This window comes from Procambarus clarkii, chromosome 16 (genome assembly GCF_040958095.1).
Source record: "Procambarus clarkii isolate CNS0578487 chromosome 16, FALCON_Pclarkii_2.0, whole genome shotgun sequence".
NCBI lineage: Eukaryota > Metazoa > Arthropoda > Malacostraca > Decapoda > Cambaridae > Procambarus > Procambarus clarkii.
This window is the reverse complement of record NC_091165.1, coordinates 10,835,797-10,907,885: the sequence shown is the minus strand read 5'-3', so window position 1 is coordinate 10,907,885 and position 72,089 is coordinate 10,835,797.

Genomic DNA, 72,089 nt, shown 5'->3' with positions numbered 1-72,089 from the left:
CTGGTGTTGACTTCTTGATGTGTAGTGCCTCGCAAACGTCAAGCCGCCTGCTATCGCTGTATCTATCGATGATTTCTGTGTTGTTTACTAGGATTTCTCTGGCGATGGTTTGGTTATGGGAAGAGATTATATGTTCCTTAATGGAGCCCTGTTGCTTATGCATCGTTAAACGCCTGGAAAGAGATGTTGTTGTCTTGCCTATATACTGGGTTTTTTGGAGCTTACAGTCCCCAAGTGGGCATTTGAAGGCATAGACGACGTTAGTCTCTTTTTTATAGTTAGTCTACGTTACGTTAGTCTCATAGAGACTAACGTCGTCTATGCCTTCAAATGCCCACTTGGGGACTATGGGTATATAGAAGTATGGGACAAGACCCGAAGGAGGGTAAGGGCCTTAGAGCACTCAACACGGAGGTAAGAGATATGGGGAGACCAAGACAAACGAGTGTCAAGGAATAACCCCAAAAGCTTCGCGGAATCTTTGTATTCAAGGGGATGACCATAAAGTGACAAAGAGGGACGAAGAACAACCCGTTTCCGCGAAAAAGTCATGGCACAAGTCTTAGAAGTAGAGAACTTGAAGCCATGATCGGTGGCCCAAGACGACACGGCATCAATTGCAAGTTGAAGCCGGCGCTGAAGGAGAGGCGAATCATCACACTGACAGCAAAGGGTAAGATCATCGACATAGAGAGCGGAGAAAACACGAGAAAAAAGAGAGGAAAGAAGACCATTGAGGGCAACCAGAAAAAGAGTAGTGCTCAGAACACTACCCTGGGGCACACCTTCGTTTCCTGAAAAGAGGCAGAGAGAGCGGTACCAAGGCGCACTCGAAAGGAACTATGGGAGAGGAAGCTGCAGAGAAAGAGAGGGAGACGACCACGAAGGCCAAAAGAATGAAGTTGAGATAGAATATGATATCGCCAAGTGGAGTCGTAAGCCTTTTCCAGGTCAAAAAGGACAGCAACAACGGAGGTCTTCGCAGCAAAAGCAGTACGAAGATTTTCGTACTGCTTTCGTAGTTTCGTTTCTCCAAGTTCACCAGGACATCTGTCGTGCTGCGGCACTTGCGGAAACCAAATTGAGAAGGGGAGAGGAGGTGATGGTGTTCCAGGAACCACATCAGACGAACGTTAACCATACGTTCAAAGAGTTTGCAGACACAACTTGTGAGAGCAACAGACCGAAAGTCCTTAGGGGAAGTACCCAGAGACCCCGGTTTGCGAACAGGGAGGACAACGGCATCGAGCCAGTCCTCAGGGACTGACGACGACTCCCAGATCCGATTATACAGACTCAGTAAATACTGAGACGTGCACGGAGGGAGATGGCGAAGCATCTCATAATGAATACCATCGGAGCCCGCCGCCATAGAACCGCAGAGGGCCAGGGCAGAACGAAGTTCAGAGAGAGAGAAGGGATCATTATAGGGAAGTTGAAGACGAGTACAGAAATCTAAAGGTCGAGACTCAAGGACAGGTTTTCGAAGAAGAAAAGATTGGGGAAGATGAAGACCAGAGCTAACAGAAGAAAAATGGGAACCCAGTACGGAAGCTACGTGCAACAGGTCCGCCACAAGAGTATCATGGAGGTGAAGGACCGGTGAAACATCGGCAACGAATTTACCCGCTATCTTGCGGATACGCTTCCAGATCTGGGCCAGAGGAGTTTCGGACGTAATTGTTGAGACATAAGATACCCAACATTCACGTTTAGCCGTACGGATGGCCCTACGGGCCACCGCACTCGCTTTCCGAAAGAAAAGAAAAGAATCGGTCGGCTGCCTACGGCGGTGCCTCTTCCAGGCTGCACGCTTACAGCGGACAGCCCGAGCACAGTCCGCATTCCACTAGGGAACGCACTTCCGTGGACCCCGAGAGGAAGAGCGAGGGATAGAGCGGAGGGCAGCGTTGAAGACAGTGTCATGAAAAAGGAGGAGAGCGCGAGAGAGAGGCAGAAGGGAGAGGTCAGAGAGAGTAGCACTGAGGGTAAATAGGGTCCAGTCCGCCTTAGCAAACTGCCACCTAGGGAAAGAGAGGGAAGGGCGAAAAGAGAAGAAGGAAACAAGGATGGGGAAATGATCACTTCCATGGAGGTCATCAAGAACCTGCCACGTGAAATCTAAGTAAAGAGAAGAAGAGCAGAGAGAAAGATCAAGACAAGAAAGGGTGCGAGTCCGAGAGTCCAAATGAGTGGGCTCACCAGAATTCAGAAGAGACAGGGAAGAAGAGAGGAGAAACGGCTCAAGAAGCCGACCCCGGGTATTCGTCAGAACGTCACCCCAAAGAGAATGACGACAATTGATATCACCCAGCAGGAGCACAGGCTCCGGCAAGGAGTCTAGGAGGTGTTTCAAATCAGGAAGAGAAAGCGGGACACTCGGGGGGAGATAAATGGAACAAACTGTGTACCATTTCCCCACAAAGATACGAGCAGCAGAACAATGGAGAGGCGAAGGAAAAAGTAAAGGAACCAAGGGAACATCAGCACGAATCAAAAGAGCAGGTGAATTAGAAGCCCCAGCAACGGCTGGCGGGGGGGAGAGAAAGGAATAGCCACGAAAACGACCAGGACGAGCACCAAGCATCAGCTCCTGGAGACAGACACAAAGGGGCGAAAACCGCGAAATCAGAAGTTGGAGTTCGAGGAAATTGGCGTAATAACCTCGAACGTTCTATTGAAGAATGGACAACAACGAGAAGAGAAAGGACAAAAACAGAGAACAAGGAAGAAACAAAGGCGAAAGAGCAACAGAGCACGTTAAAGAATATCAGGGTCGGGAACAGGGTCAGTAAAGTCAGGGTTAGGGGGCATGGGTAAACTGAGCAAAGACGGTGGGAAGGAAACAGGAGAACATATCAGAGGTGGGCGGGCGGGGTCCGGAGGAGGAGGACAACGACGAGAAGAGAAAGGACAAAAACAGAGAACAAGGAAGAAACAAAGGCGAAAGAGCAACAGAGCACGTTAAAGAATATCAGGGTCGGGAACAGGGTCAGTAAAGTCAGGGTTAGGGGGCATGGGTAAACTGAGCAAAGACGGTGGGAAGGAAACAGGAGAACATATCAGAGGTGGGCGGGCGGGGTCCGGAGGAGGAGGAAGAAGAAGAGACAACGGAAAGGAGCAGTCAAGGACAGCAGCAGGAAGAGGAGGGGTAGAAAGAGGGGAGCGTACCTCAGCAAGGGCAGCAACCGAGAGGGAAGCGGGGGCTAAAGAAACCTCCATAGCAGGAACAGGGGGCGCAACCACCGAAATGGGAGGGGAAGGAGCGAGAGAGGCAGAAGTAGGGGCCGAGGAAGAAAGCGAAACCTTCTTACCCACCGGGGAGGAGGAAGGAGAGGAGCCAGGTTTACGCTTCTGACTTAAAGAGACAGGTGTCCCAGCAACCACGTACTTTGCAATGGATTCTAGCGTCTCAACAGGAGAAGCTGAACGAGAGCACACATGACGGCCGTTTGGAGAGCGATGGACATCAGCCCGCACCGACAGGCGGCGGGGAGAGTCAAGAGACGGAGGGAGACGAGGAAGAAGACACAGGAGACACAACAGACCAGGTAGAAAGAAGGTGAACCCCAGCAGAGGACCAGGAGGTGGATCCTTCGGGAGAGAACCCAAAGGAACAGAATAGGGGGGCAGTGGGCGTATCAGGGTCCAAGGCCCGGAAACGGTTGTGAGTCTGAGGAAGGCGGGAAGGACGAGGAGAGGAAGAGCACAACACGCGAGCATAAGAGATATTAGCATAAGGCGGGAGCCGGCGAACCTGGCGTCTCGCCTCAGGAAAAGATAAACGCTCCCGGTGCTTCAAGTTGAGGACGGCTGCCTCAAGCTTGTAATGGACACACACGCACGGGAGAAGGTAGGATGGGCCTCACCGCAGTTGAGGCAACGAGCCTGGGGAGAAGCGCACTCCGACTTAGAGTGACCTTCGCCACCACAAAAAGGACAGAGAGAGACAGTCCCGGAGCAGTGGAGGGCACCATGCCCAAACCTCCAGCACTTGTTGCAGAGCCGAGGAGAAGGAATGTACTCCTGGACAGAGCACCTGGCACCAGCAAGAATGACAGAGGGTGGAAGGGTCCTACCATCAAAGGTAATATTCACAACACGCAAGCATAAGAGATATTAGCATAAGGCAGGAGCCGGCGAACCTGGCGTCTCGCCTCAGGAAAAGATAAACGCTCCCGGTGCTTCAAGTTGAGGACGGCTGCCTCAAGCTTGTAATGGACACAGGCACGGGAAAAGGTAGGATGGGCCTCACCGCAGTTGAGGCAACGAGCCTGGGGAGAAGTGCACTCCGACTTAGAGTGACCTTCGCCACCACACATAGGACAGAGAGAGACAGTCCCAGAGCAGCGGAGGGCACCATGCCCAAACCTCCAGTACTTGTTGCAGAGCCGAGGAGAAGGAATGTACTCCTGGACAGAGCACCTAGCACCAGCAAGAATGACAGAGGGTGGAAGGGTCCTACCATCAAAGGTAATATTCACAACCCGGAGGGGTAGACGGCGACTACCATGAGGGGGACGAGTAAACGTGTCCACCTGGAGAATAGAATGGCCCTGGGCAGCAAGGATATGTCGAATATCGTCGTGGCAGTCGCGCAGGTCCCGAACACCGGTCGCAACATGGGGCGGGAGCAGAATAGTGCCAACACTGGCATTCAACTGAGCGTTCTTCGAGACCCGAACAGGGGTCTCGCCAAGGCAGGATAAGGCAGCCAAGCGGGAAGCAGCATCCTGAGAAGGAGCAGCAACGACACGTGTACCGAGACGAGTGGGGTTGAAAGTAATGGAGGCATCCACGGAATCAACGAGATGTCGATGGAGGGAGAAATCGTCAGGAGGCGCAGAATCAAGAGGGAGATCAAAATATTTGGCCCACGAAGCGGGACCAAACAAGGCTTGATAGGTAGCAGAACTGGAAGGAATCGAGCGAGGGCGGCCGTGACGAGGACGGCGGTGAGAACCCCCAGAGAGAGAGGGGTTAAAAGGCGCAGTAGTTACAACTAGAGAAGGAGCCGCGCAAGGGGACGAGGTAGTCACCACTGGGGGCTTGGGGCTCGACCCAACCACAGAGGAGGGAGGAGAGCCAGGGGAAGGAGTCAGAGAGGCCAAAGGAGGAGCAAGGTCGGGGCCCAATGCAGCGGAGGCTACAGAGCCCGGTCTTCCAACACGGACTGACTCGGGGGCTTGGTCGCCCACCCCACGAGCCTGAGAAGGTAAACCAGAAACAGCCAAAACAGGGGTCATCATCATCATCATCACATCTTCAAGTCACTTGTGTTGTCCCGTCTTGAGTACTGTTCAGTACTCACTTCCCCCTTCAGAGCAGGAGAGATTGCTGAAATAGAGGGAATACAGAGAACATATATGGCACGCATAGATGCAATAAAGCACCTAAATTATTGGGATCGTCTCAAAGCCCTCCAAATGTACTCACTAGAACGAAGACGAGAGAGATATCAAATAATATACACCTGGAAGATACTGGAGGGCCAAGTACCAAATCTACACAGTAAAATAACAACGTACTGGAGTAAACGATATGGAAGAAAATGTAGAATAGAACCAGTGAAGAGCAGAGGTGCCATAGGCACAATCAGAGAACACTGTATAAACATCAGAGGTCCGCGGTTGTTCAACGTCCTCCCAGCAAGCATAAGAAATATTGCCGGAACAACCGTGGACATTTTCAAGAGGAAACTAGATTTATTCCTCCAAGGAGTGCCGGACCAACCGGTCAAGTGGATTAAGGCGTCTTGTACATACCAGTTGCGTTGCTCCTGGGAGTATGGGTTCGAGTCACTTCTGGGGTGTGAGTTTTCAGTTGCATATTGTCCTGGGGACCATTCAGGCTTGTTCGCATTTGTGTTCCTCATGTGTGCCCCAAAGAATGAGGTGATTTGGTAAAATGCTATGCCCAAGATTACTATCCGAGTGCCGGCGGTGGGGTGGTTCAAATAGACTCGGCTATCACCTCATTTTGTCCGGTCGTGATGGTCAAGTGGATTAAGGCGTCTTCTACATACCAGTTGCATTGCTCCTGGGAGTATGGGTTCGAGTCACTTCTGGGGTGTGAGTTTTCAGTTGCATATTGTCCTGGGGACCATTCAGGCTTGTTCGCATTTGTGTTTCTCACGTGTGCCCCAAAGAATGAGGTGATTTGGTAAAATGCTGTGCCCAAGATTACTATCCGAGTGCCGGCGGTGGGGTGGTTCAAATAGCCTCGGCTATCACCTCATTTTGTCCGGTCGTGATGGTCAAGTGGATTAAGGCGTCTTGTACATACCAGTTGCGTTGCTCCTGGGAGTATGGGTTCGAGTCACTTCTGGGGTGTGAGTTTTCAGTTGCATATTGTCCTGGGGACCATTCAGGCTTGTTCGCATATATATATATATATATATATATATATATATATATATATATATATATATATATATATAAAATATATATATATATATATATATATATATATATATATATATATATATATATACATATATATATATATATATATATATATATATATATATATATATATTTATATATAAAGCTAACCTAATCTATAGTCAGCTCTTGATCAGGGGGCCATACGGACCCACTCACCCCTTACACCTTCTCCCACATGCAGACGATGAGTCACAATACCCTGGCTTGAAGATATGAGAACTGAACCACACTCCAGAAGATCGACTTGATAATGCTCCTGGACGGACTGAAACGTCGTCGTCTCTTCATCTTCTGGTGTGTGGTTTAGTTCCCATACCTTTTCCCACCCCCGGAGTGGGATGGATGAGCCTCATGCATTCAACCCCCAATAACACCACCCACTGGAGAAGGATTAATGAAACTCATCAACTCCAATAACACATCAGCTTCTTCCTTCTTTTTCGGGATCACCACCTTTATTCCCCCACTCCTCTCCTTCTTCTCCAATCACACAACAGGTCAATTTATCAGACCCGACCCCGTCTTCTTCATCCCCAATCTCACATGCCATATTACATCATCAGTTCGGCCGCCCAGCAACTGCACCAAGTGCCACTTCAAACCCATTCCAATCAAGCTATCTTTTCCATCGATAAGCTCTGATAATAAGATAAGGGGTCACTATTAACTATTAACTCTGACTCACACTAATAATTCATTATTAACTCACATCATCAAGAAAATTAGAATACTTATTTACGAGATGACGAAGACATTTTAATTTTGGCAATGTCGTTGTCCAGGACAAGCCATGTTTACGGTGATATTTTGGTTTTTAAAAAGTCGTCGCCTACGAGCATTTATTTAAAGACTATGTTGTGGAAAAGTCTTCGTCCGGCGATGTCCTTTTAACTACGAATTGTTAAGAATTCGCTCAGGTCCTGCCGTTTTAAGACGATATTTTGGTTTTGAAAAAGTCATGGTCCTAACATTCACTGAAGAAATTGTGAAAAAGTCGTCACTCAGGCATGGTCCTTTTAATGGCTATATTTTCAAACTAGTCATGGGATACCCATTTTAACGACGATATGAAAAAGTCGACGTTTTAGGAGAGCTGTGTAGACTGAGAGTCAGAGAGAGCAAAACACAGAGAGAGAGAGAGAGATACATGCCAATCCCAAGCCGTCCATGAAGAGCATGAACGCAACCAAAATTAATGAAATATGCGTACTGCTACCCCCAAGCATCTGCTCTTCAACATCGAACAGACGATTTGACAGTCATTTCTATATATCTATTCTACAGAGATGGCACCCGGCGTTGCCGAGTCTATCTGTCTGACTCCCATCTATCTATCCATGTATCCAAACATTTATCCATCAATCTATGCATCTATCTTTCCGTCTGTCTATCTATCAATTTACCTATCTGTCTCTTTCTCTGACTTAGCCTCTCGCTTTGTCTATCTGTTTATTTCTCTGTCTCTCACGGAGTGTCTCTGTGTCAGTCTTTTTCTTTGTGTGTTTGTCTCTCTCTCTCTCTTCTATAAAAATATAACTCTAATGTATCGGTGGTCGCATGTGAGAGCTCAGTGGTGATAATACTAAAAAAAATGATCACCTCCTACTCTGATAACGCACCGTGGCTTGAGATTGTTCTGAAGCTATTGAAGAATTGTCTGTGTCATGCTGATATGTCTAACCTACTTCATATATATGTCTAAGTTATTAATGGTAGGTTAGACATATATATATATGAATGAGATTGGGTGGATACAACTAGAAGGTGCCTCGTATGGGGCCAATAGACCTTCTGTAGATACCTTCATTCTTATGCTTTTATGATATGAGCAAATTATTTATAGCAGGAATTTTTTTTATTTTCCCGAGATCAGTGAATATAATGGTGAATAATACTATATGATTTTTTTTAAATTTGTTTTGAAAATATTTAGCAGGAGAGCTGGAGGGCAGTGGCAAAAATAGTCACGGATATCAGAATGTTTCACTTGCACGCTGTTCCATTTTTTAAATCTGGCGACCCCGACCATCATATGATCATCCCATACCCCAGACTATTCTCTCTGCCAATTTGGGTGAGGCTAGACCAAACTGCATGGCCTCCAACTCTGAACAGACAGACAGACATTCCCGCCTATAGCATAGACTAGGGGAATACCCGTCGTTGCCTGGGTCTGCTTGTCTCCCATCTGTCCATCTCTCTATCCATCCATCTGTCTCTCTGTTTACCTGTCCATTCAGCTATCTATCCATCCGTATATTCCTCAATCTATCTATCAATCCAACCATGTATGTATCCACCTATCCATCCATCTATTTTCCCATCTATCTGTCCATCTAGTTGTCGGAATATCTATCCATCTATCTATCCAACTCCTAAAATAATACATTTATTTAAAAATCTATATATTCATCTCTCCATCCATCTACCTATCCAACCATCCATATATTCATCTTTTATCCATATATCAATCTATCCATCCTTCTACCCATAATCTACCTATCCATTTATCTGTCCATCTCTCCATCCATCTGTATATTTCCATCCATCTATCTATCCTTCCATCTGTCCATTTTTCAATATATCTTTCCAGCTATCTATCAATTTATCTTTCTATCAATCCAACTTTGCCGCCATCTATCAATCAGTCAATCTGTTCATCTAGCCGTCTATCCATCAATTTATCTATCCAACTTTCCATCTATCTATCTGTCCATTTAGTTTTCTATCCATCTAGCTTCTATTCATCTATCCATCTAGCTCTCCATCATCTAGCTATGTATCTGTAGTGTAATAATTCGTAGTCACAAATATGGTATTGACTTAAATGAATAATTAAACAAGTCAAATAGGTGTTACAGCCAAGTATACCAATTAACACAAACACTTAAGCAAAAGCTCCCGCTAACAGCCCCCCATTTAATGTGACGCTATACTGTACTGAAGTTGTACGGACAAATGGAATGTCCCATACACACTAAAATAAAGTAAACAAAATCCGCATTGGCCTTTGCAGTGTGAGAATTGGGCAAGAATGAAAGTAATTCTCGGACAAAAAATATATAAAAAATTTACTCTAAAATAAAGATAAACAAATAACATCTGAATTACAAATAAAATTGACTTACCTGGTTTGGGAGGAGGACTATGTCGATGACCGGGCCCCGGCGAATTTGAGCCCCGAAATTTACAAATAAAATCTTCTGGCACATGTCACTGCAACATCGTTGCAAATTTGTTTAATCTTTTATTTATATATATGAGCTTTGTTGTTGATTGAGGATTGACGATGGAGCCTGGGTGGCTCAGCCTGCCTGGGTTAAATTGACCTGACCTGACCTAGCCTGTCCTAACTTGGCCTAAACAAGTGTCTAGAAACACTTCACTTGTCATTCTCCTTGGTGTATGGTTAGTTATTGGAGACGGAAGACCAACAAGAAGTGTTGAAGACAGGTAATAAAGTCCCAATATACAGAAAGGGCGACAGGCAACAGGCACTGAACTCCAGGCCAATGTCCCTAAATTGTATATCATGCAAGGTGATGGAGAAGATCGTAAGAAAAACCTAGTAGCACATCTGGAGAGAAGGGACTTCGTGACACATACAAACATGGGTTCAGGGATGGTTAATCTTGCCTCACAGGTTTAATAGAATTTTACGACAAGGTGATAAAGATTAAGCAAAAAAGAGAAGGGTGGGCAGACTGCATTTTCTTGGACTGTCAAAAATCCTTTGACACAGTACCTTATAAGAGGCTGGTGCATATGTTGGACAAACAGGCAAGAGTAACTGGTAGGGTGCTTCAGTGGACAAGGGAGTACTTAAGCAATAGAAAGCAGAGAGTTACTGTTAGGGTTGAGACTTCAGAATGGCGTGAAGTCACTAGCCACAGGGTTTTGTACTCGGACCCATCCTGTTTCTGATACATGTTAAGGATCTTTCAGAGGGTATAGACTAATTCCTTTCAATGTGTCCTCGTGTGGCCCTTTGAGTCCTCGTGTTGCCCCGTGTGTCTTCGTATGGCGCTGAGTATCCTTGCATAGCCCCGTGTGTGTATTCGCGTGTCCTCGTGTAGCCCCGTGTGTCCTCGCATGGCCCCGTATGTCCTCGCGTGTCTCCTTGTGTCCTCGCGCGTCCCCTTATGTCCTCGCACGGCCCTTTTGTCCTCGCGTGTCCCCTTTTGACCTCGCGTGTCCCCTTGTGTCCTCGCGTGTCCCCTTGTGACCTAGCATGTCCCGTTGTGTCCTTGCGCGTCCCCTTGTGTCCTCGCTTGTCCCTTTGTGTCCTCGCGTGGCCCTGTGTGTCCTCGCGTGACTCCGTGTGTCCTCGCGTGTCTCCATGTGTCCTCGCATTGCCCCTTGTGTCCTCGCGTGTCCGCGTGTGTCCTCCCATGGCCCTCGTGTGTCCTCGCGTGTCCCTTTTGTGTCCTCGTGTGTCCCCTTGTGTCCTCGCATGGGCCCGTGTGTCCTCGCATGGGCCCGTGTGTCCTCGCGTGGCCCCGTGTGTCCTCGCATGACACCGTGTTTCTTCGTGTGGCCCCTTGTGTCCTCGCATGGCCCCGTGAGTCCTCGCAAGGCTCCGTGTGTCCTCGCGTGGCAGCGTGTGTCCTCGCGTGGCCCCTTGAGTCCTGGCGTGACCCAGTGTTTCTTCGTGTGGCCTCTTGTGTCCTTGCATGACCCCGTGTTTCTTCGTGTGGGCCCTTGTGTCCTCGCATGGCCCCGTGTGTACTCGCATGACCCCGTGTGTACTCGCATGGCCCCGTGTGTACTCGCATGGCCCCGTGTGTCCTTGCGTGGATCCATTTGTCCTCGTGTAGCCCTGTGTGTCCTCGCGTGTCTTTTTGTGTCCTCGCGTGGCCCCATGTGACCTCGCATGGCCCTGTGTGTCCTCGCAAGTCTCTGTGTGTCCTCGCATGGTCCCATGTGTCCTTGAGTGGCCCCGTGTGTCCTCGCGTGGCCCCTTGTGTCCTCGCATGCCTCCTTGAATCCTCGTGTAACCCCTTGTATCCACGCATCTCATGGCACTGTGTGTCCTCGCATGTCCCTGTGTGTCCTCGCGTGGTCCCATGTGTTCTTGCATGGTTCCGTGTGTCCTCGCGTGGTCCCGTGTGTCCTCGCATGGCTCCTTGCGTCCTCGCATGGTCCCGTGTGTCCTTGAGTGGCCCCGTGTGTCCTCGCATGGTTCTGTGTGTCCTCGCATGGCTCCTTGAATCTTCGCGTGGCCCCTTGTATCCACGCATCTTATGGCCCCGTGTGTCCTCGCGTGGTCCCGTGTATCCTTGCAAGGCCCCGAGTATCCTCGAATGGCCCTGTGTGTCCTCATGCGGCCACGTGTCTTCCCGTGTCCCCTTGTGTCCTCGCGTGACCCCTTGTACCCTCGCATGTCCTCCTTGTGTCCTCGCGAGTCCCTTTGTGTCCTCTTGTGTCCTCGCGTTTCCCCTTGTGTCCTCGCATGTCCCCGTGTGACCTCGCATGGTCCCGTGTGTCTTTGCGTGTCCTCTTGTGTCCTCGTGTGTCCCCTTGTGTCCTCGCGTGTTCCCTTGTGTCCTCGCATGGCCCCATGTGTCCTCGCGTGTCCCGTTGTGTCCTCGCGTGTCCTCGCGTGTCACCTTGTGTCTTCACTTGTCCCCTTGTGTCCTCGCGTGTCCCCTTGTGTCCTCGCGTGTTCCCGTGTGTCCTCGCGTGTCCCCTTGTGTCCTCGCGTGTCCCCGTGTGTCCTCGCATGACCCTGCGTGTCTTCGTGTGGTCCCATGTGTCCTCGCATGGCCTTGTGTGTCCTTGTGGGGGCACATGCAGTAAGGGACACAGGTGAAAATTGAGTGCCCAAATGAGCCACAGAGATATTAGAAAGAACTTTTTTAGTGTCAGAGTGGTGGACAAATGGAATGCATTAAGCAGTGATGTGGTGGAGGCTGACTCCATACACAGTTTCAAGTATAGATATGATATAGCCCAATAGGCTCAGCCCAATAGGCTGTCCACCCGCCGCCACTGTCCGCCACCGCTACCACTGTCCGCCCGCCGCCACTGTCCGCCACCGCCACCGTCCGCCACCGCCACCACTGTCCACCACCGCCACCACTGTCCGCCACCACCACCACTGTCCGCCACTGCCACCACTGTCCGCCACCGCCACCACTGTCCGCCACCGCCACCACTGTCCGCCACCGTCACCACTGTCCGCCCGCCGCCACTGTCCACCCGCCGCAACTGTCCGCCACAGCCGCCACTGTCCGCCACCGCCACCACTGTCCGCCACCGCCACCACTGTCCGCCCGCCACCACTGTCCACCACCGCCGCCACTGTCCGCCACAGCCGCCACTGTCCGCCCGCCGCCACTGTCCGCCACAGCCGCCACTCTCCGCCGTACAGCCTCTCCTCTCTCCGTTAGTAAATAATTATAATTGTTAGTAAATAATAAAATATAAATTATTAGATTTTTCTTACCCTTAAATTGGTTTTAATATTTAAATTGAAAATAATAATATAATATAAAACAAAATATAATAAAAATAATAATATAATATAAAATAATATAATTTAATTTCAAGAAATTTAACTTTAACACAAAGATGTGAAAAGGGTTCAGATTATAGGCTCAAACCTTTCATAAGAGATTCGTATTGGTATATGATTGGATTATGAATGATTCATGTTAGGATTGTAAAGTTGCCACAACATCTCAAGTTAGTGTTAGATACGTAGGTTTTGGTTATAAGTTTTGGAAACCTATTTAAGTCCACACACAATATCGTATCTGATATGATAAAACAAACGTTTCCAATCCTTTCAAATACTTTCCAGATATGTTGTGGCAACCTCAAATTGTTTGCTGGGAGAGCACTTTCCCCACAATGAGAATGAAAGCACTCACCCCAACCTTGAGAGTGGGAGCACTCTTCCCACCATGAGAGTGAGAACACTCTCCCCATCATGAGAGTGAGAGCACTCTCCCGACCGTGAGAATGAAAGCACTCTCCCCAACCTTGAGAGTGAGAACACTCTTCCCACCATGAGAGTGAGAACACTCACCCCACAATGAGAGTGAGAGCACTCTTCCCACCATGAGAGTGAGAACTCTCACCCCATAATGAAAGTGAGTGCATTCTCCCCACCATGAGAGTGAGAACACTCACCCCAACCTTGAGAGTGAGAGCACTCTTCTCACCATGAGAGTGAGAGCTCTCTGTCCATCATGCGAGTGAGAACATTCTCCCCACTATGAGAGTGAGAGCACTTTCCCCACTATGAGAGTGAGAGCACTTTCCCCACTATGAGAGTGAGAGCAGTCTCCCCACCATGAGAGTGAGAGCACTCTCCCCACCATGAGAATGAGAGCACTCTCACCACCATGAGAGCGAGAGCACTAACCCCGCAATGAGAGTGAGAGCACTCACCCCATCATGAGAGTGAGAACACTCACCCCACTATGAGAGTGAGAGCACTAACCCCACCAGGAGAGTGAAAGCACTCACCCCACCATGTGAGTGAGAGCACTCTCCCCACCGTGAGAATGAAAGCACTCACCCCACCATGAGAGTGAGAACACTCCCCACATGGCGAGTGAGAGCACTCTCCCCACCATGAGAGTGAGAGCACTCTCCCCACAATGCGAGTGAGAGCACTCTCCCCACCATGAGAGTGAGAGCACTCACCCCACCATGAGAGTGAGAGCACTCTCCCCACCATGAGAGTGAGAGCACTCTCCCCACAATGCGAGTGAGAGCACTCACCCCACCATGAGAGTGAGAACACTCTCCCCACATTGCGAGTGAGAGCACTCTCCCCACCATGAGAGTGAGAGCACTCTCCCCACAATGCGAGTGAGAGCACTCACCCCACCATGAGAGTGAGAGCACTCTCCCCACCATGAGAGTTAGAGCACTCACCCCACAATGCGTGTGAGAGCACTCTCCCCACCATGAGAGTTAGAGCACTCTCCCCACCATGAGAGTGAGAGCACTCACCCCACAATGCGTGTGAGAGCACTCTCCCCACCATGCGTGTGAGAGCACCCTCCCCACCATGAGAGTTAGAGCACTCACCCACCATGAGAGTTAGAGCACTCTCCCCACCATGAGAGTTAGAGCACTCACCCCACCATGCGTGTGAGAGCACTCGCCCCACCATGAGAGTGAGAGCACTCTCCCCACCATGAGAGTTAGAGCACTCTCCCCACCATGAGAGTTAGAGCACTCTCCCCACCATGAGAGTTAGAGCACTCTCCCCACCATGAGAGTTAGAGCACTCTCCCCACCATGAGAGTTAGAGCACTCTCCCCACCATGAGAGTTAGAGCACTCTCCCCACCATGAGAGTTAGAGCACTCTCCCCACCATGAGAGTGAGAGCACTCTCCCCACCATGAGAGTTAGAGCACTCTCCCCACCATGAGAGTTAGAGCACTCTCCCCACCATAAGAGTGAGAGCACTCTCCCCACCATGAGAGTGAGAGCACTCTCCCCACCATGAGAGTTAGAGCACTCTCCCCACCATGAGAGTTAGAGCACTCTCCCCACCATAAGAGTTAGAGCACTCTCCCCACCATGAGAGTTAGAGCACTCTCCCCACCATGAGAGTGAGAGCACTCTCCCCACCATGAGAGTTAGAGCACTCTCCCCACCATGAGAGTGAGAGCACTCACCCCACCATGAGAGTTAGAGCACTCTCCCCACCATGAGAGTGAGAGCACTCTCCCCACCATGAGAGTTAGAGCACTCTCCCCACCATGAGAGTTAGAGCACTCTCCCCACCATGAGAGTTAGAGCACTCACCCCACCATGAGAGTTAGAGCACTCTCCCCACCATGAGAGTGAGAGCACTCACCCCACCATGAGAGTTAGAGCACTCTCCCCACCATGAGAGTGAGAGCACTCACCCCACCATGAGAGTTAGAGCACTCTCCCCACCACGAGAGTGAGAGCACTCACCCCACAATGAGAGTTAGAGCACTCTCCCCACCATGAGAGTTAGAGCACTCTCCCCACCATGAGAGTGAGAGCAAAATAGAACGTGAACAAGCTAAGGATGACATCACTGCCCCAAAACACCCTGCCCACTACAGTAACCTGTAGTTCTCACTGCCCCATCACCTGACTTACCTTTGTAATCTTAGTTTACTGCCCCATCACCTCACCTTCGTTCCACTCTAATTTCTTTCACCATTCACCTGATATATTTTAGATTTATCTTACTTTCCTGAGTTATAAATCAGATGTCTCCCTCCCCCAGATCATGTTATTCCTCACTTCAGAATGAACTTTGTAGCTTCAAAACGTTTGGTAAATTATACAAATTATAATTTATAATAATTAATAGTCATTATTATTATTATTCAATTTTCATTATTCTATTAAAAATATGTATCTATTTACGCATAAAGCTTGAATGGGCCCCAAGCCAATATTCATCCGAAAACTCATGATCCATGAAGGATTCAAACCCGGTCAGCCGCGGTCTCCATGTCCCCGGCAGTCCAGTGATCTAACCACTCAGCCAGCGACTGTCAACTATCTCCTTTCTTAAAAATTGGTACCACATTAGCAACCTTCCATGGCTCTGGCACTCTGCCTGACTCTATTGATTTATTAATGGTAGACAGTGGCTCGCAAAGCTCCTCTTTGCATTCTTTAAGCACCCTGGCAAACACTTCATCCAGCCCTGGGGATTCGTTTGGTTTTAGTTTTACTATTTGTTTAATTACATCCTCCCTGGTAACTGCTAAACTAGTCAACCTGTCCTAGTCCCCACCCACATATATTTGCTCGGCTGAAGGCATATTGTTAAGTTCCTTTTTAGTAAATACAGATATAAAATATTTATTAAAAATACTGCTCATCTCGTCATTATCCGTTATTTGACCTGTCTCAGTTTTTAATGGACCTATCCTTTCCCTAGTCTTAGTTCGATATGACTGAAAAAAAACTTTAGGTTTTGTCTTCACTTGCCCTGCTATGCGAACTTCGTAGTTTCTTTTTGCTTTCCTTATCTCTTTTTTAATATTTCTAACCAGTTGTACGAATTCCTGTTCTAAACTAACTTCCCCTTTCTTAATCCTTTTGTACCACGCTCTCTTTTTACCTATAATGTTCTTCAGATCCTTTGTTATCCACTTTGGATCATTAGTATTCGATCTATTCAATTTATATGGTATACTACGTTCCTGGGCTTTGCTTAGAATATTTTTAAATTGGTTATATTTTGAATCCATATCGAAATCCCCTTTTCCGTCACCTGTCGCTGGGTTCACGTCTAGCCCACACCCCATCCCCAAGATATTCCAATCTATTTGACCCAAAAAAATTCTTAGGCTATTGAAATCAGCTTTACGAAAATCAGGCACTTTAACAGAATTTTCTCCTACAGATCTATTCCATTCTATGCTAAATCTGATTTCTTTATGATCACCTTCCCTAGCTCACTCCCTATTTCCATGTCCTTAATTTGTGTTTCCCTGTTAGTTAACACTAAATCTAAAATATTATTTCCCCGCGTTGGTTCCTTAATATACAGTCTCCGTGGTGTAGTGGTAAGACACTCGCCTGGTGTTCCGCGAGCGCTATGTCATGGGTGCGTATCCTGGCCGGGGAGGATTTACTGGGCACAATTCCTTAACTGTAGCCTCTGGTTAACGCAACAGTAAAATGTGTACTTGGATGAAAAAACGATTCTTCGCGGCAGGGGATCGTATTCCAGGGACCTACCCGAAACGCTACGCGTACTAGTGGCTGTACAAGAATGTAACAACTCTTGTATATATCTCAAAAAAAAAATATATATATGTTGCGTAAGAAAGCAATCGTCAATTAATTCTAGAAAATCTTCTGTTTCATTATTCCCTGTTTTGTTCACCCAGTTTATTCCACTAAAATTAAAGTCACCCATGACATAAATACTGTTAGATCTAGATACTCTAGATATTTCATCGCATAGATGCTTTGCTTCCATTCTGTCTAAATTTGGTGGCCTATATATAACTCCTAATATAATATTATTTGCTCTTTCGTTTAATTCTATCTAAATAGTTTCTGTGTGTAGCTCAGTTTTGATTCCCTCTTTGAGACTACATTTCAAATTGTCTCTAACATATATGGCTACTCCCCCTCCGCGTCTAATATATCTGTGTGAAATAGTTTAAATCCATTTATTTGATATTCAGCTAATAGTTCTCTATTTTCTGCATTCATCCACGTTTCGGTAAGTGCAATAATATCTATTTTTTCTGTACAGACAAGAGCATTTAACTCGTTTATTTTGTTTCTTAGACTTCTATTGTCAGTGTAATATACCCTAAGTGAATTGTTATTTTGAGGCCCTTCTCTTTCCCTGATCATTTTGCCTATTTGTTTCTTCAACAAACACATACTTTTTATTACCTCCTTCCTCCCTATCAATTCCCATACCACTATCTACTAACAGTTTAAACCCAAACAAATGCCTCTTACCACTGGTTCCAACGAGTTCGCAACAGCAATAACCCCAGCCCTCGATATATGCACCCCCATCACGAGCATACATTTCATTTCTCCCATAGAAGTGTTCCCAGTTGTCTATGAAAGATATTGCATTTCATTTGCAATATCTTTCCAGCCGGCAATTGACACCAAGTGCTCTCGACAACCATTTATTCCCAACGTTCTTTCTTGGAAGAATGCCACATATGATCGGGATTCCTCCCATGCTCCTATTTCTATATGAGCCTCTATTTTTTTAATCAGCCTTTCATGTGACACTGTATCAAAAGCTTTGCTAAAGTCAAGGTACACAACATCACAATCCTTACCACTATCAACTGCCTCAACTATGCTGGAATAAAAAGATAGCAAATTTATTAAACATGAACGGCCATTTGTAAAACCATGTTGCGACTCATTTATTAATTTATGTTTTTCAAGATGAAGACGAATTGTATTTTCAATTATTGATTCAAGTAACTTTCCCACAATAGACGTTAGGTTAATTGGCCGATAGTTTGACGCAAGAGATCTATCTCCTTTCTTAAAAATTGGTACCACATTAGCTACCTTCCATGACTCTGGCACTCTACCTAACTCTATTGATTAATTAAATATGGTAGACAGTGGCTCGGTAAGCACCTCTTTGCATTCTTTAAGCACCCTGGCAAACACTTCATCCGGCCCTGGGAATTTGTTTGGTTTTAGTTTTACTATTTGTTTAATTACATCCTCCCTGGTAACTGCAAAACTAATCAAAATGTCTTCGACCCCACCCACATAGACTTGTTTAGCTGAAGGCATATTGTTAAGTTCCTCTTTAGTAAATACAGATATAAAATATTTATTAAAAATACTACTTATCTCCTTATCATTATCCGTTATTTGACCTGTCTCAGTTTTTACTGGACCTATCCTTTCCCTCGTCTTTGTTCGTACAAACAACAAAGACTTATTATTCCTAATAAACTATTAGGAATAGTTAAGCACTAATTACCTAATGTTGTGTAAGGATAGGTTAGGTTAGGTCTGGTTTGGTAGGATTAATGATAGAAAACTAATCTGGAAATTGGAAATAGCCAGACGGACACAACACTAGCTCTATGAAATGGTTTTGAGAATGGGAGATGTTGTGCCAAAACCGGATGCCGGATATTGGAAGTTTAGATGGAATGGGTGAAAATGTGGGTAAAATGGGCTTTGGCTGTGCTATGATACACAACATTGGGTATATTTTGGCGGAAATTTTCTTAAATTAGGTTGAATTTAGGTGGGATAGCTTAAATTTTCCAAACTTTAATCAAATCTAGCTTTGGATATGTTCCGTCATGTTAGGTTAGGTGAGGTTGTCTAGGGTAGGATGGAATAGGTGAAAACTTAGCTAAAATAGGCTTTGGCTGTGCAATGAAACAAAACATTTGGTGGAAATTGTCTTAAATTAGGTGGGATAGCTTACATTTCCCCAACTTTAATCAAATCTAGCTTTGAATCTGCTATGTCAGGTTAGGTAAGGTTGTGTAGGGTAGGATGGAATAGTTGGAAAAGCGGGTAAAATGACCTTTGACTGTGCTACGATACAAAACATTTCGGGTATATTTACGGAAATTGTCTAAAATTAGGTTGAATTTAGGTTGGATAGTTCAAATTTCGCCAACTTTAATCAAATCTAGCTTTGGATATGCTAGGCCCGGTTAGGTGAAGTTGTGTAGGGTAGGATATATACTATCTTAGGGGCAATGAACGAGCATGTTCATAAAATTGTGTAAATTTACCTATTTGGTGGGGGGGAGGGTTCTAGCTATAGCCAACTCATGTAATGTATGGACAGAGGTGACAGGCTGGTATGTGAGGATATGTGATGCTCATATTTAGTTAGTTCAGGTTTAGCTATGTTGAATTTAGTTAAATTTGTGTAGTATAAGTATAATTTTTGATAGATTTAGATGATTTTAGGGTTTAATAGGATGCATTTTGATAGGATATAGTAAATTTGCTTAAATTATCATAGAAAATACTGTTTTCACCTAACCCCACCTGCCCTAACATAACTAAGGCTAGAACCAATAAGTTGGATGGATGGTGTGCCTAAATAAATATTGTGGCATGATTGGAGAGGATGTAACAAAGGGGGGTATTAATAAGGTTGCAAACACAATGGACATATGTTAGATGAATAGTTTAGCACTAAGAATATTGAAACATTAATGGAAAATGTATGTGTGTTTTATATTGGGCTCATAAGAAGTCAGATGTAGCATTCATATGTGAAATTTTGACTTTGGGGAGTTGGTTAAACTCAGCATATTATAAATGACGTCTTAATCATACCTAGACAGTTATTATGCAAATTGTGTTTTGTTTGACCTAGTTGACTGTGATAGTTTTTGTACAAATAGCACAATTATTATAGTTGTGCAACTTGTGTATTAATCAAGCAGATTATGTATTTTGCATGAGTTGTATGATTATTGCAATTATGTATTGATTATATTCCTATAAATTGTGTATATGCAAGTTGTGTATAAATTGCATATGTTGTGTATGTGTATTTGTGGAATTGTGTAGTTGTATATTTAATGTATATGCGCTAGTTATGCATTGTTCATATTTGGGCAGTTGTGTATTGATTATATTTTGTGCAAGTAGTGTATTAATTGTGTATATGTTGTAATTGTATTTGTGTAAATTGTGTATTTGTGCTAGTTGTGTATTTACATATTTGGGCTAGTTATGTATTGTATGTATTTTTTGCTGGATATGTATTTGATTGTATTTATGCAAGTTGTGTAATACTAATTATGTAAGATGTATAATATTTGTGCAAGATTTGTATTAATTGCGTATGTTGTGTGTATTTGTATATGGGCGAATTGTGTATTTACGCCTGCTGTGTATTGTTTGTAATTGCGCAAGTTATGTAATTATATAGCAAGTTTGCTTGTATTAATCGTGCAAAGATGTGTAATAATTACACAATTTGTGTAATAATTGTCCGTGTTTTATAATCGTTTTGTGTGACTAGTGCATTTATGCAAGTTGTGGTTTTAATTTTCTGAAGTGGAACTGGTTCAACTGAATTTTTGTGTGCAAATTATGTATTTGTCTAAGTTCTGAATATGTAATCTGAAAAAAATAGATCTTCATGTGAACGTGTGAAAGTGTATTTTGGTTTATGAGACAATGTGTGGGTATTTTGTGAAAATTGTTTGTGAAATTGTGTAATTTTAGTGAAAGCGCATTTTGATTGTCTAAATGTATAAGCAATTTGCTATATTTGTGCAAATACAATGCTTTGGGTAAAAGTTATACTTTGAGTGTACATGCAATATTTGTTTAAATGATATATTTTTGTGTGCAACTGACATAATTTGTATATAAATGACATATTGTGTCTATAAATGACTTGTTTTGTGTGTGAATGGCATATTTTATGTGTGTAAATAATATATTTTGTGCATGAATGGCAAATTTGGTGTGTAAATGCTGTATTTTCTGTGTAAATGTAATTTAGTGTGGAAATGTTTTGTGCGTAAATGCTATATTGAGGTAAATGTGTATATGTTTTATACTGTGTGTTTTTGATTTTGTATATTTTTAGTATTAGTGCAAGTGTTGCATTTTGTATGAATGATGTTAAATTCCTATATATTTTTGTGCGTGTTATCACAACCTTAGCTTTATATTAATAATTACAAATATATTTATTTGAATGGGACATATACACCCTGGTTAATCCATTTGAATAGTAGGTGGGTATTTAATAATATTTTGGACTTGCTTGAATAATATGGTTACCATGTTGATTGGTATGCATTAATATGAATTAACAGTACAAATATTTAAGATTACTTGGGGTGAATGAGCTGAGGGGTTACTGAAATCTTGTTCTTAATACATTTTAGGGATTCATATATGGCATAAATTACATCTGATTAATGGGACAATGGTAGCAAAACCAGGCTATTCTCTATAAATGTATGGGTTGTGGAGTATGTGTGTGTATGTATGTATGTATGTATGTATGTATGTGTGACTGTTGGTTTAGAAACAAGTTAGCTGATTTGCATAGCAAGATTAGGATTTTGATGTTTGGGAATGATTAACCTATGAATATAGTGGCTATCATCCAGCTGAGTTGCAAGATGGATGAATTGTGGTGCGACATTTGGATAGCTATTTGATGGATGTGAGGACAGTTGACTAGCCTATGAACATGGCTACTAATCCGCGGAGCTACCAGATGGAGTGTAACTACTTGTGGACTATAGTACGATATCTAGCTATAGCGTTTCATAATTGCTGTTAAAAAGTAGAATGTGAGCTATTTTTTATAAACTGTTATTGTAAACTAATATTGAAAGTGGGGTCCCTTGAATGTTTTTAAGCATAGGTTTTACACATATGCGAATGAGATTGGGAGGATATATATAGGAGTTCCCTGGTATGGGCTAATAGGCCTTCTGCAGTTACCTTCATTCTTATGTTTAGCTCATCTGCTATGCTACCTGTGATGAAGTTAGGTTAGGTGGGGGATGAATAGTCTAGCCATTTTTTAATAATAGCATTTAATACATATTACATATACAAATAGCATGCCAAGACCTCATTGCGCATCTTTGTGACGTCACTCATACTTGAAAAGTCAGGTTGCTGTGGGGGCCATAACACGTATCTGTAAATGGGAGCTAATATTTAATCCCTTTACTGGGATAGCTTTTCGTGACTTTGCTAAAACAACAATGGGTCTCATTACTGTAAATTGTATTTGTTTGTTTATTATAGGTTAGGATGGTTTGATAGGGCTTATGAATTTGATAACAGAATAATATGAGCAATGAGCAAAAATACGAGCAAAAGGAATTACAAAAATACTACATAACATAAATAAAAAGATAAATCCCAATTATATCAGGTGAATGGTGAAAGAAATAAGAGTGGAGGGAAGGTGAGGTGATGGGGCAGTAAACTAAGGTTACAAAGGTAAGTCATGTGATGGAGCAGTAAACTAAAGTGACAAAGGTAAGTCGGGTGATGGGGCAATAAACTAAGGTTACAAAGGTAAGTCGGGTGTTGGGCAGTAAACTAAGGTTACAAAGGTAAGTCAGGTGATGGGGCAGTAAACAAAGGTTACAAAGGTAAGTCGGGTGATGGGGCAGTAAACTAAGGTTACAAAGGTAAGTCGGGTGATGGGGCAGTAAACAAAGGTTACAAAGGTAAGTCGGGTGATGGGCAGTAAACTAAGGTGACAAAGTTAAGTCGGGTGATGGGGCAGTAAACAAAGGTTACAAATGTAAGTCGGGTGATGGGCAGTAAACTAAGGTGACAAAGGTAAGTCGGGTGATGGGGCAGTAAACAAAGGTTACAAAGGTAAGTCGGGTGATGGGGTAGTATACTAAAGTTACAAAGATAAGTCAGGTGATGGGGCAGTGAGAACTACAGGTTACTGTAGTGGGCAGGGTGTTTGGGGGGCAGTGATGTCATCCTTAGCTTGTTCACTTTCCTATCCTGCTCTCACTCTCATGGTGGGGAGAGTGCTCTCACTGTCATGGTGGGGTGAGTGTTCTCACTCTCCAAATGACCTAAACGCTCGTCTATCTTGGCCAGGCTTTCCGTGTTCGATATCTTCGCGCCATCGGCCCTCTATATCTTACGGTCCTCCTCCCTTATCCCTCTGCCGTCTCCCACACAAAGCACAGTCGGCGGGGCGGGGCTTCACGTTCTCATGACAAACCTGTGATTTCCTCGATCGGTCTGGCATGTACACTACATAGTTCACATCCCATAGCACCTTCTGGATGGTATATGGTCCACAAAACTCGACTCTTATACACTTCCTTTCACCGGCAGGTGCATTAACACCTAATCCCCTTCCAATACTCTGTCTTTCGCCGTCCTCTCGTGATATCTGACCATTTCTGCCTGGAACGTTCTCAGAATTTGAGAATTTTTCAATATATGCTCCCCACTCACTATACACCCCACCCACTATATATCCTCCCCACTCACAGTAAACCCATCCACTGTGCACCCACCTACTGTACACCCATCCACTATATATGGTCCCAACCCACAGTAAACCCACCCAGTATATATGCTCCCCACCCACAGTACACCTACCCACTATATGTGCTCCCCACCCACAGTAAATCCACCCACTATGTATACTCACCACCCACAGTACACCCACCTTCTATATGTACTCCCCACCCACAGTACACCTATCCACTATATATACTCAACACCCAAAGTACTCCCCCCACAGTACACCCATCCACTATATATACTCCTCACCCATAGTACACCCACTATATATACTCCCTCCCACAGTACACCCCCCTCCCACTATATATGCTCCCCATCCACTGTACACCCACTGTATATACTCTCCACCCACAGTACACCCATCCACTATATATACTCCCCCAACAGTACACCCACCCACTATATATTCTCCCCAACCACTGTATATACTCTCCACCTACAGTACTTCCACCCACTATATATGCTCCCCAACCAATGTACACCCACTGGTCCCAACCCACAGTACACCCTCCCACTATATATACTCCCTACCCACAGTACACCCACCCACTATATTTGTTCCCCACCCACAGTAAATCCACCCACGACACACATGACAAGGGAATAAATGGGAGCGTAGCTACTTCGGCCTCACTCTCGACAACTGGTTTAGGGGAGACAAGCGGGCAAGGTACAGATAGTTCAGCCTCCTCACCTTCACTTTCCTTGTGGTTTAGGTTCGGCGGGGCTTCTACTACTGCCTCACTCTCATCATCCAGTCGAGTCATAAAAGAATGTTCAAGATCCACCTCCCACTCCTTTACTGAAGGGGTCCTGGTCTTGGGAACAGCTTCCTCAGTGAAGATAGGATTACTTTCACCTGTTTTTCTCATTGATCTAGTTACAACACAAGCAGGGTAAATAATGCTATCATCTGCTTCCGGTTAATCTAGTACATTATTGGGATTAATTAACATTATTGGACACCTGGTCCCTTCAACCTTTCGGTTGCCAAAATCATTACCAAGAATAATATCTACCCCTGGAATGGGCAATTGTTTACTTACACCAACATTACACCATCCTGAAGTATAATTAGAATCAAGGTTAATTTGCATTAAAGACACCTGTTGCACACTACCTGCAATACCTTGGAGAAGCACAACTTCACCAAGATCTCGGGTGTCAACATCAACAAGTACATTCTGGGCAATAAGAGACTGGGAAGCTCATGGAGTAATTGAACAGTCTTACTACTACCATCTTTACACAATAATGTACCTGTAGAAATGTATTGTTTAAACTCAGCCATCCAATTGGGATTAACTGTAGTACATGGAGAATTATTAGTTTGCAATCCTTTACTCATAATAAGACCAGTTGGCCGTTATTCAGGATGCAAACTATAGCAAGAAGCAATCACATGTCCTCTTCTCTTACAATGTGTACAATGCCTGACAGTGGACACACCTGTGAAACCAACTGCAGGTTTAGAATTAACATTACTAGGATTAGATGGTCCTGGCAATGGAGTAACAATTTTAGGTTTTATAAGAGAAGAGTTCATGGGAGTAACTGGAGCACTAGGATTGGATTGATACTGATAAGGAGTTCGGTGAGCATTATAATTTACTCTACGGTTAAACTTAGGTGATTGGGCCTTAGTCAACAACTCATGCTCATCCGCGAGCTTAGACAGCTCTTAAATGTCTGTTATATTTTTCTGTTCTGCCATAAAAGTAGACAATTTGTCTGGGAGACATGACATCACTTCTTCTGTTATATGAAGATTCTTAAGAGCATCATACTCGGTTATTGAAAGGGATTTTAGCCATCTGTTGCAGAAATTAACATTTAGACGGGTGAAATATGCTTTTGTCTGATCACTTACCCTCTTTAGGTTCCTAAACTTTTGTCTGTGTGCTTCCAGATTTTATTGGTAAGCATTTAAGATGCTTTTCTTAACAAACTCATAGTCAAAACTATTCTCATCAAGCAAGGATGCAAAAACCTCCTGACTTCTCCCTTTCAATTGACTTTGCATGATTGCAAGCCATTGATCCCTTGGCCAGTTCATACTGACTTCAATCTTAGAAAAATGTGAGAAGAAAACCTCAGGATCCTCCTCTTTGAACTTGGGTATCTCTATGTACTTATTTATCCTTATGGGATTATTATCACTATTATTTGAAACGTTGCTAGTATTACCATGCACAGCTGCCAAACGCTGTGTTTCAAGTCTGAGGTTAGCTTCAGTCATTTGTTGTTGAATTTCTAACTGCTGTTTCTTTGTTGCTTCTAACTGCAACTGTGCGGCAATCACTAAACGTCCAGTTTCAAGCTCCCTCTGTTGAGCTTCAGCCTCTAATATTTTTTGTTGGTTTCGAGCTTCAATTGCTCTTTGTTGAGCTTCATGCTCTAATATTTTCTGTTGCCTTGCAAATTCATTTTCTTTTTCTTGAACCTCAAATTTAGCATATGTTAATTGTGCATCTACCTCAAGATGCCTTAAAGCAATTTGCTCACTAGTCTCCTCCTTTACTTTCTCCAGAAATTCTTCTCCTAACTCACCATTTTCTACTAAATGGATCACTATGACTCTCAGAATTTGTGCTTTAGTCATGTTATTTTTGGCTGTTAATTCTAACTTAGTTGCCATATTTATTAGAGCAGACTTTTTTAGGATTTTAATTCCCTCAAAGTCTGGATTAGCCAACAGCGACACCAATTGATCCTCCATGGTTAATTAACACTTGGCACTTGACTGACTAAAATAATTAACAGAATAGCACGGCACTATACTTCACTTTAAATTGTCACATCACTGAAAATTTGCTTGACCTCACTGCACAAACAAAATATAGGATGACTTACCTCCAAAATCGTAAAACGTAGATTACTTGTTACACAGGATTACTCTGGCATAGCATATTGCAAGTTTCTTAAAATACACAGATTCCTAAACACACTTGTACCTAGGAAGTCAAGGTTAGATTAGCAAAAGTTAAATATATGTGGGAACAATATATCCCGGACAGGCCCCCAAAATCATTGTTACGCACCGTACTTTATTGCACGTGACACGTAACAGCGTCAAAATATTTTAGTCTAGGGACATTTAACGATGCTGTACTCTCAAGGTGTGTCACCAGTATAAACCCATAGTCCGTATATGCAAGAATTAGAATTAATCACCCCAGGAATAATTAATTACACATAAACTATAAATTGTATATTAAAATGATATTTCAGTTAATTATCAGTATTATATATCAATCAACAGAAGGGCACTATCACATGTAAATCAAAATAAAATTATGTCTCCACAGACTAATATACTACAACAGAACAAAAAATATATATAACAGCCACTTAACTCCTAGATGTACATCCTCCATGAGTCTACCAGATACTGACTAAATTCCCAGGCGGAGAGTCGCTTCTCTCTTCCTCACAACATATCGAATGACAATTTTTATTAATATTAATTTTACTTAAATGGAGCCATATAATGGGAATAAGTTAATCATTAATTAACTAAATTAAAGAATGATCAGATTTACATGCATAAACAGAGGTAATATAGTTTAATATTATACAGTTATATATTTATAAAAATAAAGAGGAAATTGCTAGCAACTGCAAAACATAGCAGAAGTAAATGTTTTTCACGGTGTTGCCAACTAGGTGATTAAAAAAACGGTATCTCACGGTGTTGCCACTAGATGATCATTACAAAAATATAACGGTTTCTCACGCGGTAGTCAACTAGATGATCATTACCAAAATATAACATATAAGCACATACAAGTAATGATATAATATATAAACGCATACAAGTAATGATATAATATATAAGCACATACAAGAAATGATGCATGGAACAAGTAAATTATTTAATATATATATACGTATCCAATAGGGGGTACGTAACACTCCCCATCCACAGTAAACCCACCCACTATATATACTGACTACCCACAGTAAACCCATCCACTTTATATTCTCCACACACACACTGTACACCCACCCATTATATATACTCTCCCACCCACAGTAAACCCACCCACAATATAAACTCCCTTCCCACAGTACATCCACCCACTATATATGTTCCCCACCCACAGTACACCCTCCCACAATATATGATCCCCACGCACAGTACACCCATCAACTATATATACTCCCTACCCACAGTACACTCACCCACTATTTATATTTCCCACCCACAGTACACCCACCCACTATACATACTCCCCACCCACAATACACACACCCACTATATATACTCCCCTCCCACGGTACACCCACCCACTATATATACTCCCCACCCACGGTACACCCACCCACTATATAAACTCCCCACCCACAGTACACCCACCCACTATATATACTCTCCACCCACTGTACACCCACCCACTATATATACTCCCCTCCCACAGTACACCCACCCACTATATATGCTCCCCACCCACAGTACACCCATCCACTTTATATACTCCCCCACCCACAGTACACCCACCCACTATATATACTCCCGACCCCCAGTACACCCACCCACTATATATGCTCCACACCAACAGTACACCCATCCTCTTTATATACTCCCCACCCACTATTTATACTCCCCACCCACAGTACACCCACCCACTATATATACTCCCCACCACAGTACACCCAGCAACTATATTTGTTCCCCACCCACTATACACCGACCCACTTTATTTGTTCCCCACCCACAGTAAACCCACCCACTACATATATATTCCCCACCCACAGTATACCCATCCAATATATATACTCCCCACCCACTGTACACAAACCCACTATATATACTGACCACCCACAGTATACCCATCCACAATATATACTCCACCACCTACAGTAAACCCACCCAATATATTTTCTCTCCACCTACAGTTCACACGCCCACGATATATACTTCCCCACCCACAGTACACCTACCCACTTTATTTGTTCCCCACCCACAGTAAACTCACCCACTACATATATATTCCCTACCCACAGTATACCTATCCACTATATATACTCCCCTCCCACAGTACACCCACCCTCTATATATGCTCCCCACCCACAGTACACCCATCCACTTTATATACTCCCCACCCACAGTACACCCACCCACTATATATACTCCCGACCCCCAGTACACCCACCCACTATATATGCTCCCCACTAACAGTACACCCATCCACTTTATATACTCCCAACCCACTGTACACCCACCCACTATATATATGCTCCCCACCCACTGTACACTCACCAACTATATAAACTCCCCACCTACAGTACACCCACCCACTATATATGCTCCCTGTGGGACATTTGGGGTTTGACTCTATATATTTAATTATTAAAGTAATGAAATCAATTACGAAGGACCACCCGCTTTTATAGAAAAGAGGGAAACTAATAAAAAAGTGATCATTAGAAATTCCAGGAAGAACCAGTGTCTATGGCTAAATATTAGGAAGTATAATCACTTAAATAATTAATGGGCTGTATAGATAATTAACTTGAATCAAAGCCTCAAACACCTACATTGGGGGGTTATTGCTAGAACTTCATATACGTCTAGGAACTAGTGTGGTTCGTGTACCAGTTCATTGTGTAATAACTAATCTTATGACCAAATTAAAGAAATCTATAGAAGATTATCACCAGTAATTATAAGGATCAATAACATCAGAAATTAATCATTCTAATAAACACGTATTATCTCCAGTGTACACAGCATCCAATTAAATGATAGGATAAAAGTAATGAAAATTTGAATAAATAAATGAATACGAAAAGTCTTAGCTTTAAGACGATTTCAATGACATCATTTACGAATCATCCTCGGGATCTTCGGAATTCCTCGTAGAACACTGGGAGATGAATAACGCGGGTAAGGTAACAGCTCGTGGATTCCTCACACGCGAGCTGTAATTTAAGGGATATTACGTAGCATTGAACTAGGCTACTGAAATATCTATATTCATGGAAATGGAAAATAAATTAGTTAAAATACTAACATGGGTTTTGTTGAGGTCGCTCGATATAACGACAAGCTGCCCCGACATATACAATCTCTAATGATGCATCAAAAGGGAATTATATACTTAGCTAAGGGGTACAGATTATGTTGAAGCTTGCCGAAACTGCGTCCCAAGCTCCACTCTCACAATGGCATACACGTGGTTGATAGCTTGGCTTGAATGTCGACGCGTTTGGTTGATAGCTTGGCTTGAATGTCGACGCGTTTTAGTTGGCCAGTCATTACAGATCACGTAGAACAATATTAACTAGTTCTATGATGAGTATCAGGGTAATTCTTGCTGACAACTTCACCGTAACGTGTCCCAGACTCTGACACCATGACCTGGTTGCTCAATTCCGCAACACGAGACTTCACGCCGCACTCAGGCGCCTCGTCCTCCTCAAAAAACAATGGCTTCTCCTCTCTCACCCGCTAGCATCCCGCATTCGCCACAGAAATTATTTATCACGAATAATATTATTTCGCGCAGTTGTGGCTAAAATGCTTTAATAAAGACTGGGTTGTAATTCTAGGGAGTTAAATATTATTACTTTCTCGTCTTGTAGTAAACAAGAAATGGAGAAGATTTTAGTTTTCTCCATGGCATTCACGCGTGACGGTAAAATTATTACTTGATAACAATTGTAACTAAAAACTCTGGATTTGGAATTATTTGGGAGTTATGTTATCCGTAAATAATTATCACACGGAATACTGATGATTTTAGAGAATCACATTCAATTCTCTAACACACTGGATATAAATGTATTTAACTAAGTAGAATCTGACGCAATACTGGTGCTTGGTTTCGTAAGAATTCCAGTATTCTTATACAGATATGATTATTAGTTCATGTGAACACTACTGTTAGTAAATTTTAGTAACTACAGTAATTAGTATATTTTAATACTAGTTTATAATAATACAATAGTATTGTATTAGTGTTGGAAATTTTCAACATAACTCCGGGGGGAGATTTATCGGGTCGCAGTGTAATGTTGAGTACTGACATACCCATCCCGAAGTTAGTATTAATATGTTAGTATGTTAGTACACACATAACGGATGTCCCGGAATTGTCAAGGACATACAAGAAACTTAAGTCTTGCAGATTTCATGTTGAATGGAACATGTTATTATGAATTATCTAAAGTTAATAACTAAGAAAGCCTACAACAAACTCTATGACTGGTGTCGCTATGACGTGTAATGTTTATGTTACTAAGTCTTAAAGTCTTGTAAATTCACAGATACTCTAGACGAAATAATGTTGTCATTAATAGCCTATACAACAATTAAGAATTAAATCACACAATTTAAATAATTGAGAATCCACTGTGATGAGAATGTTCTGGGTCATGGTGACTCGCAACGATTTGTTACTTGACATCACACCACAGTATTATCATCATTACTTAAATTGGATGGGAAGGTATTTGCTCTTGGTCAGAGCTATAATAGGCTTGTAGTTTCCGCTTGCATTGTTGAGCAGCAGCTCTAGTGGGGTGGTTGCTCGGTGGATCAGAATTGCTGTCCTCGGAAACTTGGTGAAGCTGGTTCTGGTAAACACTCTCGTTCTGCTAATTCAAGAGGTACCAACTTCTCTAAGGTTTTCAGGGTAGTGTTGCCTCGGCACAAAACATTCACTACTCTCAGGATACCTTGGTGATCTGGGTGGATAGCAAAAATTTTGCCTATGGGCCACTCTGACCTCGGTCCATCACTGTCAACCAATACTAGGTCTCCTGGTTTAAGTTGTACTTTATTATAGGGACTCGAAGCTCTGTAGTGGTACTCTCGTAGAGCTGTGAGGTACTCTCGAGTCCACACCTCATTCCACCTTTCAATTACTCTTGAGAGATGTTGGTAACTTTCTACTAAGTCATTCCTGGTTACATGTGAAGGGTCGACGGGGTCCTCTTCTGCCAAAGGTATGAGAGGGCTCAGCAGGCCTCCATGTATCAAGTGTGAGGGACTCAGAGGTTCTCTCTGTGAGAAATCATCTGAGAGGTATGTTAATGGGCGGTAATTGACTCGCGCCTCGATTTCCACGACAAGTGTTTGGAGTTCGGAGTAACTAATTTTCTGTCGATGTAAGGTCTTCCTTAAACACTTCTTGACAGTTCCTATCATACGTTCGTAGAACCCACCTTGCCAAGGGGCTCTTGGAGCAATAAATTTCCAGTGGCATTGTCGTCTTTGCAGGACTGACTGCACTTCTGGATGATTCCATACCTCTCGTAGACAGGTTTCTCCTGCCACAAAATTTGAACCATTGTCTGATATCATTAGTTTGGGACAGGATCTGCGAGCTGCAAATCTACGAAAAGCTTGGATGAAGGATTCAGCACTCATATCTGGAGTCACTTCTAGATGTACGCCTCGCGTGGTAGCACAAGTAAAGAGGCAAATGTAAGCCTTCACTGGTATCTTATCTGGATTGCCAGTGAGAAGCAAGGCTCCTGTGTAATCGACACCAGTGGTCTCAAAGGGACGAAGATGAACCACTCTTTCTTCAGGGAGTGGTGGAGGTCCTGGGTAAGGACACACTCGAGCATCGTATCTTTTGCAGATCACACAGAATTTAATAATTGATTTGACTGTTTGACGACCTTGAGGAAGCCAGTATTTCTGTCTAAGGTCGGTGAGAGTGTCTAACACTCCACCATGTAAAGTACCATATTGATGGTGATGTAAAACTAGAAGTTTGGTAATGATGTGGTGACGTGGTAGAAGGATCGGATTCTTTATATCCAGATCAATTTTTGCATGAAGCAAACGTCCTCCACACCTAATATATTATGAGTGTTGGCATCATACCAGATACCTAGAGACTTAGTTAATTTATCTGGAAGATTTTCAAATTCGCTTCCATATGTCTCTTGCTGTGCACGTTTGATCCAGTAGAGGATAGGATTGGGAAACTTATGCCTGATTCCTACCTTAGCAAGAAAGTCAAACACATGTGCTGTCACTCTTAATAACTTACTCAAGTTGGAATAATTGTGAGGATTAATAGCTAAGATTCGATGAGATTCTGGTTCATTCATGGGAGTAGTGATATTGGTCACTATGACTTGTGGCTTTTGTTTGGGCCACTGACCACCAACAAGCCATGAAGGTCCATTAAACCACATCGTAGACTTGATAAGTTGTTTTAGTGTTAATCCTCGAGATAAATAATCTGCAGGATTGTCCTTAGTAGGAACATGTCTGAATTTATATCCAGCAGATAATTCATGAATTTCCCTAACACGATTACTGACGTAGGGAGTTTTATTATTATTGTTTCTTACCCATTGTAAGACTGCCTCATTGTCTGACCAAACGACAATCTCACCAAAGTGGATATTATTGAGTGTTTTGGTCAGGCAATGAGCCAATCTTACTCCCACCAGCAATGCAGTCAACTCCATTTGAGGTAAAGATCTCTTCTTAATGGGAGCATCTCTTGCTTTAGATGTGAGCAAAATTGATTGTGCACTATTAACTAAGTAGGCTACAGTGCCATACGCTTTGCCAGAGGCTTCGCAAAAAACGTGCAAATTTGTGGGCAAGTTTGGTCCTGAAACATTACGAGGAAATTTCAAAACACCTAACTGATTGAAATCCGTTGTGAGTATCTTCCATTTAGCTTGTAACTCACTTGGTAACGGATCATCCCATCCCATATGTTTCTGCCAGCATTCCTGCATTAGGAGTTTTCCCCTTATTAATATAGGACTAAGTAAACCTAAAGGGTCAAATGGTTGACTGACATACGAGAGTAATTTTCTCATGGTAAGGGATGAATTATCGGTTTGTACTGACTTGACATTCATCTCGTCAGTACTTGTGTTCCATTCCACACCCAGAACCTTTAATTGATTAGGTACCTGATAACCTGGAAATTCTTTCTCGATTATCTGGTTTAATGATTTATTATTTGAGGCCCATGATTGTAGTGGCATATTGGCTCCTAATAACTCACGGTTAGCCTCATGGTAGATTTCTACCAAATTGGATTGATCATTTGTAGTTCCCTGGAAATTGTCGACATACAAGTTGTCACTAATTTCTGCCTTATAAGGGCTATTTGACGTCCTCAAATGTGTATCTAATGTTGCTTGCAATAGAAACGGGGAAGACGTCGCTCCGAATAATACTGAGGCAAAACGATATGTGATGATATCACTGTTAGGATCCAGTGGGTCCTTAATCCAGAGAAACTTTTTGTAATTACGATCCTCTTCCTGTAAACCTACTCTAAGGAAAGCTTTACTGATATCAGCAGTATAAGCAAAAATACCAGTACGGAATCGTAATAGCACATCATGTAGCCTTTGGGTTAGGCTAGGTCCCGTTTGGAGACATTCATTCAAAGACACACTGTTGGGCATCACTTTAGCACTACAGTTGAAGACAATACGTATTGGGGTTGTCAATGAATCTTTCACCACAGCGTGATGGGGTAAATAGTGACCTATTTTCCGGTCATCATTATCAACAACCTCGATAAATTTACTGTTGAGTTGTTGTTGGATTAGTTGATGATACATGTTCAGTTTGTCTGGCTGCTTCTGCTGTCGTGTTAATTGAGACTGTAATTGTGAGGCTGCCATGAAATAATTAACTGGAAGTTGTGGATGATTCAACTTCCATGGTAGTCTCACCCAGTATTGTTTATCTTTATAAACAACTGTATCCAGATATTGCTGGTAAGTCCACATATCATCAGGGCTTGGTTGTTCAGGGATAATACCTAAAGTGTCTATATCCCACAGACGATGTACAGGTGGATCAGACTCAATAGCTTCAGATATTTCTCTGAAATGTAGGGGTGACTGTTCCTAGCCTAGTCACGCCACTATTATATTGTTAGATTGTTGGTTGGTTGACGCTGGATTTTGTTGGAAAAGCACCGGTCCAGTAAGCAATTTGCCTCCAGCAGATGACAACAAATTCATTCCGTGTTGTCTGGTGCTTCCCGACATAAATTTATAATAATGGTCAGCGCCTATAAGTATTCCAACATCAGTGAGGCAGTCAGAATTTATTTTGTAGTCTGCTAGCCTCATGCGGTTTCGTTTAAGATATTTCGCAGTGCGAGCTAATCCTGTGACCTGCAGGTCTGTAGGAAGTTTATCTACTACTACCGCTTGTATTGGACTAGTGGAAGATCCAAGTCTCACTAATACCTTAACTACTTGGTATTCACGAGGTCCACTATTAGTCAAGAAACCAGAAATATTCAATCTCACACTTTTGGCAGGTTTTAATTTTAACTGCTTGACTAATTGTTGTGTAATGAAGGTTTTCTGTGATCCTTGTTCAAAAAGACCTCTAGTGTTAACTCTAGATTTCCTGTTTATTAGTCTAAGTTGAGCTGTAGGCAGAGTAGTATTATTGCCTGACTCAGTAGCAAGTACATTTATTTCTTGATGCACTTTGCAATATTGTACTGTGGCAGAATTCGTGGAATTCTCCCCAGTTGTCATGGATTGGGTAGAAGTTTTTCTACATAAGGCATAGTAATGTACATCTTGGTTGCATCTACTGCATGAACGTAGTTGCACTACACATTTTTTGGGGTCATGAGAGCCCATGCACTTGGTGCACCTGTGTATTTCTTGTAACCGTTTAATCCTGGTATTAAAGTTAGGATAAACAGTGCATTGGTAGGTGGCATGTTCTTGACTACAGAACAGACACCTTATCTCTCTGGTTGACTTTGTTTCTTGAGTAGACAAGTCCTTTGTTACACCAGAAGGAGGTACTGAATAAGTACCTACATTACCACTCCCCTTTCCCGTGGATGGAGCAGTCCTAGGTTTAAATTTATTAGACTTATTTAAAGTCGTTTTGGGTTTGACTGAAGTGTCAATATGAGCTGAGTTACGATGGGAGTTAGTAGAGAAGTTGGAAACACCTTTCCCATCTTGATTGGCTCTTTGTCTTTCGACTAAGGTATGTAGACCTTCTGTAATTTCTTTCAAGGTCAGAAAGGTCTTATTGTACATAGTACACAATTTATCTAAGGTTTCTCTTGGTAATTTTCGCCTAACAACTACTTTGGTCATCCATTCAGCTGTCTGAATTTGGACTTTAAGGCTTAAGGCCGTGAATAAAGATTCTAACTCTAGCCTGAAAGTTTGGAGAGAATCTGTAGAATTATTAGCAGATGGTAAATCTAACAATTTTTGAACTAAGACAGTAATAGTTCTCTCCTTGTTATCGTAGTTGGATTTGAGCAATTGAACAGCTAGGGTGTAACCATCACTGGTGAGTGTTATATTAAAGATTACTTTCAAGGCTTCATTTCGTAACAAGCCTTGTAAATAAGTGAATTTGGTTGTTTGAGGAATGTTAACTTTAGAGTCTACTGCATCCACGAATTTACTCCAGAAATCATCCCAACTTTCATTCTCGTTACCAGAGAATGTGGGTATATTGATTTGAGGTAATTTGACATCAGGATCTGTATGTGCAGTAGAAGTTATTGTCAATTTGTTTTTAGCAATTTGCTTCTTAAAGGGTAGAAGCTTAACCCGTATATCTTCTTCATACTGAGCTAAGTCATCTACAACATCCTCAAGTTCACTACCATCTACAGAAGTTGAGTGAAGTTCTGTCAAATACAGACTCATGTGTTGCTTAATATGGGCAAATTTGCTTTCAGCAACTTGTAGTAAATCTTCTAATTCAAACTAGTCAACATGTGACTGTTGTGACAGATTTTGACATTTAGTAATCTGTCGGGTCAAATGACCTTTCAGACCGATAAGGGTCCTTTTCATTTTTTCAGCCGTTTCCATTTTGGTGGGTAAAGGCTGGTTTGACAGTAAATATTTGTTACTGAGATAACTGGGATATTGACTCATTCAAGGGAGTTCAATATCAACAATAATAGCCTAATATATTTGAATAGACTATAATTTACCTACCTAACAAGAAATAACTAATTATCTTGAGTAGTGCTCGAACTTCACCATTAACTTTCGTCCGCTTAGCTCTTCTATATCACCATTAGATGTAATGGTGATCATTCAGCAATACTCAAAATAGATACACACAAAATAATGAGTACAAGATGAAATAATATGGATATACTCTAATCAGAGTTATCACAAAGTTTAATCCCACCCTTGATAGGGTCAGCACAGAGTGTATAATACATATACTACTGACTAGCTTAAGTCTAGTCGTGATAATTCCTACCTAAGAAACTACAAATTTATTTAGTCTGTGCTTGTGCCAAATTCAGCACAATCACAACCTAAATTTCTACCTAATAAGATTGGTAAAGATTATTATGGTGCAGTAATGTGAATATAATTGTTCTGTATCTTTGTTTTTTTTTATTTTATAGTTTATAAGTGTGCACTTGCACACACAAGTGAAAAACAGTTATGTACAGTTAAATTTGGCTTGCTAGCCACAGCCGTCTGTGATAATTGATTGTGTTAATCAATTTGTCAACTACGTGTGACCTAGACTCACCTGACAGGTGTACACCATCTCTTGCCAGGTTTTGTCTATATGGTCTGGCTGTAAATTGGATATAAGTGGCATCCAATCTCACTCGTTTTTTCAGCCTGAAATTTATGTATTTGGCAGCTCTCTGGTAGTATTCTGGTGTTACTCCCCAACGATTATGTTGACTTGGTTGGCGAGGTTCCACTAATGTGAATACTACCGAATTGCTGATGAGCTTAAATGAAGAAATTATGATTTTAAGGTGTTTGATCACCTCAGCTGGATGACGAGTAGGATGGATGTCATTACCTCCTAAGTAATTAATGGTTAGATGGTGTGGCCACTCCAACGCAGGTGTTAGTGTGGAATTGTTATAAAAGTTATGAGCTGTTGTTCCTGGTGACCTAAAGATTCTTACTTCAGTATGAAGTATAGGTCTAAGTGTTGTGGGTAATTGACTGTGTCCCACGAGTGCCACCTTATACATAAGGTGTAAGTAACAATGACTTGGTGTGACTTAGGCTAACCTATGTCTTACCCTGTCGGTAGACACAATTAATTAAAATGGTTAGTCTAGACTACTTCACACGGTGATTAGTTATTACTAATTAGTATGTATATTTATATTTTATGTTTATCCGGTTCGATTAGGACCATAATGTGGGACATTAGGGGTTTGACTCTATTTATTTAATTATTAAAGTAATGAAATCAATTACGAAGGACCACCCGCTTTTATAGAAAAGAGAGAAACTAATAAAAAAGTGATCATTAGAAATTCCAGGAAGAACCAGTGTCTATGGCTAAATATTAGGAAGTATAATCACTTAAATAATTAATGGGCTGTATAGATAATTAACTTGAATCAAAGCCTCAAACACCTACATTGGGGGGTTATTGCTAGAACTTCATATACGTCTAGGAACTAGTGTGGTTCGTGCACCAGTTCATTGTGTAATAACTAATCTTATGACCAAATTAAAGAAATCTATAGAAGATTATCACCAGTAATTATAAGGATCATTAACATCAGAAATTAATCATTCTAATAAACACGTATTATCTCCAGTGTACACAGCATCCAATTAAATGATAGGATAAAAGTAATGAAAATTTGAATAAATAAATGAATACGAAAAGTCTTAGCTTTAAGACGATTTCAATGACATCATTTGCGAATCATCCTCGGGATCTCCGGAATTCCTCGTAGAACACTGGGAGATGAATAACGTGGGTAAGGTAACAGCTCGTGGATTCCTCACACGCGAGCTGTAATTTAAGGGATATTACGTAGCATTGAACTAGGCTACTGACATATCTATATTCATGGAAATGGAAAATAAATTAGTTATAATACTAACATGGGTTTTGTTGAGGTCGCTCGATATAACGACAAGCTGCCCCGACATATACAATCTCTTATGATGCATCAAAAGGGAATTATATACTTAGCTAAGGGGTACAGATTATGTTGAAGCTTGCCAAAACCGCGTCCCAAGCTCCACTCTCACAATGGCGTACACGTGGTTGATAGCTTGGCTTGAATGTCGACGCGTTTTAGTTGGCCGGTCATTACAGATCACGTAGAACAATATTAACTAGTTCTATGATGAGTATCAGGGTAATTCTTGCTGACAACTTCACCGTAACGTGTCCCAGACTCTGACACCAAGACCTGGTTGCTCAATTCCGCAACACGAGACTTCACACCGCACTCAGGCGCCACGTCCTCCTAAAAAAACAATGGCTTCTCCTCCCTCACCCGCTAGCATCCCGCATTCGCCACAGAAATTATTTATCACGAATAATATTATTTCGCGCAGTTGTGGCTAAAATGCTTTAATAAAGACTGGGTTGTAATTCTAGGGAGTTAAATATTATTACTTTCTCGTCTTATGGTAGTAAACAAGAAATGGAGAAGATTTTAGTTTTCTCCATGGCATTCACGTGTGACGGTAAAATTATTACTTGATAACAATTGTAACTAAAAACTCTCGATTTGGAATTATTTGGGAGTTATGTTATCCGTAAATAATTATCACACGGAATACTGATGATTTTAGAGAATCACATTCAATTCTCTAACACACTGGATATAAATGTATTTAACTAAGTAGAATCTGACGCAATACTGGTGCTTGGTTTCGTAAGAATTCCAGTATTCTTATACATATATGATTATTAGTTCATGTGAACACTACTGTTAGTAAATTTTAGTAACTACAGTAATTAGTATATTTTAATACTAGTTTATAATAATACAATAGTATTGTATTAGTGTTGGAAATTTCCAACACTCCCCATCCACAGTACACACACCCACTATATGTACTCCCACCCACAGTACACTCACCCACTATATATACTCCCCACCCACAGTACACACACCCACTATATATACTCCCCACCCACATTACACTCACCCACTATATATACTCCCCACCCACAGTACACACATCCACTATATATACTCCCCACATACAGTACACCCATCCACTTTATATACTTCCCACCCACTTTATATACTCCCCATCCACTTTATATACTCCCCACCCACAGTAAACCCACCCAGTATGTATACTCCCCACCCACCTACTATATATGCTCCCGAACCACTGTACACCCACTGTATATACTGTCCACCCACAGAACACCCATCCACTATTTATATCCCCCACCCACTATATATTCTCCCCAACCACTGTACACCCACTATATATACTCCCCACCCACAGTATACCCATCCACTATATATGCTCTCCACCCACTGTACACCCATCAACTATATATATTCCCCACCCAATGTACACTGTTACGAATCTTACTAGGATTCTAATATTACTCTTGATGCTTATATACTTTCTTGTCTTGTTCTATAATTAGTATATTATCCAGTTGTATGATGATAGAATATGGTATGTTAATTAGTGTAGCATGCTGTAGTGTGCCTGAGTTGCATTATATTGTATGAGGCTTTTTGCAAGTTAATTCCTGTTGGTTTCTCCATGTGGGGCGATGACCATATTTGGATGTGGCCAGTGTGGGAACTTGATGTCAAGCGAGTGGTTATAGTTCAACCTTGATTAATTCTTATTATTATTTGACAGTAAATTATATTGAGCAATGTAACAATATTATATACACTTAAGATTAATAATGATTTGAATATTAGTACTATATTTTGTTAGTAGAATTTCCACAATAGTTTATGTGGATGTTTAGCTGATATTGTGGTAGGACGCCTGCCCTAGAACCAACGCTTTGTCAGAGGCGTGTCATAGTTGATCGAGAGGAGACATGTATTTAAGTTAAGTCAGTGGTTATTGTTAATTTAGCTAATACTCGGTTAATTCTCTGGGTAGATGATTGTGTATTATTGTTATGGACCCGAGTCCAGCGTCGGAGCACGGAGCTGTGACGACGATGCCATCTGTGAGTCCGCTCCCGAAAACCCCACAACATGGACAACGCCATCTAGTGGTGACAGGATATGCCGGCAACCGGTGCTGGATTCCTGTCCTAGTCGACTCGCGACGTAGCCGTTGCTGACCTCTGGTGAGGTAGTGCTTAGACAGTGAACGCCATCTATGGAGTGAAGGGGTGGACGTTTCTGTCTAAGCTTGTGAGTGACAAGCGTCAGTATTAATGACGTGTATGATTGCAGAGTCGACCTGGGACTGCTGTGTTGGACGATGGACCAGTCTACCCAAGGCAGCCAAAGTCTCCTCATCAGTCTGCTTCGAAGAAGCTGTGAGCCATCCCTGGACGAACTCTGTTGAGAGTAATAGCCTGCCTGAGGAGTGGCAGTGTTGGGAATCGCCTTATCCGTGGTTGGCTGGTGGAGGAGACCACCCACTGGGGTGCTGTATGAGGAGTGACCAGCAAGTCACACGAGGCTCCTGGCTAGGGCACGCAACCCTAGTATTGGTCGTGGAGTGGCCTACACAGCGGAGCTGATCGGTGCCTACCAGCTACAGGCTGGATTGTGGTTGAAGGCCTCCACGACGAAGCACCCAGTGGGACTGTGATTTGGCTGGCCTGTGACCAGGGTAGATTCGTCGTAGAGTTATCGTGGATTCATCGTGAGCCACAGAAGCAGAGACCAGGGCAACCTAGACGAAGTATCGCCGAGTGTTGAGCATCTTCAGAGAGAGAGAGACCTCATCGAACATTGTGTAGTTATAATTCCCTTTTATGACTTTAAATTACGGTGGTGGAAATATATATATAAATTGGAATATTTGTATCCCTCCCCCTTCAGTTTTACTTGCATTACAGAACACACCCCTTGAAAGCCTCTACTAACTTGGGGCCGGATTCCCAAACTCTACTACCATCAAAGAACCCAGTAGGGCTGTAACAATTATCACATTTAATAATTCATGTGCTGGTGATTATGGTAATTGCTCAATAAGGATTTTTATTTATATTATTGCATGCTAAAGAATATTTCTGTATATTATCTGTACCATTTAATTGTTATGTTTGTCACTCTTAGCGTAGTTACATTGTTTTTTTCCAATTTATGCAGTGTTTCCTTTCACCCCCCCCTAGACACATGTTGGCAAGGCCGATATAATATATTGTGATCACTGCGGGAAAAGAACCGTACTAAGTCTCAAGGGTTGTAACAAATGAGGGCCACTGTCCAGGAGATGAAAGATTAATTCCCGGTAATGTTTGTACAAATTGACAGTGCTAATTATTAATAGCAATTGCCTTCCTAGGTACTCTGTGATTATCTAGTGACACCTAATCAAGCCTGTGAAATTATATGTTCAATCTGAGCTGCTGTGAAAACTTCTCAATGCTTCACGATTTGAGGTACATGTCCAGCTTGTGCCAGGGGCCAAGCATAATTTTCAGTGTTGTTTCAAGTGTTAAGTTGTGATAATTGAGCCAACCATGGAGGATCAGGTTGCTGCGCTGGTGGAACAGCCAAATTTTAGTAAAATTAGACTTAAAGAAGTCTGGTTTGTTGGTTCTGGCTGATAAATTGAACCTAACAGTTTCCAGTAAAATGTTGAAGGCTCAAGTGCTAAGAGTTATTGTCACACACTTGGTGGAGGAGGAGAGACTTGACGAGGAGTGTTTAGGAGAGTTAGAAGACGAGTCAAGTGACACGGTGGCAATCTTAAAGTTTGAGTTGGAGACTAAATTAGAAATGGCTAGGCTGGAAGCAGACAAGCAGAGGTTGGAGTTGCAGAACCAGCAAAAACAACTTGAGTTGGAGACAAAGCAACAGATGTTGGAGGCTCGGTTACAACTAGCAGAGCAAGAAACTAAACAATTAGAAATTCAGCAGAGTATGACTGAAAATAACAACAGGTTGGAACAGCAGAGAACTGCAGCAGGGCTAGGTAACACTGGTAATAATCCAGAGAGTACAAATAGTTCTTCAAAGTACAGTGAACATGTAGAATTACCTAAATTTAATGAAGATCCAGAAATATTTTTCTTGCATTTTAAGAAATTAGCAGTCAGCATGAACTGGCCTGTAGATCAATGGGTTAGCATTTTAAAAGGACAATTTAAGGGTAAAGCTCAAGAGGTATTTGCATCTTTGCCTGCTGAGAATTCTTTAGATTTTAAATTTGTTCAAAGTATTTTAAATGCATACCAGCAGATCCCAGAGGCACATGGAATAAAATTCAGAAGTTTAAAAAGAGCACATGACCAGACTATTTCTGACTTTGTAAGGGTGAAATTAAATCACTTTAATAGATGGATTAAAGCACTTAATATTACAGTTTGAGACTTTGAGAGACATAGTGACTGAGGAAGTATTGGGATGTCTACCAGAGAAATTAGCTTTGTTTATGGCTGAAAATAAACAAACCACTTATCTTATAAAACTAGCCAAGCTAGCTGATGGACATGAATTACTTACTAAAGTGCCTCCCCTCCCCGCTCAGCTCGTTGTTGCCGTGAGGGGGGGCTTAGTGGGCGGCTGCCGGAGTGTGATGCTCCTTGGGACAGTCCTCCGTCCTTTTCTAGCCTTGTGCTCCTGCTGCCGTCCTCTCCAATTCTGCTGAGCATCTTTTCCTTTTCCTTCCGTTTCGTTTTTCTTCTCCTATCTGCTTGCCGTTTCCTGCCGACCTTTTGCTTGTTCTGGTTCTTCCCTTGGACTTTTTCTATTTTGCCCCCTCCCCGCTCAGCTCGTTGTCGCCGTGTGGGGGCTTCGTGGGCGGCTGCTGGAGTGTGATGCTCCTTCGGACAGTCCTCTGTCCTTTTCTAGCTTTGTGCTCCTGCTGCCGTCCTCTCCAATTCTGCTGGGCACCTTTTCCTTTTCCTTCTGTTTCGTTTTTCTCCCCCCTCTTCTCCTATCTGCTGGCCGTTTCCTGCCGACCTTTTGCTCGCTCTGGTTCTTCCATGGACTTCTTCTATTTTGACGCCCGGGTGCTTGAGGAGGCATGCTCATGCACCCGTAGAACTGCAGTACCCGACGTCGAGAGCGAGGGGAACCTTTTATTGTCAATCCCCACTACGTCACTGAACCCGATCTCGACGGACTGTCGGTTTCTTAAGGTGGCGTTTGTGGGGCGTATACTCACGACGCACCCCTAGGAGGCCCCGACAAGATCGGCGATAGCTTCTTGTTGGGTGTCCTGCCTCTAATTGTGGCTCCATGGTGGGTGTGGGGGCACATTCGTGAGTGAATTCGTAATTTCGTCAAGATGATAACCCCTGTTTCGGCTGCTTCTGGCTTACCTTTTCAGGCTCGTGGGGTGGGCGACCAAGCCCCCGAGTCGGTCCGTATTGGAAGACCGGGCTCTGTAGCCTCCGCTGCATTGGGCCCCGACCTTGCTCCTCCTTTGGCCTCTCTGACTCCTTCCCCTGGCTCCCCTCCCTCCTCTGTGGTTGGGTCGAGCCCCAAGCCCCCAGTGGTGACTACCTCGTCCCCTGGCGCGGCTCCTTCTCTAGTTGTAACTACTGCGCCTTTTAACCCCTCTCTCTCTGGGGGTTCTCACCGCCGTTCTCGTCACGGCCGCCCTCGCTCGATTCCTTCCAGTTCTGCTACCTATCAAGCCTTGTTTGGTCCCGCTTCGTGGGCCAAATATTTTGATCTCCTCCCTCTTGATTCTGCGCCTCCTGACGATTTCTCCCTTCATCGACATCTCATTGATTCCGTGGATGCCTCCATTACTTTTAACCCCACTCGTCTCGGTACGTGTGTCGTTGCTGCTCCTTCTCAGGATGCTGCTTCCCGCTTGGCTGCCTTATCCTGCCTTGGCGAGACCCCCGTTCGGGTCTCGAAGAACGCTCAATTGAATGCCAGTGTTGGCACTATTTTGCTCCCGCCCCATGTTGCAACCGGTGTTCGGGACCTGCGCGACTGCCACGACGATATTCGCCATATCCTCGCTGCCCAGGGCCATTCTATTCTCCAGGTGGACACGTTTACTCGTCCCCCTCGTGGTAGTCGCCGTCAACCCCTCCGGGTTGTGAAGATTACCTTTGATGGTAGGACCCTTCCACCCTCTGTCATTCTTGCTGGTGCCAGGTGCTCTGTCCAGGAGTACATTCCTTCTCCTCGGCTCTGCAACAAGTGCTGGAGGTTTGGGCATGGTGCCCTCCGCTGCTCCGGGACTGTCTCTCTCTGTCCTTTGTGTGGTGGCGAAGGTCACTCTAAGTCGGAGTGCACTTCTCCCCAGGCTCGTTGCCTCAACTGCGGTGAGGCCCATCCTACCTTCTCCCGTGCGTGTGTCCATTACAAGCTTGAGGCGGCCGTCCTCACCCTGAAGCACCGGGAGCGTTTATCTTTTCCTGAGGCGAGGCGCCAGGTTCGCCGGCTCCCGCCTTATACTAATATCTCTTATGCTCGCGTGTTGCGCTCTTCCTCTCCTCGTCCTTCCCGCCTTCCTCAGACTCACAACCGTTTCCAGGCCTTGGACCCTGATGCGCCCACTGCCCCCTCCTCTGTCCCTTTGGGTTCTCTCCCGAAGGATCCTCCTCCTGGTCCTCTGTCTGGGGTTCCCCTTCCTTCTACCCGGTCTGTCGTGTCTTCTGTGTCTCCTTCCTCGTCCCCCTCCGATCCTCCTTCCCATCCTCTTCCTCCATCTATCGGCTCTCCCCGCCGCCTGTCGGTGCGGGCGGATGTCCATCGCTCTCCTAACGGCCGTCGTGTGTGCTCTCGTTCGGCTTCTCCTGTTGAGACACTGGAATCCGTTGCCCGGTACGTAGTTGCTGGGACACCGGTCTCTTTAAGTCAGAAGCGTAAGCCTGGCTCCTCTCCTTCCTCTTCCCCGGCGGGTAAGAAGGCTTCGCTTTCTTCCTCGGCTCCTCCTTCTGGCTCTGTTGCTCCTTCCCCTCCCGTTTCAGTGCTTGCGCCCCCTGTTCCTGCTATGGAGGTTTCTTTAGCCCCTGCTTCCCTTTCGGTTGCTGCTCTTGCTGGGGTGCGCTCCTCTCTTTCTACTCCCCCTCTTCCTGCTGCTGTCCTTGACTGCTCCTCTCCGTTGCCTCCTCCTCCTCCTCCTCCTCCTCCTCCTCCGGACCCTGCCCGCCCACCTCTGATCTGTTCTCCCGTTTCCTTCCCTCCGTCTTTGCTCAGTTTACCCATGCCCCCTAACCCTGACTTTGCTGACCCTGATCCCGACCCTGATATTCTTTAACGTGCTCTGTTGGTCTTTCGCCTTTGTTTCTTCCTTGTTCTCTGTTTTTGTCCTTTCTCTTCTCGTCGTTGTCCATTCTTCAATGGAACGTTCGAGGTTATTACGCCAATTTCCTCGAACTCCAACTTCTGGTTTCGCGGTTTTCGCCCCTTTGTGTCTGTCTCCAGGAGCCGATGCTTGGTGCTCGTCCTGGTCGTTTTCGTGGCTATTCCTTTCTCTCCCCCCCCCCAGCCATTGCTGGGGCTTCTAATTCTTCTGCTCTCTTGATTCGGGCTGATGTTCCCTTTGTTCCTTTACTTTTTCCTTCGCCTCTCCATTGTTCTGCTGCTCGTATCTTTGTGGGGAAATGGTACACAGTTTGTTCCATTTATCTCCCCCCGAGTGTCCCGCTCTCTCTTCCTGATTTGAAACACCTCCTAGACTCCTTGCCGGAGCCTGTGCTCCTGCTGGGTGACTTCAATTGTCGTCATTCTCTTTGGGGTGACGTTCTGACGAATACCCGGGGTCGCCTCCTTGAGCCGTTTCTCCTCTCTTCTTCCCTGTCTCTTCTGAATTCTGGTGAGCCCACTCATTTGGACTTTCGAACTCGCACCCTTTCTTGTCTTGATCTTTCTCTCTGCTCTTCTTCTCTTTACTTAGATTTCACATAGCAGGTTCTTGATGACCTCCATGGAAGTGATCATTTCCCCATCCTTGTTTCCTTTTTCTCTTTTCGCCCTTCCCTCTCTTTCCCTAGGTGGCAGTTTGCTAAGGCGGACTGGACCCTATTTTCCCTCAGTGCTACTCTCTCTGGCCTCTCCCTTCTGCCCCTCTCTCGCGCTCTCCTCCTTTTTCATGACACTGTCTTCGACGCTGCCCTCCGCTCTATTCCTCGCTCTTCCTCTCGGGGTCCACGGAAGTGCGTTCCCTGGTGGAATGCGGACTGTGCTCGGGCTGTCCGCTGTAAGCGTGCAGCCTGGAAGAAGCACCGCCGTAGGCAGACGACCGATTCTTTTCTTTTCTTTCGGAAAGCGAGTGCGGTGGCCCGTAGGGCCATCCGTACGGCTAAACGTGAATGTTGGGCATCTTATGTCTCGACAATTACGTCCGAAACCCCTCTGGCCCAGATCTGGAAGCGTATCCGCAAGATAGCGGGTAAGTTCGTTCCCGATGTTTCACCGGTCCTTCACCTCCATGATACGCTTGTGGCGGACCCGTTGCAGGTCGCTTCCGAACTGGGTTCCCACTTTTCTTCTGTTAGCTCTGGTCTTCATCTTCCCCAATCTTTCCTTCTTCGTAAACCTGTCCTTGAGTCTCGTCCTTTAGATTTCTGCACTCATCTTCAGCTTCCCTATAATGATCCCTTCTCTCTCTCTGAACTTCGTTCTGCCCTGGCCCTCTGCGGTTCTACGGCGGCGGGCTCCGATGGTATTCATTATGAGATGCTTCGCCATCTCCCTCCGAGCACGTCTCAGTATTTATTGAGTCTGTATAATCGGATCTGGGAGTCGTCGTCAGTCCCTGAGGACTGGCTCGATGCCGTTGTCCTCCCTGTTCGCAAACCGGGGTCTCTGGGTACTTCCCCTAAGGACTTTCGCCCTATTGCTCTCACAAGTTGTGTCTGCAAACTCTTTGAACGTATGGTTAACGTTCGTCTGATGTGGTTCCTGGAACACCATCACCTCCTCTCCCCTTCTCAATTTGGTTTCCGCAAGTGCCGCAGCACGACAGATGTCCTGGTGAACTTGGAGGTCTATATACGTACTGCTTTTGCTGCGCAGACCTCCGTTGTTGCCGTCCTTTTTGACCTAGAAAAGGCTTACGACACCACTTGGCGTTATCATATCCTATCTCAACTTCATTCTTTTGGCCTTCGTGGTCATCTCCCTCTCTTTCTCCGCAGCTTCCTCTCTCGTCGTTCCTTTCGGGTGCGCCTTGGTACCGCTCTCTCTCCCTCTTTTCAGCAATACGAAGGTGTGCCCCAGGGTAGTGTTCTGAGCACTACTCTTTTTCTGGTTGCCCTCAATGGTCTTCTTTCCTCTCTTCCTTCTGGTGTCTTCTCCGCTCTCTATGTCGATGATCTTACCCTTTGTTGTCAGGGTGATGATTCGCCTCTCCTTCAACGCCGGCTTCAACTTGCGATTGATGCCGTGTCGTCTTGGGCCACAGGTCATGGCTTCAAGTTCTCTACTTCTAAGACTTGTGCCATGACTTTTACGCGGAAACGGGTTGTTCTTCGTCCCTCTTTGTCACTTTATGGTCATCCCCTTGAATACAAAGATTCCGCGAAGCTTTTGGGGTTATTCCTTGACACTCGTTTGTCTTGGTCTCCCCATATCTCTTACCTCCGTGTTGAGTGCTCCAAGTCCCTTACCCTCCTTCGGGTCTTGTCCCATACTTCTTGGGGGGCAGATAGGCGCACTCTCCTTGCTTTACATTCCTCTCTCGTCCTGTCTAAGCTCGATTATGGTTGCCCTGCTTACTCGTCTGCTTCTCCTTCTACTCTTCGCCGTCTTGATGCTTTGCACCATACTGGGTTGCGCCTCAGTTCTGGTGCCTTTCGTTCGACTCCCGTCCTTAGCTTGTATGTTGACACTGGCTTCCTGTCTCTCCAGGACCGCCGTGATCGCTACTGTCTTCGCTATCTTGCGCGGTCCTTGCAACATCCTTCCTCTCGTCTCTGTCGTGCTTTAACTTTTACCCCTCCTGCGGTTCCTGTTCCTCTTCACCACCTCCCTCTTTCTGTCCGGTTATCTCGCCTGCAGGATTCTCTTTCCGTTCGTATTTCTGATGTTTCTCCTTGTGTTGTTCCTTCTTTGCCCCCGTGGAGGGTCCCTCTTCCGCGGATTTGTACATCCTTGACTCGTATCACTAAAGCTTTTACCCCTCCTACAGTTCTAAAACGCCTTTTCCTCGAGCACTTTTCTTCTCACTCCCGCTCCATTTCTGTCTTCACCGATGGGTCTAAGTCAGCGGACGGTGTTGGCTACTCTGTTGTTTTTCCTGATCGCACTTATATGTGTCGCTTGCCTCCGGAGACTAGCATCTTTACAGCGGAACTTTATGCTATTCTCTATGCTCTTCGTCTCCTGCTTTCTCGTTGTCAGTCTTCCTTTGTGGTTGTTGTTGACTCTCGTAGTGCCCTCATGGCTCTCGGGTGCTTTAATCCAGTTCATCCGGTAGTTGTCGAGATCCAGCATTGGCTGTTTCTCGTTCACAGTAAATTTAAGTCGGTTGAGTTTTGTTGGGTTCCCAGCCATATTGGCGTGTCTTTAAATGAGCTTGCGGATGCTGCCGCTAAGGAAGCTGTCCGCTCTTGTCCCATCTCTCGTAAAGGCATTCCGTATTCCGACTTTTACCCGGTTATCCATTCCTCAGTCCTTACCCGTTGGCAGGCTTCTTGGTTGTCTGTTACTGGTAACAAGCTACGTACTCTTAATTGTTGTGTTTCCTCGTGGCCGTCCTCCTTCCACCGTAACAGGCGGTGGGAAACCGCTCTAGCGAGGTTGCGTATTGGCCATACTCGCTTAACCCATGGTCACTTGATGGAGCGCCGCCCTGCTCCTTATTCTCCTAGTTGCATTGTCCCTCTTACGGTCGTGCATGTCCTTCTTGAATGTCCTGACTTCCAGGACGAGCGTGTGTCTTGCTTTCCGACCGCCCCTCGCGGTCACCTGTCCCTCGATAGAATTCTTGGTGACTCGGATACTTTTGATATCGTTCGCCTTATGCGTTTTTGTTCTCGTATTGGCATCCTTGGTGATATTTAGCGCCCTCTGATTATTTTGCGTATTTGATGGTGCTACATAGCCTTCCCGGTTTGGTGCCTTCTTTTGATAATTACTTACTTACTTTTTCTATTTTGACGCCTGGGTGCTGGAGGAGGCATACTCCTGCACGCCTAGAACTGTAGTACCCGACGTCGAGAGCGAGGGGACCCTTTTATTGCAATCCCCCTTTCGTCACTGAACCCGATCTCGACGGACTGTCGGTTCTTAAGGTGGCGTTTGTGGGGCGTATACTCACGACACACCCCTAGGAGGCCCCGGCAAGATCGGCGATAGCTTCTTGTTGGGTGTCCTGCCTCTAATTGTGGCTCCATGGTGGGTGTGGGGGCACATTCGTGAATGAATTTTCCTTTTCATCATGATAACCCCTGTTTTGACTGTTTCTGCTTTACCTTCTCAGGCTCGTGGGGTGGGCGACCAAGCCCCCGAGTCAGTGTTGGAAGGCCGGGCTCTGTAGCCTCCGCTGCATTGGGCCCCGACCTTGCTCCTCCTTTGGCCTCTCTGACTCCTTCCCCTGGCTCCCCTCCCTCCTCTGTGGTTGGGTCGAGCCCCAAGACCCCAGTGGTGACTACCTCGTCCCCTGGCGCGGCTCCATCTCTAGTTGTAACTACTGTGCCTTTTAACCCCTCTCTGGGGGTTCTCACCGCCGTCCTCGTCACGGCCGCCCTCGCTCAATTCCTTCCAGTTCTGCTACCTATCAAGCCTTGTTTGGTCCCGCTTCGTGGGCCAAATATTTTGATCTCCCTCTTGATTCTGCGCCTCCTGACGATTTCTCCCTCCATCGACATCTCGTTGATTCCGTGGATGCCTCCATTACTTTTGTCGGGAAACCGACACATACAAACACACACATACATATAACACAGTCTCCCTTAGTCTGTAATCCCTTCAGGATGGAAAATGGGAGACTCCGTGACGTCATCGACTCCGTGACGTCATGGATGTCATCGTATATTTACATTATGAAACATTGTTAATAGACTAGTTTAGAATCTAGATTTAACAAAAAAGTAATCAATAAGACTGAATATAATTATTTACATCAAATTGTAGCTAGGTTTCCTTGTTAATGTAAAATTACTTTGAGTGAGGAACCAGCATTTAGGGCGTTGGCTCCACTGAGAGCAGGGCTCCCGCTACGAAATCATAACAAAGCAGCCTCTACGCTGTACTTGGCTCTAGAGCTGGTAAACCAACTAGACACCCAAATTACGTGTCAACAACCAGCAACACAGCCTATCAACATCACAGCAACGACCGTATCCGTCTTACCAAGTATTGTATATCATTTTGTGCACATTTTGATTCAATGGGTAGAGGCGGTCATGATGTAGGAATAAAACATAACACAATGTACGTGTACCCCAGATTACACCCACCTATTTCATGCCATACCTGTAATTGATATGTTTAGGGAACTTTGATTAATTCCTTGCATACCCATGCAGGTAAATTGTGAGAGGAGCAACAAGAATCTATGCAGACAGTTGGTTCATACACCTTAACTATTTGTTTAGCAGCCTTGTCCTTCCCACCAGCCGCCATTACGTGGTACAAAGAGGCACAGAGCCACACCCAATTTGGAGGATACACCTACACGCCTTACCAGGCCCACACTACTGGCACAGCTAAGCCATTATTATCAGTATTAGTAGTCATAATTAGTAATTATTACTAGTAGATTAGACCACCATATGTGGTATGATATAATAATAAGTGGACCACCACATGTTGTATATTATAATAATAAAAGGTAAACAATTGGTGGTTTAAGAAGGAGCCATAACAAAGTGGTTTAGGCTACCAATTGTCCCTCCCATTAGTGTGTAAGAAGATTTCAGGCAGTTTACAAGTATATACAGTCCACTCAATTAATTCTTACTTACTAAGAAAAATAAATAAGATATAACTTTATCTTATTAAAGTAAATTTAAAAAAGAGAGATTAGCTGCCTGGAGTTTCCCCACAACTTTCAACCCCACTCGTCTCGGTACACGTGTCGTTGCTGCTCCTTCTCAGGATGCTGCATCTCGCTTGGCTGCCTTATCCTGCCTTGGCGAGACCCCTGTTCGGGTCTCAAAGAAAGCTCAGTTCAATGCCAGTGTTGGCACTATTCTGCTCCCGCCCCATGTTGCGACTGGTGTTCGGGACCTGCGCGACTGCCACGACGATATTCGACATATCCTTGCTGCCCAGGGCCATTCTATTCTCCAGGAGGACACGTTTACTCGTCGCCGTCAACCCCTCCGGGTTGTGAAGATTACCTTTGATGGTAGGACCCTTCCACCCTCTGTCATTCTTGCTGGTGCCAGGTGCTCTGTCCAGGAGTACATTCCTTCTCCTCGGCTCTGTAACAAGTGCTGGAGGTTTGGGCATGGTGCCCTCCACTGCTCCGGGACTGTCTCTCTCTGTCCTTTGTGTGGTGGCGAAGGTCACTCTAAGTCGGAGTGCGCATCTCCCCAGGCTCGTTGCCTCAACTGCGGTGAGGCCCATCCTACCTTCTCCCGTGATTGTGTCTATTACAAGCTTGAGGCAGCCGTCCTCAACTTGAAGCACTGGGAGCGTTTATATTTTCCTGAGGCGAGACGCCAGGTTCGTCGGCTCCTGCCTTATGCTAATATCTCTTATGCTCGCGTGTTGCGCTCTTCCTCTCCTCGTCCTTCCCGCCTTCCTCAAACTCACAACCGTTTCCGGGCCTTGGACCCTGATATGCCCACTGCCCCCTCCTCTGTTCCTTTGGGTTCTCTCCCGAAGGATCCACCTCCTTGTCCTCTGTCTGGGGTTCCCCTTCTTTCTACCTGGCCTGTCTTGTCTCCTGTGTCTTCTTCCTCATCTCCCTCCGTTCCTCCTTCCCATCCTTCCCCTCCGTCTCTTGACTCTCCCCGCCGCCTGTCGGTGCGGGCTGATGTTCATCGCTCTCCAAACGGTCGTCATGTGTGCTCTCGTTCAGTTTCTTTTGTTGAGACGCTAGAATCCGTTGCCCAGTACGTGGTTGCTGGGACACCTGTCTCTTTAAGTCAGAAGCGTAAGCCTGGCTCCTCTCCTTCCTCCTTCCCGGCGGGTAAGAAGGTTTCGCTTTCTTCCTCAGCCCCTACTTCTGCCTATCTCGCTCCTTCCCCTCCCATTTCGGTGGTTGCGCCCCCTGTTCCTGTTATGGAGGTTTCTTTAGCCCCCACTTCCCTCTCGGTTGCTGCCCTTGCTGAGGTGCGCTCCCCTCTTTCTACCCCCCCCTCTTCCTGCTGCTGTCCTTGACTGCTCCTCTCCGTTGTCTCCTCCTCTTCCTCCTCCTCCTCCTCCTCCGGACCCCGCCCGCCCACCTCTGATCTGTTCTCCCGTTTCCTTCCCTCCGTCTTTGCTCAGTTTACCCATGCCCCCTAACCCTAACTTTGCTGACCCTGATCCCGACTCTGATATTCTTTAACGTGCTCTGTTGCTCTTTCGACTTTGTTTCTTCCTTGTTCTCTGTTTTTGTCCTTTCTCTTCTCGTCGTTGTCCATTCTTCAATGGAACGTTCGAGGTTATTACGCCAATTTCCTCGAACTCCAACCTCTGATTTCGCGGTTTTCGCCCCTTTGTGTCTGTCTCCAGGAGCCGATGCTTGGTGCTCGTCCTGGTCGTTTTCGTGGCTATTCCTATCTCTCCCCCCCCCCCCCAAGCCGTTGCTGGGGCTTCTAATTCTTCTGCTCTCTTGATTCGTGCTGATGTTCCCTTTGTTCCTTTACTTTTTCCTTCACCTCTCCATTGTTCTGCTGCTCGTATCTTTGTGGGGAAATGGTACACAGTTTGTTCCATTTATCTCCCCCCGAGTGTCCCGCTTTCTCTTCCTGATTTGAAACACCTCCTAGACTCCTTGTCGGAGCCTGTGCTCCTGCTGGGTGACTTCAATTGTCGTCATTCTCTTTGGGATGACGTTCTGACGAATACCCGGGGGTCGCCTTCTTGAACCGTTTCTCCTCTCTTCTTCCCTGTCTCTTCTGAATTCTGGTGAGCCCACTCAATTGGACTCTCGGACTCGCACCCTTTCTTGTCTTGATCTTTCTCTCTGCTCTTCTTCTCTTTACTTAGATTTCACGTGGCAGGTTCTTGATGACCTCCATGGAAGTGATCATTTCTCCATCCTTGTTTCCTTTTTCTCTTTTCGCCCTTCCCTCTCTTTCCCTAGGTGGCAGTTTGCTAAGGCGGACTGGACCCTATTTACCCTCAGTGCTGCTCTCTCTGACCTCTCCCTTCTGCCCCTCTCTTGCGCTCTCCTCCTTTTTCATGACACTGTCTTCAACGCTGCCCTCCGCTCTATTCCTCACTCTTCCTCTTGGGGTCCACGGAAGTGCGTTCCCTGCTGGAATGCGGACTGTGCTCGGGCTGTCCGCTGTAATCGTGCAGCCTGGAAGAGGTACCGCCGTAGGCAGACGACCGATTCTTTTCTTTTCTTTCGGAAAGGGAGTGCGGTGGCCCGTAGGGCCATCCGTACGGCTAAACGTGAATGTTGGGCATCTTATGTCTCAACAATTACGTCCGAAACCCCTCTGACCCAGATCTGGAAGCGTATCCGCAAGATAGCGGGTAAGTTCGTTCCCGATGTTTCACCGGTCCTTCACCTCCATGATACTCTTGTGGCGAACCCGTTGCAGGTCGCTTTCGTACTGGGTTCCCACTTTTCTTCTGTTAGCTATGGTCTTCATCTTCCCCAATCTTTCCTTCTTCGTAAACCTGTCCTTGAGTCTCGTCTTTTAGATTTCTGCACTCGTCTTCAGCTTCCCTATAATGATCCCTTCTCTCTCTCTGAACTTCGTTCTGCCCTGGCCCTCTGCGGTTCTACGGCGGCGGGCTCCGATGGTATTCATTATGAGATGCTTCGCCATCTCCCTCCGTGCACGTCTCAGTATTTACTGAGTCTGTATAATCGGATCTGGGAGTCGTCGTCAGTCCCTGAGGACTGGCTCGATGCCGTTGTCCTCCCTGTTCGCAAACCGTGGTCTCTGGGTACTTCCCCTAAGGACTTTCGCCCTATTGCCCTCACAAGTTGTGTCTGCAAACTCTTTGAACGTATGGTTAACGTTCGTCTGATGTGGTTCCTGGAACACCATCACCTCCTCTCCCCTTCTCAATTTGGTTTCCGCAAGTGCCGCAGCACGACAGATGTCCTGGTGAACTTGGAGGTCTATATTCGTACTGCTTTTGCTGCGAAGACCTCCGTTGTTGCCGTCCTTTTTGACCTGGAAAAGGCTAACGAAACCACTTGGCGGTATCATATTCTATCTCAACTTTATTCTTTTGGCCTTCGTGGTCGTCTCCTTCTCTTTCTCCGCAGCTTCCTCTCTCGTCGTTCCTTTCGGGTGCGCCTTGGTACCGCTCTATCTGCCTCTTTTCAGCAATATGAAGGTGTGCCCCAGGGTAGTGTTCTGAGCACTACTCTTTTTTCTGGTTGCCCTCAATGGTCTTCTTTCCTCTCTTCCTTTAGGTGTCTTCTCCGCTCTCTATGTTGATGATCTTACCCTTTGCTGTCAGGGTGATGATTCGCCTCGCCTTCAGCGCCGGTTTCAACTTGCAATTGATGCCGTGTCGTTTTGGGCCACCGATCATGGCTTCAAGTTCTCTACTTCTAAGACTTGTGGCATGACTTTTACTCGGAAACGGGTCGTACTTCGTCCCTCTTTGTCACTTTATGGTCATCCCCTTGAATACAAAGATTCCGCGAAGCTTTTCGGGTTATTCCTTGACACTCGTTTGTCTTGGTCTCCCCATATCTCTTACCTCCGTGTTGAGTACTCTAAGGCCCTTACCCTCCTTCGGGTCTTGTCCCATACTTCTTGGGGGGCAGATAGGCGCACTCTCCTTGCTTTACATTCCTCTCTCGTCCTGTCTCAGCTCGATTATGGTTGCCCTGCTTACTCGTCTGCTTCTCCTTCTACTCTTCGCCGTCTTGATGCTTTGCACCATACTGGGTTGCGCCTCAGTTCTGGTGCCTTTCGTTCGCCTCCCATCCTTAGCTTGTATGTTGACACTGGCTTAATCCTGTCTCTCCAGGACCGCCGTGATCGCTACTGTCTTCGCTATCTTGCGCGGTCCTTGCAACATCCTTCCTCTTGCCTCTGTCGTGCTTTAACTTTTACCCCTCCTGCGGTTCCTGTTCCTCTTCACCACCTCCCTCTTTCTGCCCGGTTATCTCGCCTACAGGATTCTCTTTCCGTTCGTATTTCTGATGTTTCTCCTCGTGTTGTTCCTTCTTTGCCCCCGTGGAGAGTCCCTCTTCCGCGGTTTTGTACATCCTTCACCCGTATCACTAAAGCTTTTACCCCTCCTACGGTTCTAAAACGCCTTTTCCTCGAGCACTTTTCTTCTCACTCCTGCTCCGTTTCTGTCTTCACCGATGGGTCTAAGTCTGTGGATGGTGTTGGCTACACTGTTGTTTTTCCTTATCGCACTTATATGTGTCGCTTACCTCCGGAGACTAGCATCTTTACAGCGGAGCTTTATGCTATTCTCTATGCTCTTCGTCTCCTGCTTTCTCGTTGTCAGTCTTCCTTTGTAGTTGTTGTTGACTCTCATAGGGCACTCATGGCTCTCGGGTCCTTTAATCCGGTTCATCCAGTAGTTGTCGAGATCCAGCATTGGCTGTTTCTCGTTCACAGTAAATTTAAGTCGGTTGAGTTTTGTTGGGTTCCCAGCCATATTGGTGTGTCTTTAAATGAGCGTGCGGTTGCTGCCGCCAAGGAAGCTGTCCGCTCTTGTCCCATCTCTCGTAAAGGCATTCCGTATTCCGACTTTTACCCGGTTATCCATTCCTCAGTCCTTACCCGTTGGCAGGCTTCATGGTTGTCTGTTACTGGTAATAAGCTACGTACTCTTAAATGTTGTGTTTCCTTGTGGCCATCCTCCTTCCACCGTAACCGGCGGTGGGAAACAGCTCTGGCGAGGTTGCGTATTGGCCATACTCGCTTAACCCATGGTCACTTGATGGAGCGCCGCCCTACTCCTTATTGTCCTAGTTGCATTGTCCCTCTTACGGTCGTGCATGTCCTTCATGAATGTCCTGACTTCCAGGACGAGCGTGTGTCTTGCTTTCCGACCGCCCCTCGCGGTCACCTGTCCCTCGATAGAATTCTTGGTGACTCGGATACTTTTGATATCATTCACCTTATGCGTTTTTGTTCTCGTATTGGCATCCTTGGTGATATTTAGCGCCCTCTGATTATTTTGCGTATTTGATGGTGCTACATAGCCTTCCCGGTTTGGTGCCTTCTTTTGATAATTACTTACTTACTTACATACTTCTATTCTTCTGCTGGGATATTTCTGAGACAAGCCCTGCATGCCTTGCACGCCTTGAAAACACTAAAACACTATTATAGAATATTATTTAAAAAATTACAAATATTAATTAAATAATATTGTGGAATAACAAAACACCATATACTGTATGTTATATTGAATATTATTTGGGAATGACAAAATAGTTATAAATGCAGATAAAACCAAATACGAGTATAGGAAACGAAGAAATATAACACACTCTAAATGGTGTGGAACTGAGCCGTGTTCAGAAGTTCAAGTATCTGGGCATGTATGTTGGATACTCATGTGAGAGTAAAAATGCTGAAATAAATCATATCAGCACCTTATGTAAAGTCCGTCTGCATCCTCTGAAAGCACTGGCTTTTTCTGGTAAAGGTGTTGGGGTACCTATCTTGCGGATGTTATACATAAGCACTGTTCGGTCCCTGATAGACTACGCAGCACCCGTATTGTCTTACACAGGCCAAGGCAGAATTCAAAAAATAGAGCTGATACAGAACGAGGCTATGAGGATTATTCTTGGATGTCAAAGAAATGCAATGATTGAAATAATGAGAATGGAATTAAATTTACAGAGTGTGTGTGATAGAGTCCGTGATATTAACACTAGAGTATTTATTCGTTTCATGCGGAGAAAAGGAGGGGATAAGCTGTTTGAGAGCGTTCAGACCTGCTTGAGTGACGTACACACTTCCAGGAAACTGAGGGAGACACGCTACACGAGGGGATTAGCTCATGACCTCAGGGAATACGACGTACTTGAGTGCTGTAAACCCTCTCGACAGTGTAATATGTCTGCTCCCTGGAAAGCACAGAAAATAGACGTCGAAATTGTACCCGTCAAGGTGAAAAAGATTCATCATGAACCGGGACAATTACGGTGTTTATATGGAAGCATGATATCTCGGTTACCAAGAGGCAACAGTTTACATGTATATTGCGACGGGTCGGTGGCGGAGGATGGCAGGGCCGGGTGTGGTGTCCTAATAAGGGAATATATGGAGTTTGGGACTGTGGACAGGATAATTGAACTCCGGCTTAGTAATTATATATCATCCACACAAGCTGAACTGCAGGCCATTCTGGCGTGTTTGGAGGAAGTACGTCATGACGACAAAAATGTTTTTGTATTTGTCGATAGCCGAGGAGCACTGGAGTCCTTAAACAGTCGAAACCCAGTCTTCATGTCTATAGTTGAGGACTGTAAGAGAAGAATAACTGAGATACAGCTGAAAGGTCATAGTGTGAAATTCATGTGGATTCCATCTCATGTTGGAATAGTGCTCAACGAGGTGGCGGATGACTTGGCCAAACGTGCCACATCAAAACCACAAGTTGACATTGAATGTGAATTCACAATGAGACAAATAAGAAGCAAAATCAGAAATATTCAGGCACAGGCGGGAGTGGAGAGGAGAGAGATAATGTATGAGAGTAGTCAAACCATGCAACACTACATGTATGTGAGTCAAAACACCCATTTCACTTATGGTAAAAGGAGAAATGCTTGGAGTGACTCTGTGTACATGCGGCTCAGGCTTGGGTACAAATATTACTGGGAATATGGGATAGATGTTCATGATAATGATACGAAGTGTAAACTATGTGGTATGTTAAGGTCTCACACCCTGGCCCATTATGTTCTTGATTGTCCGTTGATTAATGTATATAGAAGCACTGAGATAAGGACTGTTCCTGAGCAAATAGCCTGGATGTGTCACAACGGAAAGGTTGATGATATTCTTGAGAGATATAAGAATTTTGCACCAAGATTGTAATATTTTGTTGAATTATCTGCAGGTGTCTTGCAAATTGCCTATACAGTATACCTAGGTCATAAAAGTATTTGTGTGTACGTCTGATAACATACTACTTGTGAAGGAGGAAATGTATATGTTTACCTCTCAGAATGTTTGGTAATATGTTTATTTGTGATGTGTGTCTATGTATATATTAACAAGTTGTACTGAATGGGGTGAGAATAGCTTGAGCTACCTCATCCCTTTGTGTGTATTTTAGCTCAATAAACTTATTTCAATATCAATTTCAATTTCAAATAACTTAATTACACACAGAAATCACAATTGTGTGATGCATCAAATGAACAAATCCACAAGGGCCGTGACGAGGATTCGAACCTGCGTCCGAGAGCATCCCAGACGCTGCCTTAATTGACTGAGCTACGACAGGGTTAAAAAAAAAAAAGAGTTGAAACCGAAGTTCTACTGAACTTACTGGATCCTGCAGCCTCTCCGAGGCACAAACCAGGGTTTTACACAACTCACCTCCATGCACTCGAGCTATGTCAATAGGCTGTTCTCCATCTTCGCCCTTACATCATTACACACAGAAATCACAATTGCGTGATGTATCAAATGAACAAATCCAGAAAGGCCGTGATGAGGATCCGAATCTGCGTCCTAGAGCATTCTAGACGCTGCCTTAATCGACTGAGCTATGACATGGTCAAAAGGAATTGAAATGAATACTTAATGAAATATGCATGGTTTTCCATTGCTTATTCATCAGTAATCACCTCTCAGTGACTATGGGAAAGTGAGGACTTTCTCTTTATACCCCTCCTACTAGTCTCTTACGATGCAATTAACTATTCTGACGACGATTTTTTTTCATATCGGGCCTAAGAGTTGAGTATGGAGGGGGCCTCTACAACTACTTCATTCATTACATTCCACGTGTTCCGGGAATGAGTATTTCCTTACATTTCTTTGGCTGATTTAAACTTTCAGCTTCCATTTCTGTCTTCTCATCCTACTTTCTCTCAGTTTATAGTGACTGCACCTTTCCGCCATACCTGATCCCCTCGGGATCTTCTATACTGTGCTATCTGTGCATGCTGTGTATGCTGCATGTTCTGTGCTTCTGTCCTATAGAGTTTTGAAATCTTATTCATCTTATCCTCATAGCGTAACCCTCTTAGCACTAATCCTGTTCCAAACTTCGCGGCAGGCAAAATGGATTCAAATAATGTTCATATCGATGCCGAAATGCAACATTATTTGATGGTCCAAAAACCAGTCGAGTTTATAGTTTTATTTCACATCGAACTGCGACGTTGTTTTGATGCCCGCACAATTGCGTAAATTTAACTCTATTATTCGCAGTGGTTTGGGCCTTCAAAGAACGTGGCAGATCGACGTCGAATGAACACTATTTTGCAAAATTTTCCCTGCTGGTATACCGTGAGGTTATATCTTGAGATGATTTTGGGGCTTAGCGTCCCCGCGGCCCGGTCCTCAACCAGGCCTCCTTTTGGTTACCCCCCCCCCCCTTTCCCAAGAAGCAGTCCGTAGCAGCTGTCCAACTCCCAGGTACCAGTTTACTGCTAGGTAACAGGGGTATCTGGGTGAAAGAAACATTTTGCTTATATGTCTCTGCCTCCACCGGGGATCGAACCCGGAACCTCAGGTCTACGAATCCGAAGCGTTGTCCACCCAGCTGTCATATAGCTGGTATATGGCCATACCAGCAGTATATATCATGTTATAATCCTCATGCAGTGCTCATGGTGTAGACTTCCCTTTCTCAATAATAGGCAATCCTGACCTCAAGTAACTCACAAGTTTATTCCGTCTAGGTTTGTTGAAAGTCAACAACCACCAATTTACTGGGGTAAACTTGTCACACATGGTACAAGCTATTTACAAATATTATTTACAAACATGAAAGTTCATAAACATTGGCACTTGTCACTAAGCCAGATGGTACTAAAACAGGTCAAGCTTAAAGTACAAGAAACTCAACAACACTGGTGTACTAGGTATACTAGATGTTGTATGGTTAAAGTAGTCACGAGTTTTGTTTCCATAAAACTTAGGAACATTGATGCACTAGACAGCAGTTAAAGTGCATCGAAGTAAATGTACTTAAGTTGTATTTAAGGTGAATTTATCGAACTTTAAAGACTGTAAGGACTATCAATATCAAAATCTCTCTAGACTCCACAACGTTAAAAATATCTAGACATTGCTCACTAGACATTAACAAACTTAAAAGCCACTGGGACTCTCTAAAAAACGGGGATCCCTAAGGACGAGCAAAGCCAGTAATCACTGAACAAGTCCCAAATAACATGACAAAATGACTAAATTCCCATACGAGCAGATATAACATCATTTTAAACCGCAAAATTATACAAGTCAAATAACAGTGATTAACTTATTGTTAAAAAATACACAGATCGACAATAAATCAATAATCTTACATTACCCTTACATGAAATAAATAAATTGTCAGAAATTTCCGACACCCCAAATACTAACCCTTGACACAATAAGATAAAATACGTTGTGTTAAGACACTAATTTAACTAACCGTACTAATAATCAAATAATTGGGAGTTTAGATTATGTATAAGGGATGATTTTCATCAGCCGCCACATATTCGCGGTGACTATTCTTTTGCCTAACACTTCCCCCTCCCCGCTCAGCTCGTTGTTGCCGTGTGGAGGCTTAGTGGGCGGCTGCCGGAGTGTGATGCTCCTTGGGACAGTCCTCTGTCCTTTTCTTGCCTTGTACTCCTGCTGCCGTCCTTTCCAATTCTGCTGGGCACCTTTTCCTTTTCCTTCTGTTTCGTTTTTCTCCCCCCTCTTCTCCTATCTGCTTGCCGTTTCCTGCCGACCTTTTGCTTGTTCTGGTTCTTCCCTTGGACTTCTTCTATTTTGACGCCCGGGTGCTTGAGGAGGCATACTCTTGCACCCGTAGAACTGTAGTACCCGACGTCGAGAGTGAGGGGAACCTTTTATTGTCAATCCCCATTTCGTCACTGAACCCGATCTCGACGGACTGTCGGTTTCTTAAGGCGGCGTTTGTGGGGCGTATACTCACGACACACCCCTAGGAGGCCCCGGCAAGATCGGCGATAGCTTCTGTTGGGTGTCCTGCCTCTAATAGTGGCTCCATGGTTAGTGTGGGGGCACATTCGTGAATGAATTTTCTTTTTCGTAATGATGATGACCCCTGTTTCGGCTGTTTCTGCTTTACCTTCTCAGGCTCGTGGGGTGGGCGTCCAAGCCCCCAAGTCAGTCCGTGTTGGAAGACCGGGCTCTGTAGCCTCCGCTGCATTGGGCCCCGACCTTGCTCCTCCTTTGGCCTCTCTGACTCCTTCCCCTGGCTCCCCTCCCTCCTCTGTGGTTGGGTCGAGCCCCAAGCCCCCAGTGGTGATTACCTCGTCTCCTGGCGCGGCTCCTTCTCTAGTTGTAACTACGGCGCCTTTTAACCCCTCTCTCTGTGGGGGTTCTCACCGCCGTCCTCATCACGGCCGCCCTCGCTCGATTCCTTCCAGTTCTGCTACCTATCAAGCCTTGTTTGGTCCCGCTTCGTGGGCCAAATATTTTGATCTCCTCCCTCTTGATTCTGCGCCTCCTGACGATTTCTCCCTCCATCGACATCTCGTTGATGCCGTGGATGCCTCCATTACTTTCAACCCCACTCGTCTCGGTACACGTGTCGTTGCTGCTCCTTCTCAGGATGCTGTTTCCCGCTTGGCTGCCTTATCCTGCCTTGGCGAGACCCCTGTTCAGGTCTCGAAGAACGCTCAGTTGAATGCCAGTGTTGGCACTATTCTGCTCCCGCCCCATGTTGTGACCGGTGTTCGGGATCTGCGCGACTGCCACGACGATATTCGACATATCCTTGCTGCCCAGGGCAATTCTATTCTCTAGGTGGACACGTTTCCTCGTCCCCCTCGTGGTAGTCGCCGTCAACCCCTCCGGGTTGTGAAGATTACCTTTGATGGTAGGACCCTTCCACCCTCTGTCATTCTTGCTGGTGCCAGGTGCTCTGTCCAGGAGTACATTCCTTCTCGGCTCTGTAACAAGTGCTGGAGGTTTGGGCATGGTGCCCTCTGCTGCTCTGGGACTGTCTCTCTCTGTCCTTTGTGTGGTGGCGAAGGTCACTCTAAGTCGGAGTGCACTTCTCCCCAGGCTCGTTGCCTCAACTGCGGTGAGGCCCATCCTACCTTCTCCCGTGCGTGTGTTCATTACAAGCTTGAGGCAGCCGTCCTCAACTTGAAGTACCGGGAGCGTTTATCTTTTCCTGAGGCGAGACGCCAGGTTCGCCGGCTCCCGCTTATGCTAATATCTCTTATGCTCGCATGTTGCGCTCTTCCTCTCCTCGTTCTTCCCGCCTTCCTCAGACTCACAACCGTTTCCGGGTCTGGACCCTGATACGCCCACTGCCCCTCCTCTGTTCCTTTGGGTTCTCTCCCGAAGGATCCACCTCCTGGTCCTCTGTCTGGGGTTCCCCTTCTTTCTACCCGGTCTGTCCCCAGCAAACACAAATCATCTACACAACGTTCGCCTATCTCTTCCCATAGGTGTGGGAATGATTTGCATTGAGAATGGTGCAGGAGAGCCTTTGAGAAACTTTTACTCAAAAAATCCAAACACAAAGGTTTAATTATAAATTGTTTTTCTACAATTATTTTCTTCCAAATGTAAAACAAATAGTTTTTACATGTTTAAATATAAAATTTATGGTGTTTTTTTGTAAAATTCATTAATAAATTGTGAATGATATATATTGGCTGAGTGAAACCTTTAAAATCCATTTAGTTATAATATGAACAGAAAAAAGTAGTTTTCCAAATTTTCTAAAAATCGCTCTTTTTAACACAATTTGACTCCTTATGCATTCCACTAAACACTAATATCATGTTTAAATATATAATTTATGTATTATTCCCTAAGATAATTTATATAAATTTTAAAAGTTGCTGGAAAGTGGTGAGAACGAATCTGAAAACGTTTTGTTGTCTTATATTGGCGTGTTCTTATTAACTAGAGTGAGTAAGAGTGAGCGAGAGTGGGTAAGAGTGAGTAAGAGTGAATGAAGGTGAGTGAGAGTGCCAGAGAGTGTGTAAGTGTGAGTAAGAGTGAGTATAAGTAAGAGTGACTGAGAGTGAGTAAGAGTGACAGAGTGAGTAAGAGTGACAGAATGAGTAAGAGTGAGAGTAAAGTGATTGAGAGTAAGGGTGAGTATGAGAGTAAGAGTGATTGAGAGTTAGAGTGAGAGTAAGAGTGATTGAGAGTTAGTGAGAGTAAGAGTGATTGAGAGTAAGAGTGATTGAGAGTAAGAGTGATTGAGAGTAAGAGTGATTGAGAGTAAGAGTGATTGGGAGTAAGAGTGATTGAGAGTAAGAGTGATTGGGAGTAAGAGTGATTGGGAGTAGGAGTTAGAGTGAGAGTAGGAGTAAGAATGAGAATAAGAGTGATTGAGAGTAAGAGTAAGAGTAAGAATGAGAGTAAGAGTGATTGAGAGTAAGAGTGATTGAGAGTAAGAGTGATTGAGAGTAAGAGTGATTGGGAGTAAGAGTGATTGGGAGTAAGAGTAAGAGTGAGAGTAAGAATGAGAATAAGAGTGATTGAGAGTAAGAGTGATTGGGAGTAAGAGTAAGAGTAAGAATGAGAGTAGGAGTGATTGAGAGTAGGAGTGATTGGGAGTAGGAGTGATTGGGAGTAAGAGTGATTGAGAGTAAGAGTAATTGAGAGTAAGAGTATGAGAGTAAGAGTGAGAGAGTGAGTATGAATGGGTAAGGGTGACTGAGAGTGAGTAAGAATGACAGAGTAAGAGTGACAGAGAGTAAGAGTGACAGAGTAAGAGTGACAGAGTAAGAGTGACAGAGAGTAAGAGTGACAGAGTAAGAGTGACAGAGAGTAAGAGTGACAGAGAGTAAGAGTGACAGAGTAAGAGTGACAGAGAGTAAGAGTGACAGAGAGTAAGAGTGACAGAGAGTAAGAGTGACAGAGTAAGAGTGACAGAGAGTAAGAATGACAGAGAGTAAGAGTGACAGAGTAAGAGTGACAGAGAGTAAGAGTGACAGAGAGTAAGAGTGACAGAGTAAGAGTGACAGAGTAAGAGTGACAGAGAGTAAGAGTGACAGAGAGTAAGAGTGACAGAGTAAGAGTGACAGAGAGTAAGAGTGACAGAGAGTAAGAGTGACAGAGTAAGAGTGACAGAGTGTAAGAGTGACAGAGTAAGAGTGACAGAGAGTAAGAGTGACAGAGAGTAAGAGTGACAGAGTAAGAGTGACAGAGAGTAAGAGTGACAGAGTAAGAGTGACAGAGTAAGAGTGACAGAGAGTAAGAGTGACAGAGTAAGAGTGACAGAGAGTAAGAGTGACAGAGAGTAAGAGTGACAGAGAGTAAGAGTGACAGAGTAAGAGTGACAGAGTAAGAGTGACAGAGAGTAAGAGTGACAGAGAGTAAGAGTGACAGAGAGTAAGAGTGACAGAGTAAGAGTGACAGAGAGTAGGAGTGACAGAGTGTAAGAGTGACAGTAAGAGTGACAGAGAGTAAGAGTGACAGAGAGTAAGAGTGACAGAGAGTAAGAGTGACAGAGTAAGAGTGACAGAGTAAGAGAGTGAGAGTGATTATGAGAGAGTTAAGAGTGTGAGGTGTGTGAGTGTAGCAGGCCAGGGAGGCAGGATCTGTGGTCACAGGCGAGGCCTAGGCCTCGTGATCTCTAATGTTGGTTTTTATATATATGTGGGATTTTTTGTCCTGTTTCAATTTATAATTATTTAGCAGGAATGTAATAAGATATTGCACAGTATTAATGTGACAATAATATATGCATTATTTCCTTGATAATCAAACTTGTTGTTCAAAGATAATATACAATCTTTGAAGGAAACATTTTGAGAGCGCAAGCTGGCAACACTGTTCTGGTGGGTGAGAGAGACATATGGTTAGTTGTACTCAGACCTACAGTGGAGAAGGGTGTGTCCCAGCTGGCCGCCACCAGCCGCCACCCGCCACCACCCACCACCAGCCGCCACCCACCACCAGCCGCCACCCGCCGCCACCCGCCACCAGCCGCCACCCGCCGCCACCCACCACCAGCCGCCACCTGCCACCACCCACCACCACCCGCCACCCAACGCCACCCGCCACCACCCACCACCAGCCGCCAGCCGCCACCAGCCACCGGCACCCACCACCGCCACTCACCACCCGCCGCCACCACCCACCACCAGCCGCCACCCGCCACCACCCACCACCAGCCGCCAGCCGCCACCCACCACCAGCCGCCACCCACCACCCGCCGCCACCCGCCGCCACCCGCCGCCACCCACCGCCAGCCGCCACCCGCCACCACCCACCACCAGCCGCCACCCGCCACCACCCACCACCAGCCGCCACCCGCCACCACCCACCACCAGCCGCCACCACCCACCACCAGCCGCCACCCGCCACCACCCACCACCAGCCGCCACCCGCCACCCACCACCAGCCGCCACCCGCCACCACCCACCACCAGCCGCCACCCGCCACCACCCACCACCAGCCGCCACCGCCACCCACCACCGCCACCCGCCACCCGCCACCACCCACCACCAGCCGCCACCACCCACCACCAGCCGCCACCCGCCACCAGCCACCGCCACCCGCCACCAGCCACCGCCACCCACCACCACCCGCCACCAGCCACCGCCACCCACCACCGCCACTCACCACCCGCCGCCACCACCCACCACCAGCCGCCACCCGCCACCCACCACCGCCACCCGCCGCCACCACCCACCACCACCACCCACCACCACCAGCCGCCGCCGCCACCACCACCCACCACCACCGCCGCCACCACCCATCACCGCCGCCGCCGCCACCACCCACCACAGCCGCCGCCGACACCACCGCCACCACCCACCACAGCCGGCACCACCACCCACCACCACAGTAGTGGGATATGTGCCAATGACCGGCCGTTTTGCTTTTTTCCTGGGCCGGTCATTGGCACATGGGTTTTTCGATCTTTTTTCCTGGGCCGGTCATTGGCACATGGGTTTTTCGAACTTTTTTCTCCATGCCGGTCATTGGCACATGGGTTTTTCGAACTTTTTTCTCCATGCCGGTCATTGGCACATGGGTTTTACGAACTTTTTTCCCCATGCCGGTCATTGGCCTCTGCCATTTTCGCTCAAGGGGATTAAACGGCCGCCTCCAGTCATCCCAAAATTTCGTTAGCTCAGTGACCCTGCACAGACATTGCTAATGGTCAATGACGTCACCAGGTAACCGCTCAGCATTCCTGCACCGGCATGTTCGAGGGGATTAAAAAGCCGGTCGTAGCTTCATGGGTTTTTTCCTGTTTTTTTTCCCTATGTCGGTCGTAGCTTCATGGGTTTTTTCCTGTTTTTTTTCCCTATGTCGGTCGTAGCATCTGGGGTTTTTCCTGTTTTTTTTTTTCCTAAGCCTGTCGTAGCATCATGGGTTTTTGTGAATTTTTTTGTTCCTATGCTGGTCTTAGCATCATAGTTTTTTGTTCCTATGCCGGTCGTAGCATCATAGTTTTTTGTTCCTAGGGATTAAAAAGCTGGTCCCTGGCATCCCAAAATTTCGTTGGCTTAGTGACCCTGCACAGACATTGCTAATGGTCAATGACGTCACCAGGTAACCGATCAGCATTCCTGCACCGGCATGTTCGAGGGGATTAAAAAGCCTGTCGTAGCATCATAGGTTTTGCGATACAACAGTATCCTTGAAACCTAATATAAAATACCATCATCCCTAGTCTATTTTTAATTTCATATTTACTTCTAACCATCGCCCATTACATTTATCAAAGGGGATCATGTATGTGAGGGAAGAACATAACTTCAGCACTGCAAGAAATTATTTGTGTATTTTTCGAGTTCTTCCCCTGTTACCTATATTCACCCAGGTCTTTTTCCTAAATATATAACTTATCCAATTCATTCCTGTTCTGTTTCATGTTGATACGTATAATGGGTCATAAATATTCCCCTTTACTATGACCATTCAGTCACACGTCTATCATGTCACCCCTATTTCTTCTTTATCATCGTCGTTCTAGAGAATGTAATTTGAGCTTTGAGCTTGGACAATCTTTCTTGAAGGATCGTTTATTATGCATAGGGCAAAAAATAATATGAAAAAACTGCTATCAGTCGTTTATATGAAAAACAGAGCCCTGGGCATTGGTGATTTCAATGCGTTTTCAGTAGTAACCAATATTGACCTTAACCTCACACACGTCTCACATTCGCTCAAAAACACACCTCCCACACCATTTATCAAATAAAAAACTCATTCAGTAAAAGCAAGCCTCTCATATTTTTGAAATAAAAGCCTTCTGCAGTTACCACCTTTTGTGACGTCATCATGCCAAATGCGGCACGAGGCGTCAACGGGCTAAATGCGGATCCCAGGAGGTTCACACATAAGTGTGAACTCTTAATCTAGCTTAATACCTCACCTATACTCTGTGCTTCATCAGAGTTGATATTCTTGTACAATGGCTCGTATTTTCGCTCATTACTTATATTTTCTGTTATTCATAAACCCGACCAAACCTTCCTAACCTAACCAATCCTATCTTATTATATATAACAAACAAATACATTCTACAGAACAGTTATTGTTGTTGTTTAGTGACATCGTGAAAAGCGACCTCAGGTATAGGGATAATGTATTGATGGTCATTAGCATATAGGTGTGAAGGTATTACAGTACCTTACTGGTCAACTATGTATGACGTCACCAGACAACCAATGCGACCTTTGGCGTCCTACTGGCATGAGTATTTGATGTTATTATTCAAAAATGACTAGACTATCCATCCCCACCTAACCTAATCAGAGGTTTAAGAATATACATTGTATAGGTTTCTATTATTTTATTGGTAATAAAAGTTTACATTCTAGTCTTAACAGTAAAATTGTAATGGGGAACAAGCATGATATTTCAGATGTTGGTCATAGCAATCTCAGATCCTGGTAATTTTTTGTGAGACCAGTTCCTCTGCCACATCAAATCTGGAAGAAGAATAAATAGAAACCATATTAGCAACACAGAATAATAATAATAATAATAATAAATCAGCAATAATATGAAAGACAATATATAGCAAACATCTAAAATATACTTACAGCTCAGTAATATGAGGAGTCATCACACAGCGATCGACATTTATCCTGTCCATCTATGCAAAATGTCTTTTTGCAGTTAGGCATTGCAAAATTAGAATATGCAAATTGAATTATCTTCCTATCGTTCATATCATATTCCCCATATTCAAATAACGTTTCAAATTTATGTAGTGCAGCTCTCAAGTTAAAGTTGCATAATTGATAAACGAAAAACATGGCATAGGCTCCACAATAATAGGAGTCCATGCTCTGTATGCGTTGTGTGAACATGTAAACTCTGTAATCTTCAAAATAAGAGAGGAATTCTTGTAAATAACGTGAATGGAATTCCATCTTCACCCCAAAACTGTCCAACAGGGCGATAATGGCTCCTGAAGGTTTATTGTGTACATACACAGTCATCCAATGACCCATCATCGTTACAGGGGATTTCTCGTCTAAAGTATTTAAAATAAATACCACTGGCTCTTTATTCAATTTCTTGAAGATTCTCCCTACATCGTTCGCTAAATAACATCCGATATATATGGCTTCTTCCCCTAAATATATATTTTTCAACCCATTGTTTATTTCTAAACAATTCATGTTTCTTAGGCTCTCGTTTCACAAATAATACGTCGGTCAGCATTAATTTTCATAACCCCAGTAGTAGGACCAAACAGCAGTATGACTTTATTTCCCACTATGGCTGTATTAAATTCCAATGTAATTCTTAAATTCCCTGTCGCTTCCAAGGAAACTGTGTCCTTTATTTCTTCTGGTAATAAATTAAAGACCAGCAGAGTTTGTCCTTTAACGAACGATTCGTAGGACAAAATATTATCTACATTAAATCCTACAGCATTCAGGACCGTATAATATAATTTCGAACATTTATGGGGGAAATCACACGCGATATTAAATAAACTCGTGCCGTTCACCGAGATATATACGTTGCTCAAGGCGGAATTGTTGAAATATAATGGGTTTAAGGTATAATCTCCAGAAATGGCTTCCATATCAATAATGGCCATGTATAACTTCTCAGGGATCACTCCACCCCAGGGTTGGTCCATAGTTAGTGATTTTTGGCCCTGCCCTAGAATATAGGTTTTAAATAGGGTTTTATCAAATATATACGTTACTGCTCCATTATTTTGGGCGAGTGCTCTGTTAATAGCTAGTAGCCCAGAAGGGAATGGGGTTAATCTATCTATCCATAAGCGGGCCATATTTATATTATATTTATAATTAGCAGTTGCTGTATCACTGCCAATAACCCATTTATCGCTATTTAACTCCAAACGTATTCTTACATCTACGTTATCCAGTAAATATTCGCTAATAGATGCAATATCCAGCAGTAATTTAAAGCACGTATAAATGCCCTGTTCTTTCATATTATCCATTTTCTCATCCTGTTCTATCGTGGTCGTAGCAAAATACTGCGTATCAATTTTATTGGGTATCGTTAGCGCCTCTTCTTTATAAAAATGAGCTAGATGCTTAAAACCATCAATTTTACTTCTGGAAAGAGTCGTTAGCAGCTTTATATACGCCCAATAAGAAAATAAAGAATTACTTTCAACTACTTGTTCGTTGAAATACACCACCACTGTTTTAAAAAGTGTTTGTGATAAACCATTGGCGACAGTCACTTTTTTGCCCGAATCTATTGCGGCGTCAGCTTCTGTTAATTCTATCCCCACTTCTAGGGCTAGTGATGACATATCCAGGAAATGGCCAGGAATGCCAGGGATTCTAAATTCGATATAGGAGTCCTTAAATTTATTAATTCCTAAATTAACAGGTAAAATATCAATATTTTTCCTGCTGGCTATAGTGGACTCGATCATACGTGCTGAATTTAGTTTGGGAAATCCATCTGTTACAGCCACTGTGTAACTTTCCAAAGGGGATTGCAGCCCTGCTCCTAGTGTAGTAGTAGTATTCATGCTGGATGCTATGAGAGGAATGAATTGTAATTTATGCAAGCACATCATTATATCTCTTATTCTTCTTATTCTGTTTTGTGAAACTGCGAATAAGTGCTAATTTGGTGGCCTTAGCCTTTCTCTTAGACTTTTTCCGCCTTTTACCACCACCTAAAATCTGACGGCCAACTCCCTTCAATGATTCGATCCCATGCTTCTTCATTGACTTTTTAAAGGAATGTTCGCCTGTTTGCATGTCTTGCAATACATTCTGACCCATACTTAAGACGGCAGGAGCGAGGGTTCTCATTAAAAATGGGGCTGCTTTACGGGCTAAACCAGTGAGGAAACTGAATATACCACCTCCTCTTATATGACTCCTATTGAATATTCTAATATCACTCAGCCCACCTCCTTTATATGAGGCAGGTGGGCTAATTAAGAATAATATTTCGTCTACAGACGGAGGGATGAAATTGACGCGCATTTTGTAGCTTGCAGATGAGTAATGAGGCTCGGAACTGTAATGTCCTAATTATATAGACCCAATTCGGGGTCGTATATGTAAAACAGCTGTTGTGCTTCCTCGTTTATCGAAATAAATAGGAGTCCCATTAGGATCTGTTACTGCAATACTTATACTATCCAGTACATTTGTATTTAGAGGTTTATATAGTTTCCTATTCGTGCTTTCACCACCCTGCAAAGACACTACGTCCAATATATTCACTAATAAATTTCCGTACATCGTGGGTGCAATTTTATCGCAATAAACACACAAGTAATCCATCATGCCCCTGGGTTGTGGAGGGTAGGGACACGTGTCTGATATGGGTGTTTCATCCAAATAATTCTTGTGCACGTATATATCATAATTTTTATGCTGTTCAGTTCCTAAAACCTTGCCAATACTCGCCCCAAAAGATAGGGAAATCCTGCATATTGCTCGATTATCGTCATAATACAATACATTCTCATCGCTGCTCGCGGTATTGAACTTTACTCTATTGGAAATCGTTCCATATTTAATATATGCATCAGCATATCTTGGGAAATGCGTCTTATAGACATCAGACACAAAACTCAAATCGTTCTGTGAAAATATATGGGTAATTTCATTATTGATGGCGTATATAATTTCCTTTATGCCACCAGCTAAAATATTAGTTTTCG